The 72,089-nt window shown below is 39.0% G+C and overlaps 3 protein-coding genes and 1 long non-coding RNA gene across 8 annotated transcripts in view; 1 reads left to right on the top strand and 3 right to left on the bottom strand.

Moving 5' to 3' along the window:
• Nucleotides 1-3,919, bottom strand: part of ism1 (isthmin 1) — a 15,959-nt gene extending 12,040 nt beyond the window's left edge. The window contains exon 1 of the mRNA XM_077495203.1: nucleotides 3,211-3,919. Within this exon, the coding sequence (XP_077351329.1) occupies nucleotides 3,211-3,336 (126 nt within the window). The 5' untranslated portion in view covers nucleotides 3,337-3,919. The remainder of the gene's footprint in view (nucleotides 1-3,210) is intronic.
• Nucleotides 3,920-4,691: 772 nt separating this feature from the next.
• Nucleotides 4,692-6,576, bottom strand: LOC144001624 (uncharacterized). The gene is made up of 4 exons (XM_077496109.1): nucleotides 6,469-6,576; nucleotides 6,199-6,385; nucleotides 5,680-6,107; nucleotides 4,692-5,648 (listed from the first exon to the last, which is right to left on the bottom strand). Exons 1-4 carry the CDS (start codon nucleotides 6,574-6,576, stop codon nucleotides 5,178-5,180), a joined length of 1,194 nt encoding a protein of 397 aa, XP_077352235.1. The 3' UTR covers nucleotides 4,692-5,177.
• A 10,000-nt stretch (nucleotides 6,577-16,576) lies between these two features.
• Nucleotides 16,577-44,868, bottom strand: sptlc3 (serine palmitoyltransferase, long chain base subunit 3). Of its 4 annotated transcripts, none has more exons than XM_077495108.1 (14): nucleotides 44,723-44,868; nucleotides 42,501-42,772; nucleotides 39,669-39,857; nucleotides 39,390-39,581; nucleotides 36,966-37,120; nucleotides 35,394-35,542; nucleotides 31,366-31,490; nucleotides 29,747-29,840; nucleotides 26,422-26,527; nucleotides 25,779-25,998; nucleotides 21,039-21,165; nucleotides 18,416-18,551; nucleotides 17,831-17,960; nucleotides 16,577-17,770 (listed from the first exon to the last, which is right to left on the bottom strand). In XM_077495108.1, the coding sequence occupies exons 2-14, from the start codon at nucleotides 42,609-42,611 to the stop codon at nucleotides 17,699-17,701; spliced, it is 1,806 nt and encodes a 601-aa protein (XP_077351234.1). In that variant the 5' UTR covers nucleotides 42,612-42,772; nucleotides 44,723-44,868; the 3' UTR covers nucleotides 16,577-17,698. The 4 variants fall into 4 exon arrangements, with proteins under 4 accessions (XP_077351234.1, XP_077351237.1, XP_077351236.1 ...); XM_077495111.1 differs by having other exon boundaries at nucleotides 42,501-42,634; nucleotides 44,723-44,865; XM_077495110.1 differs by having other exon boundaries at nucleotides 42,501-42,721; nucleotides 44,723-44,853.
• Nucleotides 42,359-66,730, top strand: LOC144001107 (uncharacterized). Of its 2 annotated transcripts, none has more exons than XR_013278373.1 (3): nucleotides 42,359-42,655; nucleotides 52,066-52,189; nucleotides 65,763-66,730. It is a non-coding gene; the product is annotated as an uncharacterized LOC144001107 (long non-coding RNA). The 2 variants fall into 2 exon arrangements; XR_013278374.1 differs by lacking the exon at nucleotides 65,763-66,730 and adding an exon at nucleotides 61,983-62,123.
• Nucleotides 66,731-72,089: the final 5,359 nt, after the last annotated feature.

The raw sequence follows: 72,089 nt of genomic DNA, 5'->3' as shown, positions 1-72,089 counted from the left end.
CATCGTATTATTATTATCCAAAAGTGTCATAAAAGAAACAAATACAAAAAGTTAAAACATATATAAAAAAAATATGTAAACAATATAAGTAAAATAAATTAAATAAAAAATAAAATCTTAAAAAATATCTATAATTAATGCTGTGTCTTATTGTTAACTCCATTACAAGCCATTTCATTATTTTGCTTCAGTGAGGACAATTCAATTAATGCATGTTAAACGAACTGCTCAATTCAACCCATACCATAATAGGAAGATTTATATGGTTTTCAAAAATGTTTTAAATAAATAAATAAATTAAAAAAAAGTCTACACACCCCTGTTAAATCTTTCATATCTGGGGTTGTGGCTGTTCAGAATTAACCAATAACATTCAAACTCGTATTAAATTCTAATCAGCACAAACAAAATGCCACCTTTAAAGGTGCTTCTGATGAACACCAAATACAGTTCAGTTGTTCTAGTAGGATTTTCCTGCCATTTCTTTGATTTCTTGCAGAAGCTGAAAGATTTTGTGCTAACATCCACAGTTATAAAAGGTTAATTTGTAGGGCCCGACCTATTAATCAGCCGGTCGATTAAAGCAGACAATTATGACATTTAAATATCGTGAACATGACAACGACGATATTGTGGCAGTTTTAATATCACGATATCACGATATTGCGCTTATCGTTACATCCCTAATATATACACACACACACACCATAATAACCTTGGGTCCCAAAATATTCAAAATATGACATTTGTTGATAAGATCATTTTATGTAATTCATTTTCATTTTCAATTTTAATTCATTTATTTTTTTCCAAAAAATCTGCCTCAATCGGCCTCATTAAGACAATTTTCTCTGAACATGTCACCTTAGTTTATCTCTATTAGGCCTGTGTAGTAACCCAATAAAGAAACCATCCACTATATTGGCATAATACAATTGCTAAAATAACATATGCAATATTGGCCCATGATTTTGCACAACACTGTGTTTGCGTGTAGTGTTTATTACATTGCAGTGCTACAGGTGCAGGGAGCTGCATTCTGTCATTGGTGCTTCTGTGAATGGCATTTTCAATCCGACACCTTGGAATGACAAATGCACCTGCTGGGTTGTGACGAGCCTCACTCAAAGATTACATCACTGCCCACTGTCGTGGACCACTGGAGCATATCCACACAGTGGGGCACATACGTAGGCCAAACAATAACATACAACATAATGTATTCTTCTTACTAAAAGGGTGAACAGACTAGTGTAAACACGCAGCTAAAGACATTTTCAAAAGGATTTTAGCAGTTTGTGTTCTATATTTTTGAATTTTTTTTTTTTGCAGGGAGCGGGGTACTCCGTCCTGGTCCTCGCCCTGCCTGCCCAATCAAACAGTTGGCCGTGTGTCAAATATTCCACACATTCTTGACATATTTCCTCAGCTTTGCATGTCTTCACATCCAGCTGAACATAGACTTGCTGTGATGTGTGATGGCACTAACAGTAAAGCAAAGCTCCAATACCATCCTTAAGTTACGGGAAACATTCTTTTCATTCATAAGTGCTAATTAAGCTGGTGATGGTGGGCGCGGTTACCATTCTATTGCGTGTAAGTACCCATTCATCATTGGGACGTGAAGAAAATATTTGTTGTGTTGCAGGCTAAAAATATATCCACAAGCAGCTGGAGGATGCTAAACACTGGCTTGTTGATCCCAGACCTGTCTTAACCTCTGAGTCAGGACTGGGGGTTCGACTGGAGTCTGTCTGTGTGCTTTCTACTGCTGTTAAAATAGACAGTTAAACTATTAGAGCATCTCTTAAGAGGTGACATGTTGACAAATGTCCCCCTTGTGAAATTTGGTGGGGTCGTGTCGTTATGTTCTAAACTACAAAGCAAACAGAAAAGTTGCCCTTTAGTCACTAAATTATAAAACATTTTTGTTTTATTGCTGTTTATTTGGTATTGTTTAGTCATTAGAAAAACAACTATTAATATCACACAAGACGGGATGATGTTGTACTCACCAACCCGTTTGAAACCGATACTGGTTTGGTCTTTGTTTTCCAAAGTAAAAGCAGATGTTTGCAAATGTCTTTATTTCATTAAACCCAAAAGATAATCAGTCTGTTTTCATGACGGAGTGTCGCACCCTGTAATAATATCCTAAAAATGCAATGTAATAAAATTTGCACGTAAATTGATTAAAAATTTAATAAAACCCAATAATCATTTCACCAATAATGTAAAAAAAAAATACCCTGACCTGATTGATATTGTAATATTTGTACCAAAAATGTAATACCCTATTACATTTTTTTTTTTTTTTTAAACCTTCAACATTAGCCTCTATTTAAATCAGGCAGTGTTAAAAATACACTTTGAGGTTGAAATCAACTCTGAATCATTTAACATCAAACTTTTCAAACACTCCATTTTCTGCTTATTTAATATAGCAGTTTTAGATTCTCAAAACATTAAATGTTGAACTTTGGACTGAAAATGAACATATATATTACCTTATCTGTCAAGGTCTATATTATGAGTTTTAGAGGGGGAAAAAAGCCCCAACTAAAAATGTAATAGATCACCAATAATGTAATAAAGTATTTATTACATTGTTATTACATAGAAATGTATTTATTACATTATTGATAAAAACAAATACATGACATTATTGGGAAAATTATGACATTATTGGGTTTTATTACATTCTTAATCGAGTTAAGTGCAAATAGCTGTTGATTAATTTGATAAATCAATTATATGTTGATTAATCAATTAATGGTTAGAAAAGCAATGCAGTTGAGGGTCCTAATGGAGTCTGAAGTCGGTATGTCATTCAAAAACTGTGCGGAGAAAATGTGTCTAGTTCCTGACTAACTTCGAGGTGCCCCTGAGCAAGGCACCGGCCCACCAGGTTGAAAGACAAAAAGGGGCGCATTTTAGGGGTCCACCTGACCTCTGACCCGTCTATCTCATCACCCAAAATGACAGTGATGTGTGCATGATGACAGAGAAGTGCCCGTGGCGAGCATTTAACCCCCCCAGGACAACAACAGGGGGTGTGTCAGCCTTGCGGTTGGAGGGATCTGACCCCTGACCCCGCGTGCTCACTGACTTGACTGACTGCCATCCCCGGGGGACACCCTCGGGACAGCCTCGCTTCCGCGCATGTGTCAACACACTCACATTTGATCAGACCCATCTGCGAGTGCTCACCTCGCTCTGATCCAAGCTCAGGCTGACGTTGGCCGGCGGCAGCGGGCTGCTCCGGAGCACGGTGATGTGCAAGGTGAGGAGGAGAAGTCCCAGGAGCAGCAGGAGCTCTGCAGCCAGCCGCACCATCCTCCTGACGCGGCCGCCCTTCGGAGCCTCCGAGGTCGCCGCGGCTCCGCCTCCGCCCGGTGCAGAGGCTCCGATCTCCGGATCCGCCGGGGACGAGGAGCCGCAACACCACTTCGGAGCCACGTCGGGGATCAGAAATGCAAAAAGTGAGGGGAAACGGATCGACGCAGTCCCCCAAAAAGTCCACTTCGGGGAGAAGTTGCTAAAGCAGATCTGGCGGCTTCTCCTTGAATAAAGAACTAATTGGAGAGAACCACACGTGTGGATCTGCTGGTTCGGATCCGCAACAATTCCTTAATTCAAACTTGTTCGTCCTCAAGGCCACTTAAGAAACGTTTCCGCTTTTGTCCGCATCGTGCGCCCATGTGACGAGAGCTCGTTTGGATCGGAACCAAACAAGTTTCCTAAAGATGTCTTCGACCTTTTGAGTCCTCGCTCGCGTGTTCCGCTCTCTTCAAGAAATCCTCCATAATGGTGGCGGGGTGCGGAAGAGGAGGTTGAAGGGGGTCTCGCACCTCAAGGTGTCCTGCAGGAGGAAGGGGGGCAAAGCAAACTAGCATGGCACGTTTGACTTACGGGCTCTCTTGAGTGACTTTTATAGCATGCACCCCCACCCACCCTCCTCCTCCACCGCCTCCCAGTGGGCGCCCTCCCTCTGGTTAACCCCTTCAGCCTTTTTCTTCTTGTGCCTCTTCTTTAGCTTCTCTCTGCATAATTGCCGGATAGCCATGTAACTTTCTGACAACGTGTAGGCCTACTGTTAATTCCATATTTAATTAGTCGTATAGTCTGTGACATGTATAGGCCTACAAAAAAGTGCTAAATGCTGTACTTTTGTTTGCTTTATTTCAGTATCCATGGTTGGAAAAAGAATACTACCAGTATGAGTACTCAACTCTTGAGTAGTTACCGATACAAGTATAGATACCACTCGTGCTTTTGAGGCAATTTAAGAACAAAAAAACAATGACAGTCACAGATAATTTTAAAAGAAAGACCCATTTGTCCCAAAATAGCATTTTCCCTTAAAATTCCATGACATTAATGGCAATAAGCGAAGTGTGCATTGTGTTTGTGCATGCATGAAAATCAAGTTACAAAAAGTTTGGCTATACACAGTAAAGTCTGTAGAGTAAATTTGACTCGATTTAGAGAGGGACCAAATAAGACTCAGATTTACAGTTATCCAGCATAGAGCAGCTTGAGTGGCAAAGCAACAGGTGAACTTTGTGCCGTGTTTATATGTCTTAATGATTTTTTTAGGCAACAAAAACACTGTTGCAAAGCTCCAACTAAACGGAAGAGTGCGCTTGTAAACTTCCGTTCATTCTTCATACGGTTGTGGTGGGACCCAAAAGGCGGAGAAACCAGGCAGGGAGAAGGGCAGGAATGAGAAAAACTTTATTTACTGGACTGAACGTGGAGTGACTGGGTGAGGCGTGGACATGACTTGGCGTGGCGTGAAGACATGGCGTGACGCGAAGACTTGGCATGACGTGACCTGGGTTGACATGAAGAGGACTCTGAACTAGACAGGAAGAAACTGGACTAACGTGGAGAACCTTAACTAGACTCAACTCTACAAGCATAAACACCTTGGCAGGACAAGACAGTCCAACATAAACACCCAAAATTAAACAAAACCCCAACTCCACCGACCTGAAACATAACAAGAAAGTTCCATACAAGGGACGGCTCCCAGACGTCCCCAAAACAAAAAACAAGCCAAAACGGGGAGGGCGGGGCCGGGAATGGGAATGGGAGCAAAACACAGCCCTCAGCCAGGGTACGAATAGGAGGCTACTAAGGGGCGAAAGACGGCCTCACAAAAAGCCCTGCAATCAGTATCGGGGGGGTGGCCCAGGAGGCGGCATAATCGCAGGCTCTGGGGGCGGACACTGGGGAGGCTCCGCCAAGGGCCGGTCCCCACGGTGGGCTCGTCTTTTGCGCCTCCTGCCGATGAGTCCCGGATCGGCTGCCGTGACCGCGCTGCTCGGGGCGGACCCCAGGCCTGGAGACTGTGGCGGAGGGGACGAAGAAGCTTGAGACTGTGGCGGAGGGGATGAAGAAACTTGAGACTTGGGCTGGGGCTGAGACGAAGACACTTGAGACTTGGGCTGGGGCTTAGATGAAGACGCTTGGGACGGCGGCAACTCTGCCGTGACAAGGATATTTGATTGAAACAACGGCAATTGGCCGTGACGAGGTGACTTGAGACTGCGGCAACTGTGCTGCAACGAAGGGACTTGAGACTGCGGCACTTGGCCGCGACGAGGGAACCTGAGCCGGCCGTGACGACCAGGGCCAGAGAGGCCAGGGGTTGCGTCGGACAGGGCCAGAGAGGCCAGGGGCTACGTCGTCCAGAGGCGACTGTGGTACAGGTGTAGCGTCCAGTGGCGGCAGCGGCACAGTACGAGGAGTAGGAGGTGGCGGGCGCAGAGCGTGAGCCACCGGACGAGGAGCCGGAGGCGGCGGGCGCAAGGCGTGCGCCGGCGGACGAGGAGAAGGAGGCGGCGGGCGCAGGGCGTGCGCCGCTAGACGAGGAGCAGGAGATGGCGGGCGAGGAGCAGGAGGCGGCGGGCGCAGGGCGTGCGCCGCCAGACGAGGAGCAGGAGGACGTGGGGCCGCCGGACGAGGGGCAGGAGGCTGAGGCAGGGGCACAGGGGAATTATCCTGGGGTTGAAGCGGCAGCAGCAGGACAGGCGAAGCATCCAAGGGCTGTCGATGCGCCGGGACGGGGACTTGAAGCCGGCGAGGCACCGGAACGGGGACTTAAAGCCGGCGAGGCACCGGGACGGGGACTTGAGGCTGGCGAGGCGCCGGGATGGGGACTTGAGGCTGGCGAGGCGCCGGGATGGGTACTTGAAGACGACGAGGCGCCGGGACGGGGACTTGAGGCTGGCGAGGCGCCGGGATGGGGACTTGAGGCTGGCGAGGAGCCGGGATGGGGACTTGAGGCAGCCGGGGAGCCGGAACGGGGACTTGAGGCTGCCGGGGAGCTGGAACGGGGACTTGAAATCTCCGTTGGGTCCGGGTTGGTGGGAGCATCCTGTTATGATACGGTTGTGGTGGGACCCAAAGGTGGAAAAACCAGGCAGGGAGAAGGGCAGGAATGAGAATAACTTTATTTACTGGACTGAACGTGGAGTGACTGGGTGAGGCGTGGATATGACTTGGCGTGGCGTGAAGGCTTGGCGTGGCATGGTCATGAAGACTTGGTGTGACGTGAAGACTTGGCATGACGTGACCTGGGATGACGTGGAGAAGACTGACATGACGTGAGGATGACTTGACATGACGTGACCTGGGTTGACGTGAAGAAGACAGAACTAGACGGGAAGAACCTGGACTAACGTGGAGAAACTTAACTAGACTCAACTCTACAAGCATAAACACCTTGACAGGACAAGACAGTACAACATAAACAGCCAAAACTAAACAAAACCCCAACCCCACCGAACTGAAACATAACAAGAAAGTTCTATACGGACGCAAAAGTGGCATTTATTATTATATTAATTTTCATTTTGGAATCCTTATTTATTTATTTATTGTTGTTTTTATTTGCTTTTATCTTTTCTTCATATTTAATTTTTGAATAATATTGTTATATTCTTTTTAAATGTCCAGTTTGTTTATTTATTTATTGTTGTTTGTATTTGCATTTATCAGTTTTTTATTTAATTTTTGAATTATATTGTTATATTTTTTTTAAATGTCCACTATTTATGTATTTATCTATCTATTTATTTACTTATTTATTTATTGTTTTTAATTTGCATTTATCTGTTGCTTTTTTTTGTATTTAATTTTTTTGATTATATTGTTATGTTGTTTTTAAATGTTCACTATTTATTTATTTATTTATTTATTTATTTATTTATTTATGACAGTTTTGGTCCTCCATATATGATACTCATACCTGGTATCAGTACTCACTCACCCCTCAATAAAATGCAATTGTGCATCGCTACAAATTACAATCACATACACAAACAGTGCTGTTAGTGATGGATAAGGGCTGAAACCAGACAAAAATAACAACAATGACATTTGCCTTGAAAAAGATTCTAATAACCTACAAATGCCACAAAATGGCAGAAAAGCAGCATATGAAGCTCCGAAACTCGCTTTAAAATACTGTACAGTTTCTTGGCACCAAGATAAAAGCAACACTTTCATTGCTTTACAGTTTACATAGTCACTACTTTCCTATAATGTCACTTTACCTGTTCGATAGTTATCACAAGTCTATTGAATTAATGTTCTTGTTTTTCAAAATTTGTCAATTGACTTACATCGCACTATATGCTATTTTATTTATTTTTTATTTTATTTTATTTTTTTTACTATGTACCAAATCAAACAGTGCTCCTAATTTCATTGTCTACCTGCTGTAAAATGACAATAAAGACATTGTATTCATTTGTATGTGTATCAGGCCGATCATTTTAAATTATCATTCTCCACGATAGTGGCTGATACCAGAATCGGCTGCCCTTTTACAATTAGGAGCTAGAAATTAGAAGAATAGAAAATTTCCATTCATTTCATGTAAATTTAAGAAAAAATGCTATATCCTCCTGACTACCAGGAAAAAAAATATTGTCCAATCATGTTTATTTTGATATTCCCCAATCTTTGTGTAACTGGAATACTGCAAAAGAAATTTTTGAAAAAAAAAAACATCTATATATATTTTTAAGCTATGATGTGTCCACTATGCAGGACATTTTTTAAAACTTAAATGCTAGGCTCAAATACAGTTAAAATAATTCAAACAATACTTTAATGTGTTCTTAAGAGTCTTATAGAAAACATGCTAACAACATTTTAAAGCCTCAATTTGTTCAATAAAAAATGTTATACACTTACTTTTCCTCTGCCCTAAAAAGTGCTTGCACTGAGGGAAACCATTTTCTTTTATGATGCAATCAAAGGGAGCAAAGCCCCACCCCTACACATTTGGTATGATTGGAAAGCTCTGAATGTCCTCGATAGAGCACAAATGCTAATTCAAACGTATGCACTGGGTGGGAGATATTCAGGTTTAAAAAGGTCCACTAGAGAGGACAAATTTGAAGGATATTGGAATATATAGGTCTTTATTTAAAATTAAATAGTTCATTTATTTACTTATTTATTTAATTAGTCAAAAGTACTTGTGGTATCAGCACACAGAATTAAGTACTCATACTGGCATCAGTCTGAAAAAAAAAGTGGTATCAAACATCCATAATTATTAGTAATTGTAATATATAATACCAATATGCAGTACAGTCAGCATGGCAAATGAGTGGTTAGCACATCTGCCTCACAGTTTTTAAGTTCTGGATTCAAATCCCTGCTCAAAGTCTTTTGTATGACTTTGCATGCTCTGTGGTTACTTACGGCTTCCTCCCACATTCCACAAACCTGCTGTTTGGTCCACGGAAGACTCTAAATTGCCCGTAGGTGTGAATTGGAGTGTGAATGCTTGTTTGTCTATATCAGTCCATCTCAAATACGGGGGCGGGCACCCCTAGGAAGGTAGCGTGCAATATGATGCCTGACGGGGCGCATGTAACCCCAGGGATTATTTATTTATTTACTGTATTTATTTGCTGTACTAGAATAAAGTGTAATTGCACATCCAATACAGTAGGTGGCAGTGGTGCTGTCATTGGCAGCATATGCCAAAATGTATTAGGTCCTCTGCAGAGCATTTTTTAAAAATATTTTATTATTACATGTATAGGCAGTGAAGTTGTTAGGTTTGAATTCCCCCTTGAATTTGATTTTTTTTTTTTTTTTTTTTTTTTTTTACATAAAGTGACATTTCTTTGTCTAATTCCTTTAAAATTCTCCCCCCCCCCGCATGCTTCTCCCTTTGTATAATGAAGTCTCCCGCAAAGCAACCCGGCGTGACCTTGGTGGTCAGTGGAGGCGCGTCATTGTGCAGAGGAAGACACCCGGAGGTGCCTCACAGGAGGTCTGAGCGCTCACACAGCAGGCCTGCGTCAGACCGAGGACGCCGTGACACTTCACTTCAGCAAGACAAATGGTGAGTCATGTGATTGGTCTTTCACAGACTTGTATTATTGTCCACTTCAAAGGACGGCCCCCGTGTCAAATTGTTGCACCGTGCCTCTGCTCAGGCACACGTGACACTTGCATGGAGGGTTGACAGATCTAATAGAATTAGCCATCTTTGAAGTAAGGTTATTTGCATTCAGGGTGGACACAGGAGATGTTTTAATACCTTATATGGAATGTAAATGTCAATATAGATTGAGAAAAAATGTAGGTTGCCTTCAAGTTGGTCTTCTATTTACATAGTTTACACAGTAAGTAAATGTGACATTAATAATAACAGACCTCAAAATTATTCCATTTGATATAGATTAATAGGACACAGTTTGTATACTTTTATACATACCTTAAGATCCATGTATTGTCCAGAGAAATTAAAATGTAAAATATGGGATTTTTCCTTATTCCACGTCTCACCCCTATAAAAAGTCTAATTGAAATTTGATTAATATATTTTTGGTAATACTGCAATCAAATACATAAACTCCATTATATTTGTGCATGTTAGCTAAATTGTGTGGAAAAAAATAAAATATTTAATATTAAAAATATAATATAATATAATATAATATAATATAATATAATATAATATAATATAATATAATATTGCTATCCTATGAAAAACACTTATGTCCATCTTTGTCATTTTTTTTTATATATATTTTTACGTTTATGGGATGAAACTGAATGTAGACATCCCAAAAACGTTGGACGTGGACATAAGTGTTTTTCATTAGGCAGTGACGATAATACAATAATTTAATAAATACAAATACATACACTCTATTATATTTGTGCATGTTAGCTAAATTGTATGGAAAAAAATAAAATATTAAATATTAAAAATAAAATAATATAATATATATAATATTGCTATCCTATGAAAAACACTTATTATTTGTTGTTAGTTTTTTTGTTTTGTTTTGTTTTTACATTTTTACGTTTATGGAATGAAACTGAATGCAGACATCCCCAAAAAAACGTTTAAAATAAATGGAGATAAGAGTTTTTCATAAGACAGTGACAATAATACAATAATTTAATAAATACAAATACATACACTCCACTATATTTGTGCATGTTAGCTAAATTGTGTGGAAAAAAATAAAATATTAAATATTAAAAATAATATAATATAATATAATATAATATAATATAATATAATATAATATAATATAATATACCTGCATTTGGCTGGCAACCAGTCCAGGGTGTACCCCGCCGACTGCCCAAAGCCAGCTGAGATAGGCTCCAGCAACCCCCTGTGACCTTTATGAGGAATAAACGGTCAAGAAAATGGATGGATGGATGGATAATATAATATTGATATCCTGTGAAAGAAACTTGAATCCATTTTTTTTTTTTTTTTTTTTTTTTTACATTTTTACGTTTATGGGATGAAACTGAATGCAGACAACCCAAAAACGTTTTTTTTTTTTTAAATGGACATAAGAGTTTTTCATAAGACACCGACGATAATATAATCATTTAATATATGGCAGCCATTTTGTCACTTGCTGTCAACTGAAAATGACATCACAGTTGCTCAGGTAACAACCAATCACGGCTCATATTTTTTCTGGGTTTGGTTATGTGATGTTAACACGCTGAGCCATGATTGGTTGTCAACAGCAAGTGACAAAATGCCCGCCCACTGAGATAGATAAAAACAGGTGGATTTTGCTGCTTTATTCATATTCCACAAACACAATAATAATCATACCACCATGTTCAACACTAGTGGAGCTGCATAGAACATATTTTAGAGAGAATTTTTTGGGTTGACTTCCTTTTTAATGGTGCCGTACAATAGCAACAATGAGATGCTATCAATCATAAATGCTAAGTACAAACTAAACTGTCAGTTAATGATGAGCAGATCGCATTTATTGCTTAACAATTAGGCCAAAGGGCGTCTCACTGTTTGGCATCAGCAAAAAAAAAAAAGAATCTTGACTTTGCCTCGAAGCCTGCAGCCCCGCAGCAAACTTGCGCTGCCGTCTTATTTGGGCCAGACGCAGCGGAGCTGTCTGAACCATGTAAATCTCTCCTTTGTCTGCTTGACTTCAAAAATCACTTGCCACAATTGAAAGATCTGCCTCCAAATGGAAAACAGAGCGCGGAGAGGAACACTTTGGCTGCTTTGGACACAGTGGTGGACATCAAAGCGTGGCAGAAGGATCCCCCTTTAGAATAGCAGCTACATGCCATTCCAATAAGTGCAGTCTATTTGGACGCGCAGTTCAAACGAGGGCTGGTGCGGGCTGCTCTCTGGGGCCTTGCCGCTAGACGTCTGGCCGCACAGATGTTTTGAATGCCACTCAAGACCATTTGCCACTTGGGTTGAAGCTGAGGCCAGTTACTAGTGACTGCAGGCCAGGCTGGCCACACGCGCAAACGTTGCTCACCTCAATTTGGAGTCAGCACACGTTATTGGGGTCACAAGTAGAAGTTGTTGTATGTCGAATATACAGGCAGGTGTTTTTCAAACATTTGGCCTTAAAACACTAGCTTACGCTTACAAATTAAACACGGTATGATTGGTGAATAGATGTTTAGCTTTAGTATAAGAGGCAATTCTGAAGCCTTGTCTTTTATCGTAGTCTAAAATTTTCTATGTGTGCCCATTAGTCTAAACACAATACTCTGATTAATATTGTGTTCATGGAATATGAATTAAGTAGAAAGCAGATCAATCAACCCGGTTTTAATGATCTTAATCGGCCGTTTTGCCACTTGCTTTGATGTCATTTTCAGTAGGGATGTAACGATATCCAAACATCATGATATGATATTATCATGATATGAAGGTCACTATACGATAATTATCACGATATTGTGGGGTTGGCGATACAAAAAAAGGTCACAATACTGTAAAAAAAATGAGCTCATACTTAAAAAAAAAAAACACACAATATTGTGCTTTTGTACAATACAGCAATGAAAAATCTTATAAAAATATTATAAATATTATTATATAATCATATTATATAAAAATATATAAATATAATATATATATATATATATATATATATATTAGGGGTGTTAAAAAAATCGATTCGGCGATATATCGCAATACTACATCGCGCGATTCTCGAATCGATTCAATAATCAGCAGAATCGATTTTTTTTTTTTAGGATTCACACCTTGGGCATGGAAGAATGTTATATGAACGGAACATTAAGCCTTAATATTTTATTTTAATGCTGTTTAAACATGAAACAGATTACAACCTCTATAAGACTGAAATTTCAGCTAAATAAATAATACATTTTCATATAAATCTTACACTCTACAAGCTTGCTGATTAGTATTTTCTAAATTTGAATGAAAAAAATCGCAAGAATCGACTTATAAATTCGTATCGGGATTAATCGGTATCGAATCGAATCGTGACCTGTGAATCGTGATACGAATCGAATCGTCAGGTACTAGGCAATTCACACCCCTAATATATATATATATATATATATATATATATATATATATATATAGAGAGAGAGAGAGAGAGACTTACTTGCTAATGCAAGCACACATTGAGTTCCAACACATATTGACTCGTTTCACAAGCAATTTATGTTCCCCTTCATCTGACAGCGTGGATTTTAAACATAGAAGGGCCAAAACATGCCTTGTGAAAATTAAACTGCACTAAAAAACTAGCCACCAGAGGGTGCTAGAACTGCACAAAGGGAAATCAACCCGACTTTTTTAACATATGTGCTGATTTTAATATCGTGACATGACGATGATATATTGTGGGAGTTTTAATACCGCAATATCACGATATTGCCGTTATCGTTACATCCCTAATTTTCAATCGACAGCAAGTGACAAAATGGCTGACACCTAAAATGATTTTTAAAAGGTTTTTGCTCCTTTACTCATATTCCACAAACACAATATTTTTCATAATGCCGTGTTATAGTGGGGGCACATTTTCTTGATTTTAGGAGCGTCATAATCTTGTCTAGTCTTAGCTTCTTATTGACTGACCAAATTCCTGTTTACTGTTCATCAACATTTCGATGAGCTTCATGTTGAAGTGATAACTTTAAAATCCGCCCTCATTGAGGCATTTGGATCGGTATTCAGATCTGCTCAAGCTCAAGCACGTACCCTCATTGTGCCGAAAATGTGACTTTTTTGTTGTTGTTGAGCATATTTTGTTTTGGTACCAGCAGTTTTTTTTTTTTTTTAAATGGAAAGTCATCTGATATTCATCTTAAATTTCACGTATTAATATGATCATTGTCCACACAAGTAAGCCAATTCACTATGCTTAGTAGAACATATGTGTCCTACTAGTAGTTTTTCCCATTATTGTATATTTCTTTATGCTAGCAGGACATCTCTAACATAGCAGTATACAAGTGTAAGTTACTAGTGAGGCAAAACTGCCACTAGTTGACATCTGCATGTGACTACTCTGAAGCACTAACTAGTAGGATTTGTATAACGTCACTGGTAGGACTAATAGCAGTTTTCAGCTAGTGCACCATTTTGCTTTACTGGTAACATGTACAGTCATTAGAGGCTTTATAACATGCAGCCCACTTACACTCAACAAGTACGTATGACATACATTTATGTATACTAAAAATGATGTTGAATCACAAATTCCTGTGAATAACCGTAAATTAAAGATGAAAGTCTAAACTTCAATGATATATTGATAAAAATCTTAATGTAATTCCATTACAGTTGTGTAGAGGCCCACTTTAGAGTCTCATCAATGCCAGAAGTTTTTTTTTTTTTTTTTTTTTTTTGGTCCTCAAATGAAATAAACATCAAAACTGTTTTCAAAGCTTTCAGGATGTGCTCATTAGGGTCATGATGAGTGAGCTGTCGGGGCATTACGTCAATAAATTGATATTTTGGCAATTTAAAATGCAAAAACAGAATTTTTGGTGTGCTGGATCTCATTAGCACGTGCCAGTGTGCCTAATGATGCAGGTTTGGACAGTAAAATTGTTTATATTTGGTCCTACTCGAATTATTTTAATGGAAGCATCCATCCAATAGAGCAGGGGTGTCCAAACTTTTTCATTTGAGGGCCACATACAGAAAATCAGAAGGACGCAAGGCCCACATAATGTTATGAAGAGAAATTGTGTTTAGTCCTAAAAATTGTACAAATAATTTATTTGTGCTTTTGCATATTTAGAAAAATACTACAGTATATAAACCTTTATTTGTAATATGGCAGTAGGGTTATTATAGTTTTGGAATTTTTCATTTTATTTAGTTTTTATTAGTTTTCAGGGTGGTTCTGTTAGTTTTTATTAGTTGAGTTCGTTAGTTTCAGTATTAGTTTTTTTTTTATGTGTATTACTTGTGTGCAATATTTAAAAATCATCATGGGAGCAACGTTATCTGAAGGTGCTTTTCTATTGGCTGCTGCTAGATGGCGTCACTTCTGTGTGACATACTTTCAAACGTCATTGTTCCGGTTTATATCAAAATAAATGTACGAAAAATCACGTTTAAAATCATCCCCAAAGGATCATGCATTAAAATAATTACCAAAGACTAAAACGAAGGACATGTTTGCTATGATTAGTTATTTTTAGTTTTGTTGTAGTTTGTTTTCATTTTTTAAAAAGCATTTTTGTTTTTATTTTATTTCGGTAACAATATTGTTTTAATTTTAGTTTTTTCATTAGACCTTTAATGGCACGTGTTTTTCGATACCCTCTCTTCTTACTTTGACCATCTCCAAACATTTTTGTTTTATTTTATTTGAACTGAGTCAAATGCCATTTTTAGCATATGTCGAGGGCCACTGAAAAATGGACGGCGGGCCGTAGTTTGGACACCACTGCAATAGAGTATCATTGATGACGATTCAATGTGATTTGGTTGCTTTCATGACTTTATATGGACAAAAGCTGGTTAGCTCCCTCAACAAATACGCATTTCCCTCCACTGTGCTCTGTACAAAAAATGCAGCTGCTATGCCTGTGCATGTCAGAGTTTGTCTTTCTGCATCATCACAATAGGGACTATTGTTTGAACACCCCTACATGTGCGATGACGGTGACGATGAGTATTTTTTATTTATTTTTTTTGAAAAGTGTCTCAGCAGACTACATCCTCACCTTAGCTGTTCAAATTTGAAAACAGCAAAAGTAGATATGATGAGGAAATATGAGCCCCCCCCCATGTGCATGCCCTGTAGATCTTTATGAAACGGTACATTTGGTGTAACGTCACAGTGTGGAGGGATGTAGACACTGTTTTGTATTGTTTCAGGCCCATATAGGAGCCAGATGTGAATACGCACTGACACAACAAAGTGATCCACTATAGAAAAGTTTGATCCTTTGGGGGAAGTAGGCTTTCTTTTCATCCCATGTCTGTTTTCAAACATATTCCATGTTTTTCACATGCATCCTGTTGTAAAACGTCATCTGGTAAAACATATGTATCTTTTATTTATTTTTTTTACTGCCATGCTATTTCATATTATGGAGGATATTTGTGCACTGTAGTTGTATTTTATCGGATACAGTTACGGATTGCTCATGTAAAATGTTAGATTTACTCTCATGTCCTACTATTGGATCTTGTAAATCAAAGGAATGTCCAAAATATCTTTGCTCATATATGCCAGTGGCATATGATGACAGAGCAGTTATAGGCTTTTCCACTAAATGTGTACTTTGAAATTTTCTATTGTAAAACATGTGCCTTGGCTCAATAAAGTTTTGGGAACATTGCTGGAAAGGATCCGCTTATCATAGAGCAAATGATTCATTTGTTCTTGTAAAAATGTCATCACAACATTGTTTACACAGAGTTAAAAAAAAACCCAAAAAAAACACACACACACACAAAGACAAGCGATCGCCCCGAGGCAAACAAATGTCGACTGGAGCCCACCTGACACGTTGTGAATAACAGATTTATCATCCCTCCATAATCCTTCCTGCGTTAATCAACTGATTACCCCATTGCAGGAGAATTTGGAGCTCATTGCGTTAATTGCCGGTTTAGGTTTCTTTTGGCTCAGGTGCCGCATACCCCGCGTGCTTACCTTCACAACTGTTGCAGTTTGTGTGCGTCAAAGCAGGGAACAAGCTGCTCTTTAAAACATCAACAATGAAGCCGTGAACAAATATCAGACGTCTTCTAACAAAACAAGTCCCGACACTCTGCAACCTCCTCAGGGTTTAGAAGGATTTAATGACACGTCAGAGAAGTGCTAAATTATCTATTGCCTACACAGAGGTTATCATTTATGATGAATGAGAGCTTTATGTGACATTTGTATATATTTTGTGAGCTGATTAGTTCTATCGGGATTTGGATAAACTTATGATTGTGATAAAAAAATAAAATAAAATAATAATTTCGTCAAATGTGGTTTAATACATAAGAATGTTTCCCCCCCCAAAAAAAATAAATTATATAATCCATACCTTGATCTACAATTTATAAATATAAGTAATGACCAATCACAGCACAGCTTCAGAAAACAGGTGAGCTGTGATTGGTCGTTACCTGAGCAACATTGATGTCATCTTCAGTCGACAGCAAGTGGAAAATGGCCGCCCCCTGAGAGGGATAAGAACAGCTGGATTTTGCTTCATATCTTACATTCCATAAATGTAATATTAATAAGAATGTCATGTTTAGACTAGTGAGGTCACCTTTAATGTAGTTAATTAAACGCATGTTCCGTCATCCTCTGGCAATAAATTCTTGAACGCAACAGTTTACTTTCCTTGCACAGCCCCACATTTTGCTCAATTACTTTTGGGCACTTTGATTCAACAGCACATTTGAGCAACATTCTGAGTTTCCAAATTTGTATTTCCAAATGCACCCGCGATGACGCAACGTGGATTTTAGGCGTACATTTTCTCATTTTTTGTAAAACAACATTCAAAAACATGTTTGACTGGACTGACTTAGAAGGAAAAAAAACAACACAAAATACAGAAGTAAAACTACAATAGATGAGATTATGGTCACGAATGAAAACCTGCAATAGAATGAAGCCGTAATAACCAACCAGTGAGAGAACACGTTTCAACTGCATGTGTAACTTCTGCCAACATTTTCTCCTTCTCATAACCAGAGGGAGCAGGCCATGCCATTTATAAATACATTGCATTTATTACATAAGGAAGAATCCAAGGAGAAACATTTTGTTGATCAAACCATCATCCCTGACTATGTTGTGCTGTATTCTGATTCTGTGCGGACATGCAGTTGTATGACGTTTTGACACAGTGAAGAGTTCAAGAGTCGCGTTAGCCGTCCGGCTCAGTCATTTGCATTTCAGGAGGAATATTTCCTTCGTGAGAACTTCAGACTCAGATTGTCTCCCACCTCATCCAGGTGGTGCAGCACCTGAGGACAAAGCAAAGGGTTCATGGTGTGTTTGTGTGCGAGTTTACACGTAGGCCGTACCTCGTCCAGCATCTCTTTGGTGTGGGCTGCAGACATGCAGAAGCGAGCGCGGGCTTCGGTTATCGGCGTAGCGGGGAAGCCGACCACGACGACGGCAATTTTCCTCTCAAGCATTTCTCGAGCAAAAGCTCTGGTCAGCGATACAGAAATAAAAATGGTTACATGACATTGTGGCTTATTGGCTTGCTTTGGTGATGTGCTATCAAGTGCCTTTCTAATTAATTGCATTGTCTCTTGTGCCAATGCAGCAACTTCTTTTCATGGATTGAAATGTACACACACGTCAATGTGCACTGGAACACACGTTCTACCTGAGCGGGCTCTGCATAATAGCTACCTGATGTTTTCTGTTCGGTAGTCACAGATACGAGTCAACCCAAACAGTCCACACGAGTGATTCATGGAAACTTTTAAACGTGGGCCGTGGCAGCCGCTCAAATCGCTTCAACATGAAAACACGCTGATGTGGCTGAAAATTGCTTGTGACAACAAACAACGCTGAGCATTTAACGCTTCAAAACGGGACCGCGTGCGGTTCATCTGACAACAGAAAGAGGCTCGTGTATACAACTGGAGCATCCTTACACCACTTTGCCCGGCATGTAGAGCAGGACGGGGACCACGGGGGAGGCGTCGTTGCCGTAGATGATGAAGCCCAGTTTCTTAAGCTTGGCCCGGAAGTATGTGGTGTTCTGAGCCAATTGTCGGATGCGTCGGATACCTTCAACAAAAACAAGAAGGGAAAGTGGAATTGTGTAAAGTGTTGACGTTAGGGTTTGATCAGTGTCTGATGTTTGGGTAGATTGTGAACAGAACAAAAAAAAAAAAAACGATTTTGGTATAATTTTGTTGACGTTTTTGTCATTACTACCACTTTTTTCACCCGTTCACTGCAGTAGAGAGGCTACATCAAAACCTTCTGTATGCTCTAGCATTAAAAACAAACAAACGTATAAATATGTCTTTGGGACACTTAAACATTTAAAATAGAACGTATTTATACGTTTTTGGGAGCAAATGAGTTAAAATGTCTGACCACATTGTAGACCAGGGGTGGCAAACTGCGGTCCTCGAGGGCCGGAGTCCTGCAGGTTTTATAGATTTCCCTACTCGAAGTGCAGCTGATTCCAATTAACAGGCTCGTTATCAGGTTTCTGCAGAGCTTGCTGATGAGCTGATCATGAATCAGCTGTGTTGAAGAAGGGAAACATCCAAAACCTGCAGGACTGCGGCCCTCGAGGACCGGATCTCGCCACCCCTGTTGTAGACAAATGTACGAGCTTGGTGGGTTAATGCACCTTTTGGTGCAGTAAATCTTCCGAAGTTCCCATGACTGCCCTACTTCATCTTTTTCTCCATTATCGTCGTCTTCTTCGTATTTTTCTTTGTCATTTTCTTCTCTTCATCTTTATCGTCTTTGTGTTTTTATTCAATGTAATTTTCTTCATCTTTTTCTTCGTTGTCATTTTCGTCATCTTTTTCTTTGTTATCGTCGATGTATTTGTCTTTTTCTTCATTGTCGTCTTCTTTTTTGTGGTCGTCCGTCTTTTTCTTCTTCTGTCATTTTTTCATTGCTGTCTTCATCTTCTTCTTCATCATCTATTTCGTCTTCTTTGTCTTTTTATTCTACGTTATCTTGTTTATCATCTTCTACTTGAGACGAAAAACTTCTGATGAAAAATTCCTCCATAGCAGATAATAATGGAACGTATCACCCGTAAAATAGTGATGGAACATTGTATTGAGCCATGGTGAGTGTGTACACTTTACTAGTTTCAGTTTGAATACGTGTTCCCCGTGCCTACCCTCGCAGGGACACAGTCGGCTGTCAGCAGTAACTAATGCAACGTGAGTTCTTATCTTCCTACGTGAGGCCTACACCTCCATCTGGGCCCGTGCAGCCTCCCTTATGAAGTTGATGATTACAACTCAGCTGCAGCAGCAGATGGTTCAGTTTTGGCCACAGACGGGCACGCTGTGCACGCGCGCACGTTGCCAGACTCAGTCCTTGCAGATTGTGATGCATTTTATACAAACACATGCATTTCATGCCAAAAGCGCCACATGCATTTCAGGTATCTCGATCAAATCAAATGTGCCAGGGGTGCCGCCCCCTCCCCCACCCGTGTTCCCTAACAAGGCAGCTTAGCTACGTGGCTGGCCCAGCTGTGTCTTGGAACATGGTTCTGTTTACATCTGATTACCTAGGAGCGATTGGAAAAGATGGAAGAAAGCATTTGGAAGTCTCCTTATCTTAAATGGGGAAAAACGCATAACATGCAGGCTTCAGCCCACAAGCGCAGGCCACATTTTGTAGATTGTTCCTCTTTTTTTGGAAGGGGCGAAAAGTAGAGGTCACGGAGGTCAAAAACCCGATGCCAGACAGCAATCGTAAGGAGTGGGTCAGACTGCACGGAGGTTCTCTTTGAGTTTCTGAGCTCTCGCCACCAGTTTGCTTTCAAGTGTGAAATTCTACATTCAAGAAAAAAATAAAGGAGGGCGGTGGAGGGAGATGGAAAACGCTAAAGATAAATGAAGACTTTGTTTATTAGTGATCAGGTGAACGAACACTGGAGTCATTGTTTGCAAACGAGTGTTTGCTTGAAGACAAGTTATTTCTTTTGGCTGCGCGTTTGGCCGACTTGATTGCATACTCCAGAGTCGAGTCGGTCATACTGATGAAAGCACTGCAGAACTTAAGGTGCGCCGTCAATGACCTGCAGGATTCTGGTGACCTTTTCACTTGTCGTTAATATGTGTTCTACCTGCGCAAGCCCGGTCCTGACAACCAAGTAGGAAGGGGGACTGGTTCTTTGGTGGTACTGCAACTTAATGACTACTTCCCTGCCCTCATGTCTGATGCCATTAAAGCAGAAACTATTCAGAGGTCTACGGTTCTTTACAACACACATGAAAATGATTTCCTCTATGTGAGGGTCACGTGTGCTGAGGTACTGCACGCCCTCCGCCCTCTTTTCTTTCTACCACTCCAGACCCCTGTAATTGCTACCAGATTTTGGGTCCGAGCAGCTGTTTGTCTTCCCCTGCGGGTCTGGACTTACTCCTAATGCTAACATTGGTACAGTCCTCCGGATTCAGATTGCTTTTGTTGCCATAGAAATTATGCGCAGGTGTAAAGATTTACAAAGAGACGAGCATATAGTATTTGTCAAATCCAAACCTAAACGAGTACTGAGACGGTACTTACCCTCTGTGCTGCCATCTTGTCCTGTGATGCACTTTATAGCCCGTATTACCTGCTCGGCGATAGGAGGAGACATGCTCGAAGTGTACATGGCACCGTGAGACCGGCTACGCAGGTAATCGACCAACTCCTGCAATGAAAGTCCGACATGTCCATCAGTGGGGAAAAAAAAAATACTGGACATACTGTACAGGGCTGGACCCTGATGCAAAAATGCTAACAAGGTTTCTAATTGCCTGTAGGTGCTACAAGGCTATGACAAAGTACTACTTTTGTCTAACAGAGGCTCTTCAATTCACTTTTAGGGAACGTCCCTTAGAGATTTGATACCTTTAAGAACATCTCTTAAAGGTTTGATTTCCAGTAGGTGCCACAAAATTGATAACAAATCAGTACTTATGTCGAACAGAAGCTTGTCAACCAATTTGACAACTTACTTAGCACTTTTATAACATCCCTTAAAGTTTTGGCAGGTGCCACGAAAGGACGACAAAGCACTACTTTTGTCTAACAGAAACTCCTCAACTTACTTCAACAAATAAATTGCACATTTATTACATCCCTTTATAACATTTAATTGCCAGTAGGTGCCACAAAATGACAAAGTTCTACTTTCATCTAACAGAAGCTCCTCAACTCACTTTAGCACATTACTTTACACATTTATAACATCCCTTTGTAGTAGGTGCCACAAAATGACAACAAAGCTCTACTTTTGTCTAACAGGAGCTCCTCAGCTCACTTTAACAAATAAATTGTGCATTTATTACATCCCTTTATAGGGTTTAATTGTCATTAGGTGCAAAAAAAGGATGACAAAGCACTACTTTTGTCTAACAGAAGCTCCTTAACTCACTTTAACAAATTAATTGCACATTTATTACGTCCCTTTAAGGTTTAATTGGCAGTAGTAGTAGATGCCAGAAAATGGCGACAAAGCACTAATTTTGTCTAACAGAAATTCTCCAACTCACTTTAACAGTTTCCTGACACCAAGATGGTGTCAGGGAAAAGGTGAGATGAAGCAAAATGTATGAATAAGTGAATACTTAAATGTGAATATATGAGGGTTTACTGATATTGAAAATATACTGTCTCCTACATCCATGTATTTGCCATAATAGAGGAACACCAAAAGAAGCCAAAGCCCCAAAATTAATAATTGCCTACAGATGCCCCAAGATGGTCGTAAATCATTACATTTTTTAAAATGAAGCTCCTCAACTCACTTTTGCACCAAGATGCCACAAGATGGCAGCAAAGCACTACTTTTATCTAAATGATGCTCCTCAATTGTTCCTTGACGCTAAAATACCACAATAGGAACACAAAATAATAAATGTGGATTTTCAGTGACTAACAGAGGATAAGTTCCAAAAAAGAAATTTAGCAAATAGTTGAATTTCCGAATGTCAAACCGTGAATATGTGGGGTTCACTCTATTTCAAATATGCACTTTCCCCTAAGTTCATCTGGCTGAGCTAATGGAATAAATGCACTTCTAAGTAAAAACCACTAGAGGAAGCCCAAGTTCACTCCACACCTGAAAATCAATTTACAGGATGGTTCTCTGTCACCATAATGAGCTTTGGAACACCTCCCACTCTCAACTCTCCGGGAGCCCGAGCAGAAGACTGAAACGAGCCAGAATGGGCCCCGTCATGCTCATTATTCTCACATGTCAGCGGGTGACGACTTCCGCCGCTGGTGAGAAGATGTGAGAAGCAGGATTGCTGCAAATCCATCTGATCGTGTGCGGAAAGCGCTCCGAGCTTGGAGCAGACTCAGAAAGCTATCGTGGAATGTGCCGGGTGATGACACGTCGCTCGGTGTTGCCGTCTGGCCACCGCTTCCACTCTCGCCATCTGTCCCCGCTGGGCGGCGGCTGCGGCTTGCTCGTGCACATGGGGAAATGCAGGATACAAATCCCGAAATGACGTTACATCTGTTTTCATTTGAAGACTGGGATTTTCACCGCAGGATTTTGGTGTGACCAAGATCACCAATAAGGCCGACATGTCAGAGAAAGAACGTCCATCTCACGTCTGGGGAGTTGAGTGACAGCTAAGGAGAGTCTCCTTCGGCCGCAGACACAAACAAAATTACCAGTGTTGCAGTGTGCACTTACGGAAGCGTAGAGCTGCCAATGTGGAGTAAACATTTTTGGCGATGTATGTTCGAACATATTTGCGAGTATGTTTGAACATACTCGCAAATGTGTTCGAACGTACATGTAGGCTACATGCTACAAAGTTAGCATACCTTCCCATAATGCCACAGGGTATTATTTGCGCATGTGCGAGTGAAAACAAAACCCAATTTTTTAGGCATTGTGATTTAGATGATTTAGGTTCGTCATTTTTCGCCTCATAATGCAATGGGGAATTTTCCCTGCGCAAGGGTAATACCCCGTTGCATTATGGGGCGAAAACTGGTGAACCTAAATCATACACGGCAGACATAATAAATCATAAAAGTTATGAATAAACACTGTTTTTGTCTACTTAATTTTCTAATGAATTGGTAATGTGGCCCAAATGCCTAAAAAATTGGGTTTTGTTTAGGTATGCTAATTTGTAGCATGTAGCCTACATGTACGTTCGAACATGTTTGCCAGTATGTTCAAACATATTTGCGAGTATGTTCAAACATATTTCAATACGTTCAAACATATTTGCAAGTATGTTGGAACATATTTGTGAGTATGTTCAAACATATTTGCGAGTATGTTCGAAGTTCGAACATATTTGCGAGTATGTTCGACCATACTCGCCAGCCAAAAATGTTTATTCCACATTGGAAGCTCTATGCTTCCATATCCATCCACTAAAGTAGGAGCAGTGCAAAAACAAAGTAACTTGAGTTTTTCACTGGTCCACCCAGAAACTCCCCAACAAATAAATAGCTACATATCGAGAAGTTCTATCTAACCTGATTCTTCCTGGACTTTACTACAGCCAGCTGTCAAACCAGGCACAGGGTTGGTACTTCAAACATGATCACGCCTGTTAAACCCGCGTTGTTAAATCTGGAGCACAGTTCCGAGGTTGCCACAAGAAGGGGCTGGCCATCTGCCAGCTGTACCTTCTTATTATGGCTGAGCCAATATAAGGAAAGGACAGGAAGGGTTCCGTTCTCAATACCTAATTCAAACAACATTTTTACTTCCTCGGCAGCATTCTAATCAAGTGCCACAAAAGCCGTGCGGTTATGTACTAAAGTGTACCTCTTAATGGAGTAAGTCAAAATTACAAAAGCCTGCGCAACATTTGTTGGACGTATGTGAGCTTTGAGAGCAATGGGCAGTGACAAAATGTGTAGAGTTAATGGTAAACATCTTGTCAAGAGAACCTAGCTAAATTCGCGATCAGTCACTTTTAGATTTTTTTTTTTTTTAGGATGGATGAGACAGAGAGAGAGACAAGAAATCCAATCTTACAATACAAATTGTTAATATCAATATGCAAATTTTGATCAAACTTAACAATTTGGTTGCAGAAAGTAGGCTGCGCTCGGGTGCATGTTTGTGAATTTGGTAGACATGCTACATAACAGAAAGTAGACTCAATTTTAGACTCGGTAAAAGCAGGTCTAAATGGTAGCACAGGTGGTGTAACCCGATTTTGGTGGATTTGATCAACATGCAGGCAGACAGATTGGCACACCATGGATGTGTGTGTTCAATGTATGTATGTATCATATTTAATTCACAAATATGATGACAACGTGGGACAACCCTCTAAATCAATGATAATTATCATGATGGATTTGGGGGTCGCACATGGCTGCACAATCAGGGCTGCACGACAGTCTCCAATTGCCCAATTCGGCCGGCTACATCATCTGCCTGTATAAACACAATTCTAGGAAAATACCAAAAGAAAGAAAACTCATGTGCAGAATTAAATTGCACATGTGCTAGACTTTGGCAAATAGGCCCCCCTGGTGTTTCATTTAATCTCTTTCTCAATGCTCCCATTTTGGGCTATTAGATGTTCTGTTACTTTGGCCTCTGGTGTAAATAAAATATGGCCAGTTCTTGTCTATTTTCTACAAATGGGTCCACTTATAGCCACCATTCCATTTTCCACACCTCCAAGATGACCAAAGGTGACAGTCACACGTTTTGATTTATAACGTTTTCTAATAGTATGGACGTTTTATTTGTAATAGTTTATTTTCCATATTGATTAAATGCATTGTAATTTCCTGGAGGAAATTACAATTACACCCTGCTGTATACTTGAGTTGTGCATGTGGAGCCTCTGAGCTGAGTCAGAGTCCGTTGCTTGAAAGAAGACAAAACAAGCATCAGTTCCAATTCCTATTTGTCCACAACTCGAACCGTGACTCTCTTCTTAGATGGTTTACTGCTCCCAATTAATTCCATTCATGAAAAGGATTTTTTATTTTAAAAGCTGACAACAAGGTTATTATGTAATACAAAGTTGTTCCTCAAGTGGCGCTAGTAAGACGAGCGCTAGTAGAGAGCTGCACTTCTTCTCACACATGGTGTTATGGTATGTGGCTAACAATGTCTTTGCCCAGAAAAAGTGAGTCACAGTAGCGTGATGGTCGGCCACCCTGTAGAGTTAACACGCTCAAGCTGCTTGTATTCAATGTCGTGTTCTTTCAATGGCCGCCATAAACATGACTTGAATAGCGTGTTGAAAAGAAGTAGCTAGCTTTGATTGTTTGTTTGTATCTAGTCTGCGCTAACGTTAAATCCGTTTCTACACTCACCTTTTTGCCTGCAATATAGCCTCCGGCAGCCCCAAAGCTCTTGGTGAAGGTGCCCATCATCACGTCCACGTCTGCCGGGTTCACCCCGAACAGCTCCGTCACGCCCCCCCCACCCGGCCCCACTGCGCCGATGCTGTGGGCCTCATCCAGGTACAGGCATGCCTTGTATTTGGTCTTCAGAGCGATCAATTCGGGGAGGCGTACCACTGAGCCCTCCATGCTAATGATGGGGTTAATGGGAGAAAAAGTTTGGACACACCTTGATACACTATCTAACATCCAATGTTGTAACAATTCATGAATAAAGAGTAAACCGACTCCTGAATGAATGAGAAAAAACACACTTTGTGTGTATGTAAATATTGTAATTCACCGGAGCTAAGCAACTCCTGCAAAAGGAAAAAGGAGCCATGAATTAAAGGAACTCAAGTGTTTAGCCTAATCAACCTTTGCAGCTCTCTTTAGCCTTGATTTGGCGCTAATGAGCAGATGGAGTCACTGAGACATACTGTTCTTTTCAACTCGCTCCTGAAATTGACACAAGTCACTTTATTTCGTAAAATATACCAACTGACACCAGATACATGTCTGAGAGCCAATTGTACAATGTTAAGTGAGTTTGTGTGGTGTAATAGCAACTGACCTATAGATGCCTTCCACCATAATCAGGATTTTCCTCCAGGGCCTGTGGGTTCGAGGCTGCCCCCAGCAGATTGAGTCTCTTAACTCCTTCTCTAAATGGACCATGTCTTTCACATACAACACACAGAAACAGATTTTACAATGTTAAATGCTAATGCTTAACTAGTTCCACCTGTGATGTCGGTAGCGTGTTACAAAGTAGCACGTTAAATAAAACACATTTTTGATTAATAACTAATGTAATTACTATTAAAAAAAAAGAAAAAAAAAAGTAATCCGACTAGTTACTGCTGCAGAAATGAGCAAGAATTGACAAGGCTTAAATGAACAGCACACACTTCTGAGCGCAAATGTGCCCCTCTCATTCACGCATTTTATTGAAAACTAATGGTTATTGATTCTCAACACTAAAGTCACTAAATAATTAACTACTGTATATATTATAGAACACTTAAGAAAGGTAAAAGAGAGAGATTTGTTTCAAGATGCAAGTAGTCACTATTTTGAGTTTGTCCCAGCTAAAAATGTAAATATTAAAAGGTTTGTTGTGCATACTATTCAATCAACCGTGTTATCTATGTAGCTTCTATACACAATAATATATTATTATTTTTATTATAAAATATTGTTTTAAAATAATTTATAAAATAAAGGCACACTTAGTAATATAATTTATTATTTTTAATATTATTAATTTATAATAATAATAATAATAATAATAATATCTAAAAATGATAATATATTGTTTTAAAATAATAAAAAATAATAAATAATTTATAAAATAACGGCAGCCTTAATAATAATAATGCTAATAATATATTATTATTATTAATTTATTATAATATATAATAATGATATTATTATTATTATTAATTATTATTATTATTAATAATAAGAATAATAAGAATAATATAGTTAAGGCTGCCTTTATTTTATAAATTATTTTAAAACAATATTTTTGGTAAGTGTTAAGTCTAGAAAGACTTTATAAAATAATTTTTTGAATTAAAAAAAAAAAGTAGCAAATATATTAGGTGGAATCCTGAAAAGACTACTTCCTAAAATTCAAATATTTATGTTAAGTTGCTGTCTTTATTTTATAATCAAAGCAAACTTTGTTCTTAAACGTCACTGTTACAAGCACACTTCCAATTAAGTGACAAAACCGGGTGTCAGTTTTATATTAAGCAGGGTTGTCGGTATCAGCTAAATGTAACTATTAAAGTAACTTGTTATCTAACATAGTTACTTTTTAAATCAAGTAATCAGTCAAAGTTAGTTTTTTTCAAGGTATCTGTGGCAACACTGGTTCTTCAAATTCATCCACACCCTCGCCAAATTTTAGCTCATAGTTCCGACATTGGAGATTCAAATCTCGGTACTCTGGCCTCCTCTCATATTCCAAAAATGTGCATATTAGGTTATTATAAATGTTAATTGTCCTTTAGTGTGAATGGTTGTGAGTGGTTGTTTGTCTAAATTTGCCCCATAATTGGCTGGCGACCAGTTCACGATGACTCTTGACCAAGTTGAGAGGCTACAGTTCACCCATGAGAGCCCACATGAGGTTCTGTTGTATAGAAAATGGGTGGATTGATGTGGTGTTTTCTGAGTGGAAATAACACAAAAAAATTGGCATTTTCATTCTTCACTATAATATCCATGACAATGTCAAGAAAACTAATTTTTCTACACTATCTTAAATTAGCACTCTCACAAACTTTTTGAATGAATGGCAAATTAAAATAATAATAATAAAAAAAATTGGACTCTAAATTTGGTCATGATTGTTGTCTTCAATGTAAGTACAGAGAGGAAATAGCAAGTGCAAGCAAAAGTAAAATTATTACCTTGAACATTACATAAAAAAAAAAAAAAAAACACATTTCATGAACTTCTAAGAGGAAATGTGGATTTATATCACATAAATCAAAGCGTGCAAAGCTCCTGATTTCATGCTGTTAATGTTAATGTGGTCAATGTTACTTACTCAACCAACCAGCAGATGGCAGTATTCAACAACTGTATTTGTAAGAAATAATCAGGGCCCCCTCATCAGACCTAACAATTCTTCACAGAGGCATCCTTACTTAGGAGGAAATGGATGCTTTTCGGATAATTTTGCTACCCGGAAGAGCAGATTACTGCAATTAATTTTTACCAAATGCCACCACAGTGGGGACCATTTAAACTTATTATGGGAAAGACTGTTTGCAAGTAAATGACTATTGATTTGAGATAAGTTACCTGTCACACTGGACGAGCATTCTTCCGGGCATGTGCATCCATTGTGTGATCGTATCTTTGACTTAGCTTACTGATCCTTAGACATACAGCATGTTATTGCATACATATGTGATGACTAGACAGACCAGTTCAGCGACTTTTTGCGTGGGGCACCCAAGGAATAGCATTGAATGTTAATTATTAACCTGGGGTGTGGCACAGTGGTCTGGTTTAGCCCCATTTGTAAATATGGGCCTTGCACTAATAAGAGTGCACGAGCAGCGAGTACAGGAGGTACAAAGGCAGCGAGAGGTCATTTGTTCAGCTGCCTCAGGGCTCTCTGCCCTGCGAGAGCGGCTTGGAAATACCTATAACTGACTTGGCTTGTACCTGTCAGTATGCATTTAGTACTGGCGGACTGTCTCGTTTGTCCTGTCTACTGAAAGAGCAGCCAATGTTCCTTATCCGAGAACGGCGAATGATGTATCTTTCATGTAGCCGTTATTGAAAGAAAGAAAGAAAGAAAAAACTACACGCGCTTTGACAACCTAATAGCAGGCTGAATTGCAACAAGATTGACATTTTCATTTAAATACACATTCCGCTTTTCCGCTGATAGATAAACATGGTCGTGACTGTGAAGTGAACCCTTTTCATTAAAGCCTTCACAATTGCTGATCCAAACATAGAATGTTAAGTAGGTCTTTCCTGAGGCAAATGCTGTGCTGTGGAGAAAGTAATGTTTTCCTTACAGCACTAATAGTTTGGAATTAATAGATGATGATGAATAGACTAGATGGGTCTATATATACCATATTGTAAACAGGGTTTGGGCACCCTTTCCCAATTAAGGTTAAACACTTTTTGACATCAATTTTTTTAAGTGTTTTCCACTCTTGACAGCACTGATGAATTGCATGCCTTTATAAACCTTGCATCATCAAAATTGTACTTTTAGTAGGGATGGGTGAGTATCGATAGCAGGTATCGATAAAAATTCAATTTAAAAACGGAATACAGTCGTACTGTATATCAAAATGCATTCATGACAATCATCCATGCAGGTGTCATCTCCAATGGCATTTCCAGCTGTGACTCACCATTGTGTTTGAAAACCTTGATGGTTGCTCCCGACAATCGAGCCCCTAAGATGAGAGAAGTGTGGTTGAGCTCATCACTCAGGATCAAACAGCCCTTGGAAGGAAAAGTTTGACACTTAATTTCTCCTGACTAAAATGAGGAAATTGCAAAATCCAAATTGCTGCACAGGAGTGTCTAGTGTTTCCAAAAAGTATGTTTATGATTAAAAACAAATTAGTACAAAAACAGTTTATGAGATATTTTAATGAGATTTGCCTTATGTACTCAGTGGGTAAGTTTTTTAAAGAACAATGTGTATTAATTAGCACCATCTAGTGGTGAACTAGTAATTCTTTTATTTTCAAAACAAAAGTATGTTCTCTCACATTAACGTACATTTTGTTGGTCTAGTAATCGCTATTTATTACATTGTTGAGTAAGGCGATTCGGGCTCCCGCCACTTGTCTCTTTGCTTTCGCTAGCTTTTGCTAGCTTCTCTTGTTAGCTGCTGTCGATAGCCGCTCCAGCTAAATCTAGCTAGCCTCTCTTGTTAGCCGCTCCAGCTAGTTCTTGCTAGCCATTCTTGGAAGCTCCTGCTCGCTCGCTCGCTCGCTCACTCACTCACTCACTCCAAATGATTGTTAGTAATTGGTGGTAGGCTTGCTAACTGTGGTCTTTCTGAGGTACCGTAATCTTTGCATTCTATTAGTTCACCACTAGTTGGCACCAAATCCTACACACTCCTTTTAAATCACATAGAATTTGTGTGTTACTGGCAGCCTGTTGATGAAATGGAAAATGGCTATACTAAAAAAAACAAAAAAAAAATAAAAAAAACACATTTGAAATTTAGTAAAGATACTTATGGTTAGCCTACATTAACGTGCTAACTGATTGAACATACTGCAAAGCCTTCTCCACTATTTTAGCACAAATAACACTGAAACACTCACAAGCATTTGACATCATACTGTACGTTCAAATGAATTCTTATCAAGAGTGTGCTGACACCATCTCAGTGACAACCTCCCTCGGGCCTCGGATCCAACTGGCCCGCTCCCTAGACCAACAGCAGCTGTCACTAATGCAAGGCCTGTCTTGGCATGGCATCATCGGTCAGAGTTGGCAGCGTGGCTTGACCCTCCTCGGCCCCTGCAGGGTTACAGTGGGGGCTGCAACCTCTTGAGCTGCATAAACGCTGCCGCACTTTCGTCAGTTCAACAGTCCCCTTCCTCCTGTCCGGTCCAATCAGATATCCGTGCACTGCGTTGCCCCTGGTAACCTGTGACTGTCTGTGTGAGCTTTGACTGGTGCGCCGACAGGCAAGCGTACGGCTAATAATACCCTTGAGAGGTGCTCTTAACAAAAACGTGCCCCTCCTTGTCATTGTATCTGAAGGCAACTACTTGATGTATACCCAGAGCCTCAACCTCCTGGCGACTGTTATGTTTAATTATGATTATTTTAATTAATGGGGTGAGTCGGGATTTGTTCAGAGCTGAGTTAAGTTGACTGTTATTCATTAATTTAGGCCATATGCAGGAGAGCGGCACAAGCTTAACTAATTACATTCATATCTCCTTTGTTGCAATATTCTGTATCACAATTGGAATTTTCTTCTACTATGTGGCGTTTATACCTTGCCAACAAGTGCAGGGATGTTCATGGAGTTGGTGGCAAAGCCCATCCCAAACACCATGGCGGACTCCACTCCGAGGAAACGGGCCACGAGATTTTCAAGCTCTACGTGAATGTCTAGGGTACCTAAGTGACAGAAATCACAGTGTTTAATCAAACAAAACATTATTCATACCACAATCTATCCATCTTACCCGAGTAGTGAAAAGGACATCTTAAACTAGTCACCAACCAAGTAGGAATTGATCCCACCGGTATACTACCGCTTCAAACATCAAGTTTAGTAAGAAGAAAATAAAGATGGATTAAAGAGTTCATTTAAGGATGAACTTCAACTGCACTCACTTTACAAGCAAATATGAACTAGAGCTGCAAGCAGCTATAAAGAGCCGTCGCATCCCTGGCCATGTTGGGGTACTGGCAAATAGTACAAGACCCATATTAGGCATTATTCGCCCAGGTTTACACCCTCATAAAAAAAATAAAATAAAAAAAATAAAAAGTGTCATTTTCTTTGCAAACTGTGCATCGCCACGGCAACAGCGTGCCATGAAATTAAAAGTTTTCAATAACTTTTCATCTTAAGAAACATGTCTGCATGAAAGTTTGAAAACAATCAAATAAATTCTTTCGATTCTAGTAGTTTGTTAAAGTATCGCCAAATAATTTTGTCAATTCCTAAATAAAGTCAAAATGGCGGACTTCCTGTTAGGTTTATAGGTTTTTTGGCATTTGGCTCCAAAATACTTTTTAGAAATCTAGGTGAAACGTATTACTGGGAATGCTTTGTTAAACATTTGTAGGGAGCACACTGAGCACGTTTTAAAAATGACACAAATCTCTGAAACAGTTTCAGAAGATTTCGTCCATATTTAGACCCTCAAAAACATGTTTTTGTAAACAGCACATTACCGTGGCAACAGCGTGCAAAGAAATAAAAAACTTCCAAAACATTCTCATCTTAAACATCTTAAAGTGAAACACGCAAAGTTTGAAGATGATCGGACAAATCCTCCAAGCGTTAAAATATGACACCTATGAAAGGACGAAACAAACAAACAAACAAACAAACAAACTCGGTGACAAATTCCAAAGTAAAACAAAATGGCTGACTTCCTGTTAGGTTTAGCATATGACAGCAGCTCTGACTTTACACTGCTTTTCATTACGTTCAAATCCATAAAGCATTGTGCCAAGTCACATTGATTTATGAGTTTCATCAACATGGCTGAAAGCGTGAGTGCACCATTTTTCATCAAATTCACAATCTTGATAATGCTCTTCACCATCAAAACTGAGCCTTAATATCTTAGAGAGGGCAAACCCCTTCAATGAGATCTCATTAGATGTGTGTATGTAGCATAAAGTGTTTGTTTGTTTGTTTTTGCCATTACAATAAATCACATTCAGAGCACTAAACACAGCCAGAAAAATATTTGCATAGTCTTTCTGTTGGTTGTTTACTTCCCTTCTTTTATTCAAAGCACGCAAATGAAGTTGCTTTAATGTTTTTATAACCGGACGAGGAAAAAAAAAGTCCCAATAAAGAGTTAATGATTTGCATCTACAACCTTGACTCTACTGTGTCATAAAAGAAGCACCTTTATATAGTAGCCTGTTTTTGACACATTGATAAAATGTGCTCTTTGGCTTTACTGACGTCTTTTCTCGTTAGCTATTCATCTGAACGCATGGATCAAGATTACTCATCAACTCTTTAAATGTTTGACATGATTGTCTTTTGAAAACATTAGGCTCGCTAACAGTTGCAAAATACACAAGGTGGGTCAGAAAAATTCCAGGACTACAGTTCCAGTTCTGATGTTAAGGTATTTTCTGCACAAAAATGTAATTGTCTACTTAAACAGCTAAACTTTATATGTGGTTAATCAGAAGCAGGTGTGTGCAGGTATGTTTCGTTTAACCTGAGTTTGAATGTGATTGGTTCATTCTGAACACAATCTCACACACAATCTCTAGAGTGTCTCCTGCAAACCACATATCAAAGTTGTTTGTTTTTACTTCCCATATCTAAAAGATTAGCTTTCAGTAGTGGCATACCACACACTGTTTTGACTCAACCTCAACAGGACCATGACATCAAGACGCGGGCCATACCTTGTGACTGTCTCCCATTGAGATCCCCACGAATATTGCACACATTCCATTGAATGACATGATGGCATGTCAAGAAACTGTCATCCAGCTGAGACACAACAATATTTAGTAAAGGAAGTTTTACTAAAGTCTTCATGGGGAGAAATACTCGTCATTCTTTTCACTTTTATTCGTGAGGGAAGGGAAAAACAACACAAATAAATAATTAAAATGAATTATGGATAATGTATTTGTGCATTTTAAAAAGGATAGCAAAATATATTGCATAATTAACTCAAACCCAAAAGACATGTAAAAAAATGTTTTAAAATACTTTGTCCCTGCCTCCCAAAAACATTTTTTTGTTGTTTATGCAAAAGCATACAGAAGGTTTTGATGCAGCTTCTGACATAAAGAGGTGGCTTAATGCAATAGTAGTTATTTTAAAAAACGGCCAGAGGGTGGCAGCAGAGTATAAGAGATCAGCCAGGTCCATCTGACAACAAGCTCGTTTTGTCAGTGTTTTTCTTTTGTTATGTTTTTTGTTTTTTTTTGCAAGAGAACACAATATTCTGTGGGCTTTGCAAATTCAAGTCAAACAGTTGGGTGTGAAGGAGGACGCTTCAGTGAAAATGTCTGGAACTGAATGAGATAATAACCGCCATGTATTTTAATTCCTCTTTGTTATCGTTAGCCTAATGGCTTTTGATTATTAAAAACAAAATGAGAGAAACACAACAAGTTTAACACACAAAAAGAGTTAATTTTATGATTCATCCATTGTGTATTACCATGAATCAATTTATATTAATCTGTCACAGTAAGTTAACCCCTTCATAGATGATTGCAGCGGAGATGACATATTTGTGTGTCGAAACCAATAAATACGCATAATTTGGATGATGTCAACACTTCTGTTTCATGATTGGATCCTAGCAAACCAATCACAATTGCAAGTTGATTTGCATGATGTTCATGTTAAAAATGTTGGTAAGTTTACAACACATTACAGCCATACTATACTGGCGTCCACTATAACAAATAAAAACATGACAACCTCCCCAAAAATTCCATGTTGTTCTTATGTGTGGGGGGGAAAAAAAAAAAAAAAAGAAGGTAAAAATCAGTAAAAAAAAAAAAAAAAAATGGCCAGTAGAAAAAAAGCGGGTCTAAAGCGGTTAAAAATGACTTGCGCTATTATGCTATTAGGGCTAACATCCTGCTTATCATACAACATGCAGCGATGTTACCTCACCTCGGAAAGTGAGTGAGAATAAAGTTTTCTCAGCCTTTCCCGAAATGCAACCTGTTTGGTGAGTTCCTGCACCATGTTTACATTTCAGCAGCAGGCATCGGATTTCATCACGAATACGACAACACGAGATCCCAGCACTCCAAGTCACGCCATCAGAAACTTGACAAGATTTTCAGAAGGTCCCATGCAATTCAGAATTCATCTGAAGCCCCCCTTTGATCCAAGTCACGCTAACACTTCCCACATGTGCTCTTTTTATGCATCCCGCCTCATGTCCGTGGCGTTTCATAACATTATAAGATGTAATTTCCCCATCGCACTGGACGAGCTTCTAATGATCTCAGCTTGTGCCCGAGCGGTACATAATTTAACAAAGGGTGAATAATTCATCTAACATGGCGGCTACTGAAAGATAATTAAACTTGCAGACGGTATAAATCACCAGAAAGATAATAAATGATGGCATATGTGATGAGGGAAATGGAGTTTCATTTCTAGTTTGCGACTCGGCATATTCGTGCTCCGTCAGTGTTGTAAAGCAGATGCACGCTGATGACTTCTGAAGCGGTGTGAGACGCCGCCATCTGGGTTAATGGCCTTGCTCAAAGAAGCTCAAGAGGATCACTCATGCTCATTTCTGTTTCTTTCCCAAAGCAGCACTGAGCGCGCATGCTTACCTGTTTCCTGCCGTGTGCTACAAACGCCGACCCCATACTGGCGCGCTTTGTCTGCCACCGTTTCAAGGTAATCGGCATTGTTCTCTGCAAAGCCGAGGTAGTTGTAGGAGCCCATGTTGATGACGTTGTGTATCGTCCTGCCAGTTAATCTGCAAGCAATTAAACATTAGGAGATCCATTAGTAGTTTAGCTGTTTCTCCTGCACAAAGAGGCCTTCCATTACACTGTATTAAAAGCAAATAAATGTCCAATTACAAAGAAGTTTAAATATGAACTCATTGTGTGGTGATTTATTCATGATGTACAATAATAAATGTTTATTAAAGAAGGAACATTATCTCTTAAGCCAGAGCATGAATCAAATCATTTTACAACTCAATTTATAAGTACAACTTTTAGATTTGAGTTCAACTTCAAAACACAAAAGTTAATAAATGTCAAAGTGATTCACTAGTGAATGCATACTAAATTAATTTGGATTAAGCGTACACTCTACCTCTCTATTCTATTTTATTTATAAATGGAATACATCTTCCAACAATATCTACCATCTCTCGTTACACATTCACATTTTGATTTGTAAGATCCCTGCTCCATTTCAGAATCAGAGTTTTAATTGTATCATTAAAACCTGTCATCCACAATTACCTCAATTCTGTGACTCATGTCATATCCTGTCCCTTCCATTGTTGCTGTTAGAGCAAAAATCTGGGGTCAAAAATAACCCAATTTTGGTCAAAAATCAGTCCGACCCGCTACTTGGGTCAATTTGTCCCAACTTTCTGGGTTGTTTTATGTATAAAATTACCCAGATAGCTGAGTTAAATTGACACAAAAAAGTGGGTCAGTGCAATTATTCACCAAAATTTGCTGAGTTTTGAACCCAGCAGTTTTAGAGTGCAGAGGTGGGTGAGTACTGATACCAGATATGAGTATCATTATAGGGACAATAGCAGGCCTTTTTTCAATATACCGGTACTCGTGATCCTGGTCGACCATTTTTCAGTCAAGAACTAGAGATGATAAATTTGAAGTATAGAAAATTGCCATTAATTTCATGTAATTTTAGGGAAAATACTGTATTGGGATATCGAGATCTTTCTTTAAAATGATCTGTGGTACCGAACATCCCTAGCCATTACACCTATAATTCAATTGGACTCAACTGTAACTGTACGCACAAAATTGCCACATAAATAAAAAAAAATATGACCTCTGATTAGAACATTGAATTGTGCTCTTTCTGCTCCTTTTTACTTTACATGAAGAATATGTTTTACATTATGTCTTTTTTTTCTTTTACAGATTGAAATGAAATGAAATTAACATACAAAAATATCTGTGCTGTCTTATTTCCACAAAGTTGGAAGCATTCTAGTCCAAAATATCTTTTGCTAAAGATGTGCATCTATTGTACAGCACATACTGTAAAGTGCCTTTATAGCTGATAAATCACATCCTCTTCTTTTTATTGCTCTAATGTCCTTGCTGGAGTCTGTGAGAAAACCGTCCGACAGCCTGTGCAGAAAATCAGGCTGAGCGATTGGGCTAGTTTGTCAAAGCTGTCAGTACCTAAATGTCCAATTGTAGTCATCAGAAACTCTCTCCATCAGGTCAAAGACGGGCCCTGGCAGGCTGCACAGCGGACGGTTCCAGTTGTCTCGTACTCTCATGTACAAGTTTCGAGTGTAGAAGTTCTCAAAGTCTTGGTAAAGTGGTACAAAATCCTGGAAGAAGAGACAAGCATACTTTGAGTTTTTGCCAACTCCTGCGTTAATCCCAGAGACCCAAATCAAGGGTTTAGAATAAGAATATGACGCTAAATTGATTTTTAATAAAAATTGAATAAATAAATAAAAATGTAATGTCATTTGAAAACATTTGTTGTCCACAAGTCAAAATCAAAACAAATAATTTTCCTGATATAAGTATTTTATACTAATTGACCCATTCATTTTTCTATAGATCCTTCCAGCTGACATCACTGCTTAGCTTCTGCTGCGCCTCCCGGAGGGCAAACATCCCATAACAAATGAATACAGAGAATTGATTTTCGGCGAGCGTTTTCGTTAAAAGGTTGGAAATATGTCAATTGTCACAAAAAACTTCCCGAGTAGTACACTAGATTACTGTGACTCATTGAAAGCAGCCGTTTGGAGCCGCTAGCTACAAAAAAAATAAAATAAAAATACAATCAGGTTATGACCCACTGTATATGAAAAAGAGAAAAACTACCGGTGCGTCGTAGTTTCGTGCTAGCCACCATGCTCGTATTTCACTCCTCACTGCCTTCCGCCTGGTTTGGAATCACTGCCGGCAGCCGAAAGAACGATCTCATCTCTCTTTGAGCCATTAAAGCATGCGCCATCCGCGCACAAGTTCACCATAGCATTGGTTCGCTTATTAATCAACTGTTTGACCCGTTTTCTAGTTCACGCTGATTGTTTTCTAATTCACTCGCATTGATGCCCTGCCCTCCACCGCAAGGGGCACACTTAAACGTGACGTCACACTGGAGGAGGTCTACAGGTCACTCATTCATTTCCATTACCGGTTAATTTGCCAGCTAATTTGTTGTTCAAAGTCAACTCATTCACTGCCATTGACGGAAAAAGACGTCAAATGATGCATTTTTGCTGGGCTGGCAGTGAATGTGTTAAATGCTCTCTGCTTAAACGCGGTTCCAGACAGAAATACCCAAGCACTTAAATTTGGTGTTCAAAATATAATATATATATCTATAAAAGATTTCCTTTCAGTTTTGGCATACCACACACTGTTTTGACTCAACCTCAACAGGACCATGACATCAAGACGCGGGTCATACCTTGCCACACCTTGTGACTGTCTCCCATTGAGATCCCCAAGAATATTGCACACATTCCATTGAATGACATGATGGCATGTCAAGAAACTGTCATCCAGCTGAGACCCAACAATATTTAGTAAAGGATGTTTTACTAAAGTCTCATGGGGAGAAATACTCGTCACTCTTTTCACTCTTAGTCTTGAGGGAAGGGGAAAACAACATAAATAAATAATTAAAATGAATTATGGATAATGTATTTGTGCATTTTAAAAAGGATAGCAAAATATATTGCATAATTAACTCAAACCCAAAAGACATGTAAAAAAAATGTTTTAAAATACGTTGTCTCTGCCTCCCAAAAACATTTATTTATTTTTTTTGAATGCAAAAGCATACAGAAGGTTTTGATGCTAGCTTAGCAATTAGCATGGCTTCTCAATCTTTCCTCATCATCCCTTCGTGAGAATGATACTTGTCAGATGTGTAGCTTATTCGTCGCCATGGAGGTAATTGATTACTGACTCAGGAGTTTGCAACATCCATTTAACCACACTAGTAAGCAAGCAAAGCTTGTTGCTAGCTACTTTAGCCGTTTGTGGTCAGGTGTATGTAGCACAGAGCCTGCCATGAGTGTGTGTTGCCTACATCCCGTGCGTTGATAATTTAAGTGCATTGAGGCAACCTTAGCATTCGTGTGTCCAACCTAGCGAAGCTTTTTGGGAAGAGTCTCTGCCGTTCGGATAAACTTCAAGATCTGTGATAAGTCCAAATTTTGACCCGCAAACTGTGATGCGAAGCCGCCTTATTTTGCGATCTGTTTCATTGCATAAACTCCCAATTCCAAGTTGTGTTTAAAGCTCATCTCAACTCTATGGCATTACAATGGACAGTAGAGTTTCATGTCAAGTCTAACATGTGAAGCACAGAAACATAGTGCTATCTTGACTCCTCTGAGATTTAATTAGGTCTTCAGCAGATTCTCCCAGTGGTGTGCTGTCTCACCCCTGGCAACATTCGTGTGAAGAGGTATTGCATGAAGAAGGAGAAAGAGCTAAACAGCAAACATTTAAGATAATTAGGACAAAACACAATGTGTTGAGACTCAAGACACGGACAGAGCCAACTGTGCTTTCGCATAATGTGTGAATGCCGGCAATATGCTGATGACTGTAATGACAGCAACGTACCTTCTGTTCCTCTCGTTCCTGCGCGAGATTGCGCTTCTCTAAGCCCACAGCTCTGAGGAAGTCTCTGAAGTAGCCGAAAAGGGTGACGATGCCAAAGCCCAGGTATGTCATGACAGCCACGTACATGGGCGCCTTTTCATAGACTTCATGATTGTGTTGTCCAAAGGTGACGCCTGGACCCTCGACACGTTTCTATACAACAAGACACCAACATGAATCGTCTTATATTGTGATCTAGAAAAGAGAGGGCAAAACCATTTGAGTAAATATAGACTATACCCTCTGTTCTTTTTTTAGCTGGGTGCAAGTCTGCTTCCCTAAGCCAACTGTTGTGAGGAAGTCTCTCAGGTAGCCAAACAGGATGACAATACATGAGTGCAGGTATAAAGGGATAGCCACCAGCATGGGCACATATTCAGAGGACTTCAGTCTGTGCTGCCTGGAGGAAGCAATCAGCTCCGACCCTTTCTATACAACAAGAAGCCCACATTAGAATTTAAACAAGAGACAACATTTGCATGGCTTGATTGCAAACACAAACTAAGCAGTGTTAAATGAAATGACAACAAAACATCAATACTATTATCATAATCCATTTTGTACATCTACATTTTCTACACTGCAAAAAAATGTCAATGTCATATAATTGAAGTGGTATGGCCAAAGCGATTTTTTTAACGAGCGTCACACCTTTTAACTCATTCGATCCCAGCCATTTTCACAGAAGCAGTCCCGTTCGCTGTTTTACTGGATTTTGACCGATTTTGCAAGGCCCACAGAATATTGTGCTCTATTGCTATAAAAGCATGGAACCTATCAAAAGAAAGATTCAAGTCTCTTCTTTCATCAGGAAAAAAAAAAGTACGTTTCTATCTGTTTCCGTTTTGCAGCAATTAGCATTAGAAGAGTCAGTTTTCGCAAATCTATTTAAAATTGTAAGTAATTGAGCTTTTTTTCTACATGGCCCTGGTTGATCTCTTTTGTTCTGCTGCCACCTGCTGGCCGTTTGTGTAATAACTACCATTTCTGCAACCGTTCTTTGCAGTTGAGAGGCTGCATCAAAGCCTTCTGTATGCTCTAGCATAAAAAACAAACAAAAAAAAAAAACATAAAAAACGTATAAATACGTCTTTGGGACACAGAGCATTTAAAAAAAAAAGTAAATGAGTTAACTGACCCACTTTCTGCAATTTTTGGCACGTACCGGCATTTCACATACGCAACGGTTTCCTCATTTTTTAAAATAAGTGTTTTGGAAAATGAATGGATGAAGTATTGATGACAGAATCGGTCAGTGACCAGAAATGTTGACAGTTCACTATTAGCATGTAAATAACAGGAGAACTGCTTTTGTTTTGTTTGTCAATGTAAATCCCAATATTCATCAAGGAAATGTGAGTTTATTTCAAACGTGATACGCTTGGACAACACTGCAGAATGTAGCTGGTTAGCTGGTAATGTTGAGTTAGTTTGAGCCTTTCTTGACTGGCCTTAGTGTCTTTTTGTTTTCAAATAAATGTTGACTCAGCAAACATTTTACTATGGACAACAATATTACATCTGGCATTTCAAATCCTTCTGTTGCTTTTTTTTTTCTTTTTTTTGGGGGGTTTGGTTGTACTAACACCCCCTTACACTTGGTTCTCAATCCTAAAGCCAAATATTTTACGATGTAGTTAAAAATGGTAACTTTTTTTTTTTTTTTTTTTATTTTATTTAATAATAACCACAATATTGTATTCATATCTAGTATGGACAATTTGCAGTCTTCAACCAACCCAACATGGATATTTTTAGAATGTATTAGGAAGCCCAAGTACAAGCACAGGGTGAACACACAAATTAGTTTACAAACTGTCAAAAGGTCACAAGCAAGATTCAATCCTTCAAGCCTAGGATTTGGGAGGCAGACATGCCAACTACTAGACCAGTGTGCTGCCAAGACATTATGCATTACATTCTATTTTTGTTATCAGACAAGTGGATAATCATGGAAGCGTGCTGATTAATTTATGAATTCAGAATCATAAATGTAACTGTGTGTGGGTCATTGGCGGGTCAGTTTGTCTGACAATGGGCATTTTATGAATCATCATGTGGTGCAACCAAAAAGAAATAACAATTTTGACTTTTATTTTGAAATACATTTTTAAAAAGAGAGTTTGAATCCTTTGCAAAACAGTCAAGAACACATGGGAGCAGCTATCGTTAAAAAAAAAAAAAAAAAAAAAAAAAACGTTTATCCTTTTAGCAAATGTAGTGGTCATATTTGGACATAATGTGGTATGACCTGATTTTTTTTTTTTTCAACAAATATTTATTTCTACTTTTGTGACTGACTAACATGTTTTGTTTAGATGGCTTATTTTTCAGCCGCATAACTTTCATTTTAGCTGAAAATGTTATGTGGGGCAGCCAACCATCATCTTGTTAGGAATAAATATTGTGTTTTTATAATAAATTAATGTGCTGTCTGATAAAATCTTTACCAATGCAATTACCCTGATCACACATGGCTTTTTACATAATAATAAAAGTTATAAGTCTACTAAAAATAGATGTATCACTGCTTTTGTAACTAGCCAATCTACAAGGCAAAAAAAAAAAAAAAAAAAACTAGCATAAGCAGGCCAATAAATGTAGGCTAACACAATCAGTGCAACCTAACGTTGCACAGCTGCTTCCTCATTTCCACAGCCTGAAGGTAAAGAAAACCTGCTTTGGTTTGCAGGTAAACTAACAAGGGCGGGGTCTCTTCCTATACTTTAGAACATTTCAACTATTTATGGACCGTTTCCATTGTATTTTTTTCCCCCCAAGAGAACTAATAACAAACCCAATCGCACGTTTGTTTTTAAGAGTTATGAAGTCACGACGATAATGCTCGACAGTGACAGTAGTCCCACTAAGAATATAAAATATAACTCCAACATGATCAAATATCCGTGGGTAGGTGAGCACAAAGTCTGTTGACGTCACAAAGCGAGTCCTGTCCGGCGATAAGCATAAAAGCAATCTTTCCTAAAAGCTGTTCCAATATTGAATATATTGTCACGTTAACATAACATGCATTTATTTAGCGCACTTTAAAAGCTGTTTTTGCATCCATACCTGTGTGGTGTTGTGACAGACGTTTATCTCCTTGCATTTCAGTCCATTTTGGTCCGGGTGTGTTAAGGTTTCCATGAGGGGCCGGTCGCGCCATACTCCCCCCTGCACCATGGTGAGACTGTGTCGGCTGTCAACTTTGTGCAGGTATCAACAAGGTGAATTGACTTCCTCCTCGCGCCGCGTCACTGTGAGCTTTCCATTATTTTGTTCTTGTGTCGGGGCTTCCACGACAGAACAAGCAACTTATCACTTTATGCACACTTCGTTGCGGACTTGAAGGAGAAAAAAAAAATCAGCACGTTCGTGTTAAATAAATTCCCATCTGACGTTGTCAATCACGCATTGATACAGCAATTGACCTTTGGTGAGTTTAGGGGCTGATGAACAGATAAACTGGCATTTTATGACCTGATGTTTGAAACAGGTTTTCAATCTCTAGCGTTGGTATTTTATTAGTTAGATTCCGTTTTGATGTGTTGACTAAATTTGAGATAATTTTTTTTCAACATTAAAATAAAATATTCTTCATCTTTGGATTTAATTTGGAGCAAAATTTTTAGAACATTTAATTTGGAGCAAGATTTTTAGAACACACTGCAGATGCATGATAGATTTTGTTGTTGTTGTTGTTGTTGTTGTATTGATCTTTTTTATGACACATTTCCAGGCAATTTGTTTTCCTATGGTGCCTTTGTGACTCACCTAATGCTTTTATCTCACCTTATATATTTTATAGCAAAACATAGCAAATCTTGACAAGGTTTTTTTTTTTTTTTTTTAAAGACTTACCTAGTGTGTTTATCTTTATTTATGGAGTATTTGACAATTATATGACGTAGTTAAAATCAATTTTAGTACGATTTGACGGCCTGGACCCGCCTTGATCCTCGACAAACTGGCGCTCAGCTCATGCGCAGTGATGCTTTCAAGTCGCCTCGGCAAATCAGGCTTCCCTTTGACCGAACAACCGGCTGTACGCTGCTGTATTTCTGGTTTCGCCAATGTAATTTGAATAGAAGCAAATTTAGTAATAATGACTAAAATCATGGATTAAAACAGAAATCAATATAAAGTACAGTCCAACGATCTAAAAATGTAAAGGATTTTAATTAATTGTCTAATAAGAAAAATGGCACAGTGTATAGTTTACTTTGTAAAAACATACTCAAATAATTTTGCACTTAAGTGTGCCTCGACATGAAAAGGTGTTCAAGAAAACTCGACTGCTATTTTGCTCAGTACTGCCACCTGCTGTTGACTGAAATTGACATCACAGTCACGTGACCAAATCCAGAAACTAGGTTAGCCATTTCAATTTTGGTCGCCTGCAGGTGGCAGTAAAGGACAAAATGGCGACTCCCCAGGTGGAATTTTCTGCTTAATTCAGTGTTGAAACTATGTGGGGCACATAGAACATATTAGAAAACGTGTTTTTTTGTGTGTTTTTTTTTTATATTTGACTTAAGGGTTCACCATCGCTCATTTACTCAAGCTCGGTGATATTGGATTGGCAGGCACATAAATAGTAATCTATTTGTAGTCAATGGAATGCCTCATTAGTTGATGAATTATTGAAATGTCACTCATACAGGCACTTTTCATTGTCAGGTCGAACGAAAAGTTTTCTTGTTAACTCAGTTCTGTGTTCCATCTGAGTTGAGAAAGTAAGCATATTGTCGGAACACCTTACTCACATTATACAAGCTGGAGTATCGTCTATTATATTCTCCTTCATACTGAAGCTGTAACATGCAGCTTAAGGGACACTTTAGCATCTGACTAATATCTTTGAAATGGGAATTATTTAATACTGTAGGTACAAATTGCCATCATTTCCCACGTTCTCTTGTCTCCTTGGAAATGTTCTCTTTAGTTCGCTCAAATTGCTTCTGAGGCCGCACTGGCCAACGTTAACGGCTGCTCCGTGGCATGACGCACAAAATCTGCTGTCATTCACGGATCAGGGCTGTAGCTCCCTTGTTAGGGAGGGTTGCTCGTGGGAGGTGGGGCGCAGCCTGACACATGAATGAAGACAGTATAGGACCGCTGGAAGATCAGGGGAATTTTCGATTAAAGAGAAAAACCAGAAAAGAAGATACAGTACTGTGAAACATTCCCGCTGGGCGGAATCCAGCTGTTCGAGAGAGAATAAGTGAACCGAGGAGGCCACCCCAGCCTTAGTACGCTGCATTTAAGGTATCGGATTCTTCACATCCTCCTACCTTAACTTGCTGTCTTGAATAGAGATGTGTTGCCTGTTCTTCTATAGGATTTCAAGGAATTTAGTCTTCATTTTGCTGCATAAGCCACTGGCATGGAGGTGATGTGAGGCAGTGGTGCCAACTTTGTAATGCAGAGTGAAAGGATAGCTAGGAAATGGTTAGAAGAAAGGATCTTGACGGCTATAAAGCAGTAAAGTCAGATCAAATTTTCTTTATGAACAAAGTGGATCATGCAATATCACAGGCGCAACAAATTACATCAGAATCAAATGAAATCTACTCCCCCCCCACATTATTATTGTCACGATGTAATTCTACGCCAAAGTGAAGCACAAGCACAATATGGAACTTATCATCAATAAGTATATCTCTGACCATGTCATCTTTGTAAAACAGGGGTGTCCAAACTTTTTCATTTGAGGGCCACATACAGAAAATCAGAAGGACGCAAGGGCCACATAATGTTATAAAGAGAAATTGTGTTTAGTCCTAAAAATTGTATAAATAATTTATTTGTGCTTTTGCATATTTAGAAAAATGCTACAGTATATAATCCAATTTATTTGTAATATGGCAGTAGGGTTATTATAGTTTTGGAATTTTTCATTTGAGTTTTTATTAGTTTTCAGGGTGGTTCTGTTAATTTTTATTAGTTTAGTTCTTTAAAAAAAAATGCTTAGTTTTAGTTTAGTTTGGTAGTTTCAGTATTAGTATTAGTTTTTTAGTTATTTTTTATTTTTATTTTTTTTAAAATGTGTATTACTTGGGCGCAATATTTAAAAAACACCATGGGAGCAACGTCATTCGAAGTTGCTTTTCTATTGGCTGCTGCTAGATGACGTCACTTCTGTGTGACATATTTTCATTATTTCGGTTCATATCAAAATAAATCTACTAAAAATCACATATAAAATCATCCCCAAAGGCTCATACATTAAATTGATTACCAAAGACTAAAATGAAGGACATGTTTTCTATAATTATAGTTAGTTTTAGTTAGTTTTGTAAACATAAAATGTAGTTTCAGTTAGTTTTCATTTTTTAAAAGCATTTTTGTTTTTATTTTATTTCGGTAACAATATTGTTTTTTGAATTTTAGTTTTAGTTTTTCCATTAGTTTTAGTTAACTAAAATGTTTTTCAATACCCTCCCTTCTTACTTTGATCATCTCCAAACATTTTTGTTTTGTTTATTTTATTTGAACTGACTCAAATGCCATTTTTAGCATATGTCGCGGGCCACTGAAAAATGGACGGCGGGCCGCAAATGGCCCCCGGGCCGTAGTTTGGACACCACTGTTGTAAAGGCAACATTTCAATATATCGTTCGGTCAGTGCTCAAGACTTGCTATGGACCAAAAAGACCAATAAGTTGCAAAACATCTGACTTGATATTTAAAGTACAGTAGTTTCCCTATTTGAAATCTATCCTGGTTGTTATTGATTGATGTTTTAATTTCCTTACGGGATTGATTGTTTCATTTCCAAAGCCCCAGTTCCCCTTTTCTGTATTTACCATAAGATTATTAAATGCACATGCCCTTTTTTTTTAAGATGAGATGGGGCAATTAATTAAAAGTGGCCATGAAAGGCATTCTCCACCTTGAATACAAATGAATGGTGAAACTATTAGCGGGCAAATGCACACAGTGCTCAGTGGGGCGTCTCAGTCAAATACCACTTTAATGTTAATGTCATGTAAAATTGGCTGTTGGCTAATCCTTGTTTAATGTTCTTGTAACCATTAATAGTAATACATTTTCCCAGATAAATAATATATAATACACTTGATCGTTTTTGTAATAATTAGTGTTCAGGTTCTGTTGGTGAGTATGCTGCGTGGGGAATTTGGCCACCTAGTGGCACTATCTGAAACAGCACCTCCCACTTGGCAAATTTTCCATGCATTTGAGAATAAAAAATTGCGTGCCCAAGCCTAAGCTTGTGGTATTTGCACACAACATTCACAGCCTGACTTGTGCTGGATCTCAATGTTTATAGGTGTCAAGCTGTGCTGTTGGAGACCAGTCGTAATGCAGAGCTATATTTAAACTTCCCCTGGGGTGCCATTAAATCATGTAATTTCTTCGTCAGGCCCGGCTGACCTCATTTTAATACTCACATCATACAGCATTAAGGGGGGGGAAAAAAACATCAAAAAGAGGAATATTCAATTTTGTATCCGTGCACATCTCACATTTACATTAAATCCCCTTTGCAGACATGCTGATCGCATAATCCTAAACACGGAATAAGACAAGGTTGCTTGTATTTGGATGGTAAAGTGGCAGCAATGGGATTTAATTTGTTGTGTTATGACTGCGCCTGCTTCTGTTGTGAGCTGCGAGGAGGGAGACTTTAAAATGATTTTGGCCAAATGCATAGTCTGTTAAGACCACCATGAGAATTGATTAAATTATAAAACGCTGATGCATTAACTGACTTTTTTTCTTTTTGCCTTGGAGTGTTTTACTCAGCTAAACAGGGTATAAATATCTTACTTTTTGTGTGTATACAGGGAGAAGGAACAGACTGGAACCATCACATTATTTTCAAGCTTTATGGGTGCTTCATTTGTTGAAGTATGTTCAGTTTTGTGTTTGTAAATTCTGTTGGTGCGCCACCAAGAGGGGAACGTTATTCTTGTGGTTCTTTCTTATTCAAGCATTGTCTGTAATCTATAAAACAACTATATGTAATGAACATGCAACATCTATATGTGGGCCAGATTGTAGGTGACATTTTGTTGACTTAAAATGCTAATCGCTAATGCTAGTTGTGATCGCTAATTGTTACCACAGACTAATTTTGTTGGTGTTTGTTGGTCTGCGATAATTAGTTTGTATGTAGTGTATATATAGATTGTATTTTATATTTATTGTTGCAATTTCACATTAATAGGCAACTTTACTGCAGACCTGGAGTCTGTGGAGTTTGTTTATAAATGTTTGGCTATTTGGATAAGCTAGCAAGGCCATTATTTAGGTAAGTGACAAAAAGAACGAACTTTCTTTTTAAATCAGCAAAAGCAATGTCATTGAAAAGGGGTTGACTAAAGGAACACAAAATATTATTAGTATTTTTTAATATCATCAATATGTAAAGAATAACAGAAGTTGTGATACTTTAAACGTGGGCAAAAATGACCCATTGTTTCACATTCAAAACAATAGAATTTACTGTCATCCCTGACATCTCCCCTAGGTCTCGTGAAAACGGACACGCAAACAGAGCATAACGAAGACGTGGAAAATATGCTATGACAAGAACAATACATACTGTATGTTCAAAATTTTTGGCATTGTATCGTTTTTGTAAGCAACGTGCAAGACCGCATTTTTCTATCGGATCTCAAACTTGACCTGCTGTGACCTGATCACACAAAAATGGCGTCACGAGTATGGGCGGAGCTGGCTCCATTGTCACGTACCAATTTGTGAATACATATTTGTCTGGGCTATGATGCCCCGTGTGACTGCAGACAGCCTTGCCGCTCGCTGCAGTCGTCTCAATTTTGAGCATTCACTTCTGCAAGATTAACCCCCGTTCACGTTAGAAGGAAGAAGTGGGAAAAGAAAGATTTTGCGACACATTGAGTTGTTGCTGGCAAAAAACATGGAGCTGGTGGAGAATAAAAAAATTAAAGCAAGAAGATTTAGAGATGGAGTTGGTGCTTTATTGTTTGTGTTGACATTAATTAAGTTCTGCAGTTCATTTGAAAATGACTCACAGAGGCTGGAGGGGGCATGTTGTTGGGTGAGCCTCGTTCTATTTCTGCTTTTCCCATTATGCTCTTCTTGTCCGACCTGAATCCTTCTGTCATTTGTATAGAAAATATGAATTATATAAATCAAGGAGTTTATTAATGTTGTCAATTAGGGTAATTCTGCATTCTTCAAGTTCCATTAGTGAGAATCTTATACATAAGTCATATTTTGAAAACACTTCTTGGCAGAATTATGTCACCAAGGAGACCAAAAACTTACCTTGCCTGTGAAGTTAAATTTGCTCGGAAGTGCCTTTTTTTCCCCGCTGTCAACCACTTGTTCTCCTCCTGACAAATCTATTGGCCTTACGACACCAACTCTCTGCAAGGCTCCAGACTCCCAGTGAGACTCCCCCTGGCTGTAATTACCGTTTCCTATCTACTCGTATCCAGAGTCCCGAGCAGCTCCAGTGAGACTGCACATTAAATCTCCACTCCAGCATGTCGTAAGTCAGCCATACAGACAGTGGCTGGACATTCACATGTGGGACGCTGCCTCCTGGAGGTGAAGTCCTGCGGGGTGGTTGATGTATGGACCAGTGCAGGCTGATTTTAATGGATGGCCTCTCCTCCCCTCACCGGGCCAATCTCGAGTCACTGTCACGCCGGGCGAGTATGTCAAGGAGGATGGATGGCGGGATGCCGTGTTCGGGATCGGGTGGGGAAAAAATTATTGTCTCGTGGATACAAGGTTGATGGGAATCTCAGTGGCACATGCTGCCATTTTTCCGCAAAGAAGTGTGTTTATAGGTCTTTGCTGTCAGGAAAAGGGATGCTGTATGGGAAGAAAGTTGTTTTGGTTACAACTACGTTGCACCTTGCTATGTGTCAAGCATCAGGCATATTTATATATTATATATTCCACCCATCCATTTTTCATACTGGGTGGACTACACCGGTCAATCATAGAGCACATATGGACACAGGCTGGTTCGCAATTTCATTGTCAAATATAAATGTTTCGAACGTACTTGTATACCTACAAATATGTTTAAACACACTTGCAAATACTTCTGAATGTACTTGTTTAGTCTACGGAGCATTTTTTCCCCCCATAATGCCACAGGGTATTGACTCGTACATGTGCAAGTTAAAAAAAAAAAAAAAGAAGCTTTTTTTTTTATTATTATTATTTGGCTACATTATGTTTGAAAATTAAGTACGTAAATAATATATTTGTCATTTTTATGATTTATTTTTTTGTCCGCAATGCATGATTTCCAGTCTGCAGTTTCCCCCATGTGCATGCAGGGCTGGCCCTAAGTGATTTGGTGCCCTAGGCGACCCCCCCCCGCCCCAACATAAATAAATAAATAAAATAGATATATATTTAATAGCACACCACACAATAATTGCCAAATTTCACAGACAACTACAAATAATAATAAAAAAAAAAAATCAAAAGTATGATTTTACTCTATATTTGTTTACATTAAAACGACACACAATTCTTCTAATGTGGTTATGTGAAACAGTGATTAATGCAAATCTATTTTCAGGTATCTGTACAGGGCTTACTGCTTTATTATAAAGCCAGCAAGCTTTGCCTCGCTTTGGTGCACACTGCATAGCATGGATATAATGGACGCTATTTTCACATTTATTTTTATAGACAATGATGATTGACTGACATACATGCCTCTCCCCTGGGCCCGTTTTTCCTCTTCCTCCTTTCACCGCTTTCTTAATGCAGCACCTGTGGGCTTGGACCTTTTCATTGTAAATGTTTTTGGGTTTTTTTGCTGGGGGAATAATTTCTGCAATTTGGCAACCCTTCCACTAGATGGCGCCCTAGGTGATCGCCTAGTTCGCCTATGCCCAGGGCTAGGCCGGTGTGCATGCGTTAATATCCCTTGGTATGATGGGAAAAATATGCTAAGTTCTTTAGCGTTTAGCCTACAAGTACATTTGAACGTACTTGCAAATAAGTTTGAACTTATGATGATATAAAGTATTTGTAAATGTGTTTTAAACACCAGTCAAGTCAAGAATGTTTACTCCAGATTGGCAGTTCCACACGTTATCGTAATTTCTCACTTGGTTCAGTTAGAAATACTGAGTATTAAAACACATTTTAAATGAAAATAGGATAATCATACTTTGTAGAATAATGTGCCACGCTGCAATTTTGTTTGTCACACCAAACGACGAGACACTTGGCACAATTTGCATAAAATATCAATCACTGACAACGTGTGTATAGCCAACGTCATTATACTCAGCCATTCACCACCAAAAGCAACATGTCAGTCCACAAAAAAGCGTAACTGATAGTGCTTTGAGCTCGTTTGCCATGCCATCAAATTTGCATTAGTACAGCAAGTGAAATTGAAATAAAAAGAGCGACATAGACAGATAGCCGGAGGGGCTGTTTTTCTTCTTCTTTTTTTCTTTTTTTTTTTTAGTCGTTTTTGTCGAACACGGTTATTGTGCGAGTATCAATCCACATTATGCCACACTAAGGCTCTGCTCATTTACTATGCATAGCTCGCTCTCAAATGGTAATATCACAGTTACTGTACTCGCAAGTCACATTCAATATTTGTTATTCTTCCTACTTCTGCAGGAACAGAATTCTAATAAGTTTTATTTTGGCACGCAAAGGCTTTGAGTCCTTGTCAATGTGCTGCAGGTTTTATCTCCGTTTGTGGGATGGTGACAGCCTAGCAACCGTGCATTTTATTTTCCACAGACTGACAGCAAATGTAGTTGGTAGCTAAAACTGTGAGTTTAGCCACTTCTGAGTAATTATTATGAAATCTGGAAAGCACTTTATCTGCAGAAAAAAGAGCTCTGTGAGGCTGCAGTAATGACCGATCACCAAAGCTCAGTGTTTTCCCTTCAAAGCACAGATAGTCTGATGTATTTTTCATTGAACATGAGGCCTGAAATAAAATTCTTCTAAGATTTCTGCTTCTATGCCTACAGCACACTTCACTCTCTATCTTTGGAAGTGTTCTGGAGAAGAGTCGATACAGGAAACGCACGCAAGGAAAAATGGAAGTTAATGTTTCATGTTCACCCGAGGAACTGAGTGAGGATCAATATAACAAATTTAACGCCGTATTTCTCAAACGTCTGCGCTGTTCTTTTGATATTAAACTGCAGTAGGGTTACCAAGTATGTTTACGGATTCAATTCCCAGATACCCCATTAAAAGATCAGCACGTTCAGCCCTAATTGATCGATCACATCAGGACTTTTCGTGGGTGTGTACACAGCTACAGTGAGAAAAAAAAAAAAAATCACGCTATTGGGTGTTATTTTTCAAGCTGGCGCGCTAAAAGCATTTCAATGTTTAATGTACCATTTTGTGCTGACTTAAGGGATTGTAGTCCTGCAGTGGAGCTGCTCATGGACATCAACCAAGGCTGCACATGGTGCTGATCACCAATATTTTTGCGCTGTGAGAAAAAAGCCTAAAACATCATTTTGAATATTAAACAAATGCACACAGTCATAAAATTGATTAGTCTATTTGCAATAATTCTCACATATCAATAGTACATGCTTGAAATGCAGTCATCTTTGCTGTGATGGTAAATTAATGATGCAAGTTTCCATTTTTTTCCCCCTAGGTTCATTATGTGCCCCCCTTAAAGGAGAAACTCTCCCAAGAATGGCAACCCATTGTTTCGTGTTCTGGCTCCCTCTGTTGGTCATGTTTCTGGAGGAGCAATTGCCCTTTTATGGATCAATAAGGTAATCTGAATCTGAATGTGGGTGTGGTGGGAGGTGCATTTTCATCACAGGGTTAAGAAAAGGCGAGTTACTGACGGGCATGTGTGAATGCTCCTCCAGTTGCAAATGTTGAGGGGGATGGACGCTAATTGGGGCGAGATGCAAAAGTCCCTGTCACTCGTGATCATCTTTACTTAATGTGCTCCCAGACAAATGCAAGATGAAGCATGTAGCCACGAGAATGATGAGACACTTAAGTAGCCATATTCAAGTTGACATTTTAACACAAAATATTTTTCTGTGTGTTGATTTCACGCTGTGACTGGCATACTACATGATACGTCACTGAAGATTTGTCAGTAGGCTATCTTGCAATTTGAGTTTACATTTAATCCTAAAATTCTATGTTGTGAAAGTACTGTATTGTGGACTGGAAGGCGTCTTTTTCTCTTTCAGCATTCATAAGTTTGATATGACTTAATTTGTTCAATTTTTAAATTCTTAAACTCTGTGGATGATTTTTTTTTATACATCTAATTTGCATCTACGGTATATACAGAGCAGGGTGGAATAATATTCTCCTGGTGAGAGTAAAAAAAAGTGATAATCAGATTAGATCAGATCAGTGTCTACCCTGTTTTGAAGCTTTATCAGTTTATTTTTTTTCATCTGTCTTACAAAAGTCTGGAAAAGTTGTTGATACTTTTGTATTGTCGCTGATAAAAGGATCAGACAGATAACCTGATAACTAAATATTTTCACTCAGCCTCTATTTTTATTTTTAGATATATCCATTTATTTATTTATTTGTCTTTCTAATACAGTACCAAGGTGCATTGTGACCTATAGTTGACGCTTGATGCTAGTTGATGTAAACCCTCTGTAACTCATTCACTGGCATTGACGGAAAATGACGTCAAATGATGCATTTTTTTGCTGGGCTGGCAGTGAATGACATTAACTGCCATTGACGGAAAACGACGTCAAATGATGCATTTTTTTTTTTTACTGGGCTGGCAGTGAGTGTGCTAAATAGATTGGCAGGCAATCAGAAATGACACGTTGACTTCCTGTCATTCACATTCTCACTTCTATGAATAATTACAATTTCCAATCAAGATAATTAGCATGTTTTCATCCTGGGGCAGCAGGAACGGCACTGTAACCAGCTGAGTTGTGGATGTGCGATGACCTGAGTGACCGCTGGGCTTCTCGTACACCCTATTTATGCGCTCGCACTGGACACATCCAAATGTAGTAGTGTAGATGACTGAAATATTATTAAATGAACACTTGTGTCATTAACACTGAGCATTATTTTTTAAAATGAATAACTAGTCTGTCAATGTCTATAGTCTATTTAATTCGTAGTATAGGCTAATGATTTTCTACCTATTTTTAAGCTAATGTGTATGTCGTTGGCAGTTGAAACAATTCACAAGTGGAGATTGACATTCAATATCAACAAGCATGTGACCATAAAGACACTCACAAACAAACAAGCAAAAAATACTTAGAATCCCCAGGCACAAAAACAACCTGTTTAGATTTGGCTAACTCGCTATTGCTTCAAAGCAAGCAATTAAAAGCTGCAGCCACTGAACAAACACTCGGAGCATACTCAATAGCCTGACAAATGTTTGTTGAGATTGTTCAATCAGTGATTCCCAACTAGGGCGCAGTGGCACGAAAGTGTTCCGTGAGAGCTCATCAGCGGTGCTGCAGGAGTTAATTTGACTCTCTTTCGGAGACATTCTAAACCATCTTCAAGTATTTTGCTAATAAACACTAGAGTGAGAGGTTATCGTGTTGAAAGATCTCCGTGTTTGGAGGATGAGCTGAGATTATGGCAGCATGTGTAGCCTATGTTATTACTTTGCCAAGTGGTTTAATTAAAATCGCAAGCTAACCGGCGACTGGGGTCTTGTTATTCCTTGACATTTGATGATTGCAAGTATCAGAATAAGTTAGTATTGCTCAAACAATTTGTGGTCTGAAAGTACACAGCCAGACCTTATAAGCTCTCATCCCACTGAACAAGATTTCCTGATTGTGTGTGTGGTCTCGTACAGTATATAGATGGAAAGATAGCAGCTATACCTGCGGGGTGTTAGCGTGCAAGATGGACAGGTTTATTGCTGAGACTTCAGGCTGGACTCCAGAGGCCTCCCCATTGTTAATTGAGGTTAATGTGATTTGTTTTGCTGGCGCTTCATGCAGCCACTCCCAGTCAGTCCATTGAATCATATCCCTAGCGATTACTCTCAAATGGCCATTATGTCTATGTGACTTAAAGAGCCTTAACAGGAAAGGATGAAATGATTAGGTTAATGCACAGTGTAAAGTAAAAATAACCATTTAAACCGTCTGTCTATACAACTACGCCACAGTGCACTTAAGACTAAATAACTCAAATCCACACATAAACCCAAAGGACTAATGTGGTGCAACATGATCTTTTTCAGGTAACTGTTACTTTATGTATTTTTTCCTGTACTTACATTATTTGACTTAAGCACAGTTATATAAATGTCGATCAGTTAGCATAATGGCAACTTTGTGGTTGGTTTGGCATGAAATGCTGCTTTTGTTTTTGTTGATGAATGTTTAATGTTAAAGCTGGCAGTCTTTGGTGTGTCCAGCTGATTTTGCCGCTTGAAAAAAAACAAACATAGTGGAAGCTAAAAACAGAGGCGCTACAAACAGAACACAAAACACGAGAACACCAGTGATGAGTAAATCTTTATCTGACTTGCTGTGTCACTTCCCAAAACAAAACAAAACAAAATATTTTGGAGCCATATATGGTAAACCTTAACGGGTAGACCGCCATTTTGTCTTCATTTTGGAATTTGCCGCCATTTTTGCCCTTTTTATAGACATCATAATTTAACTCATCCAAACACAAAAATGTGTTTCACTGCCTATTTCATATTTATATGTTTTTGTTTGTTTGTTTGTTTGTTTGTTTTGTTTTGTTTTTTGTGCGATAGCATACAGAAGGGGGCGGCACAGTGGATGACTGGTTAGCACGTCCGCCTCTCAGTTCTGAGGACTCGGGTTCAAGTCCAGGCTCTGGCCTTCCTGGGTGGAGTTTGCATGTTCTCCCCGTGCCCACGTGGGTCTTCCCCGGGTACTCCGGTCTCCTCCCACATTCCAAAGACATGCATGGCAGGTTAATTGGACGCTCCGAATTGTCCCTAGGTGTGCTTGTGAGTGTGGATGGTTGTTCGTCTCTGTGTGCCCTACGATTGGCTGGCAACCAGTTCAGGGTGTACCCCGCCTACTGCCCAAAGCCAGCTGAGATGGGCTCCAGCACCCCCCGCGACCCTTGTGAGGAATAAGTGGTCAAATAAATGGATGGATGGATGGCATACAGAAGGCTTTGATGCAGCTTCTGACCTGAAGAAGTGGCTTAAGACTATGGTAGTTCTTACAAAAAATGGCCAGCAGGTGGCAGCAGAGTATAAGAGATCAGCCAGCGCCATGTTGCACAAGCTCTTTTTGCCAGTGCTTTCACAAGGAATGTGAATAATGATGGAACTTAGCTATATTCTAATGCTAATTGCTGCAAAACGGAAACAGATACAAATATACTTTTGTTTCCGGATGAAAGGAGAAGCTCTAATTTTTAATTCGGTAGGTTTCATGTTTTTATAGCAATAGAACACAATTTTCTGTGGGCATGCAAAATCAGTCAAAATCCAGTAAAATAGCCGGGAGCAAAGGGGGTTGCTTCTGTGAAAATGGTTGGGAGTGAATGAGTTTTAACAAGTTTCTAGCGAATTTACCGGATTGTCTTCGAATTTTATGCGTTTCATTTAAAGGTGTTTAAGATGCAAAGTTGTTGAAAGCTTTTTCTTTCATCACACACTGTTGCCATAGCAAAGAAAAATTATGTTGTTTGTGGTTCTAAACTTGGGTGAATATACTCATTAAACTTTGCACACACATTCAGCCTGGCAAAACATTTATATTTTATGGAGTTTATTGTCCCGTTACCCCAACATGCAAGTACCTGCATCTCTATTCTGATTTGTAATTTGAGATTTTGCATATAATATTAGGAACATGTGCTAGTTTGGCAGCATGGCAATTATACAAAGTGCAGTTACCTGACATGAACTCATTGTAACCGCGCAAGGAAACGTCAGCTTCTCAGTGGCGGCTTTAAAGTGAAGTCACAAACAACATCACATCAAAGTCTTTCAGTCTTCTGTTTGTAAGGTAAAAACAATCAGGCTCTCATATCTGTCTGCCAGCATTCCGCAGCTCCGGCTTGATGAGGAGGCAGCACAAAGGCAATAAGTGTGTCACCGATGAAGTGCGAGGGTGACACAGATATAGAGCTCCGAGCTGCCTTCAGTAGACATGAAGAGTCGGGAAACTGCGGCACCAGCAATGCGCTGAATTTTACTGAGTGGCACCATGCAAAGTTCATACATCAGAAAGTTAACATTTGAAACGAGGAACATGCACGAATTCAGATGATTCAGCAACATTAAATGGGACGATGGGATGAGGAATGAATATAAAATCAGTCAAAAGTTTTCAGCAAATACCACAGAAAGTGTTATTTTTATTTGAAGAATACGCTCCTTTTTAAATAACTATTACTATACATTTAAATAAAAATGCAATATTGATCACAAAAAATTATCGCAATTATCATGTATTAACGCAGATTAACCACACTAATTGATGCTGACCGCAGATGATCCTTTAGCTGACAGCGGATGGTTACGTTAAAAGTTGTACAGGTTGTGTTTGAGAAATAAACATAACATTGCATGCAATGCATTAAAGTAAAGCATTTCATAAATGCTTACATATGACATTCAGAATATTTGTTTATGTCAAACTATTGGTTTGGAGGATGAGCGTGTGCAGTGGATAATATTTTTTTTGAAGACGTCCTTGTAACATTAAATATCGAAAAACAAAAAAAACACAACAGGTGCTCTTTAAATTTGCCGGCAAAAAATGTTGGTTGAAAAGCCTTTTTAACTCATTTGCTCCCATTAAAGTGTAAATGTTTTGTTTTTTTATGTTTTAAGTGTCCCAAAGACGTATTTATACGTTATTTATTATTTTATTTTTTTAATGCTAGAGCATACATAAGGCTTTGATGCAGCCTCTCAACTGCAAAGAACGGTTGCAGAAATGGTAGTTATTACACAAACGGCCAGCAGGTGGCAGCAGAGCAAAGAAGATCAACCAGGGCCATGTAGAAAAAAAGCTCAATTACTTACAATTTTAAATAGATTTGTGAAAACTGATGAAACTTAGCTCTCTTCTAATGCGAATTGCTGCAAAACGGAAACAGATAGAAACATACTTCTTCTTTTTTTTTTTTTTTTACTGGTGAAAGAAAAGACTTTAATCTTTCTTTTGATATGTTCCATTCTTTTACAGCAATAGAACACATTATTCTGTGGACCTTGCAAAATCAGTCAAAATCCAGTAAAGCAGCCGGGAGCGAACGGGATTGCTTCTGTGAAAATGGCTGGGAGTCAATGAGTTAATTAAGTGATTAATTGTGATTAATCACAATTCTAAGATGTAATTAATCGGATTAAAAATGTAATCGTTTGACAGTTCTAATATATATATATATATATATATATATATATATATATATATATATATATATATATATATATATATATATATATATATATGATAAAAATAAATAAAGGTAATAAGATGATGAGATTCAGAAAGTCCAACGCAAATTTTTTGATTTCAAGTTCATTTAATATAATGCATCCGAATAATCAGGAGTTGCTATAAAAGCATGTTTGATGTATACAACTCTCAGCTATTTCACTACCACCACTTAAAGAAAGCAACTTGAGGTGTGCCTTTAAATTTCCATTGGTTTTCGGCTGCGAGAGGCACTGAGGAGGAAAATGGAGCCCTTTCCGCCTGTGCCGGGGCAGTGATGCAGAGAGCTGATCTCATTGATAATACATCAGCAGAGGAAATCCATCAGGACCGCATGCATTTAATGCATGAAGTAGACATTTATGCATAAAAGTGAGTGTGGCTCCTTGCTCTCAACCTGTGACGGGGCTAAGTGGGGACTGTCCTCTCCGGGGTGTCATCAAGTACAATAGCTCGCTTCCCTCCAGTCCACATCCACACAAAAGGATGAATCATTCATGTTGTTTGGTGACCTCTTCACCTCTTTTTATCTGCAGCTACTTATAGAGCATGGAGGTGAAAACGTATGAACTCAGATATGGAATGATTACCAAGTGTGCTTATAAGAGGGAAAGTCGTGGTATTTCTCTTTCTTTGTTGTGTGTTTGACCTTTGGAAATATCACAGATTAAATCTTCAATTATTTATGAAGGCGCGTGTTGGGGATGGGATGTTTTCATGTGGCATTCTTATTTAAAAAGATTGCCTTTTTATTTTATTTTTTTAAGTGTTCCAGTGTGTCATTTGCCCTTTCTGGCACTATACTGTCGGACTTTTAGCGGCCACCATAATCAGCCCTTGTATTGTAAACTTGACACATTCATTTTTGAATCACCAGATTGTGTGAAAAAACAAACAAGCAGCCTGACAACAAAGGAGAATAACTCTAATATGAAACATAGTCCCCATGAGAATTATTTAACAGTGTTTGATATGCAAGTAGTCTTTTTCATCTGAGCCCCCAGAAATGTCATTGAGAGACACTTGGGAGGGGCTGAACGTCTCAATTAAAGCATGTTAACATGCATCATTCCATTCATCCAATAAGATGAAAAGGCATCATTTAAACTGATCGGTGTCAGTGAGAATACATTAGCGCAGCAGCCTGATAATGCAACCCTCCAGGGACTAGAGTGTCTGGGAAATGTAGATACAGTAAATATTTAAGATGCAGTATAATGAAACTAAAAATAATGATGAAAGATTGAGGACTTGTTTATTTTTACTGTAAAACTGCAATATGCACTTCCTCATGTTTCCTTTTTTCCCATTTAAGAAATTTGGGGCGCTAACTAGTAAACCACCAGGCTTCCATCCCGTCTCCCTGTATTGGTCCTCATTTTTTGCATTTCCTGTACTGCAACTTGTACCAGGTCCTCTTTGCTCTTGGGGTGTTTTCACTTCTGGTTTATCTTTAGCAAGTGGAATTAGATTCAATTAAAATAACTAACTTGGCCATTCTACTGACATAACTTGCTCTCATAGTATGCTTCAGGTTATTGTCCATCTGCACTGTGAAGTGCCATCCAATGAGTTCTCAGAATTTTGCTGAATTGAGCAGATAACATCAGCCAAAACACTTGAGAATTCAAACATTATCAATTAATACAAGGGAACCTGTGAAGTTATAGTTTTATTACGTTTTATTTTCAGTGATTGATGTTGACTTTTAGCACCCTCGCGTGGCGAAATGCGTATTACGTCTGATTCACTTGAGTTGACTGACGTCAGTTTCAATGACACTCTTGAAGAGCAACACGTACACACGGTGGAGTGTTGGCCCACGTAATTAATTAATTAATTAAAAGGCTGTAAGTAATTAATTGTGTTCATTTGTAGAACTTTCTGTAAGCTATAAAAAAAAAAAAACAGTAAGTCGGATTGATTGTTTTTGTAAATTCGAAATGTTGGTATTAACGAGTCAGTGAAGATGTTAGCATTCGTTAGCTTTTTGATGCTAGCGGGCTTGAGATTGCTAACTATGTTAGCGTACCTTGGTTGTGTCGTCTGCTTTAATTCAGAACGCCTATCTTAGCAATATAAAATAGGGATGGGCGAGTACCTGGTATCGGGCCGATACCAGCCTTTTTTCAAGTACTCGAGTACTCGTGACGCAGACGAGTGCAAGCGGTGGCGATGGCAGAGGTAGAAGACGTTAAGTGAGTCCTCCTTGCCTGTAACTGGCGCTAGCTTGCAGCAGTTTTTCACCAAAACGTCACCGGTTTGGAAATACTTCAAAATTGTGAATCTTAAACTAAAAGAGCATTTTTGCGTTTTATTTTGAGCGTTAAGACTATTGAAGAGTGACTGTGCTGTTTTGTTTTTGTTTTTTTGCCAAAATTAAAGGAAATATATTTGTTTGAAAATATCTTTTAGTGATTTCTTTTTTTTTATTTGTCAAAATTTACTACTGGTATCTGCAGTTGGTATCGGTATCGGTGAGTACTGAGGGTCTGAGTATCGGTATCGTTCTGAAAAAAAGTGGTATCGAACGTCCCTATTATAAAAGTGTACTTATTGGTTTGATTATTATTTCTTTACATTTGTGATTGGTGTATGCTTATTTAGTTAGAAAACAATGTTAGTCAGATATTTTTAGCACTGTACTAATGAGCTGCATTGTATTTTTCTTTGTTTCAGTTTTACAGGAATTAAATAAATAAATTAATTAAAGAGATAAAAACTACAAGAAGCATCTCATCTGTTAACTGTCTAGGTGGATAGAGTAGTCACATCTAGTGAGGAGGACAGAACCGAACCAATTCTAATTCCCATTACTTTTGGTCCCTTAAAAAGTCCCACTGTCCTTTCAAGAAATGCCAAATCGTGAATAGTCATCGGTCTTTGCTGAATGACCGTTTTTGTTAAAACTATTAACAAGTGTGAATAAATCTTGTCAATGCGTGAGAGACCATGAGGCACATCAAACTGTGGAGGCTAATGTAGGACAGCCTCACTATAATTCAGCATCATCCTCCAACACAAACATGGATGCCAGTGCAAGATGCTAAAGATTAAAAGAATTACTTGGAATTTAAAGCCCCCAAAAAAGACTGCATTTAAGTCTTGAGATGACCCAGTTTCGTGACATCCATCCAGTAGATTAGTTGCTCTGGAGGCATCTCAATGTAATGTTTTTCAATTGAGTATTCAGCGTGGGTATGCCTGCATGCATGCACACACAAACGCAGAAAACACTTTTGTCTATTTATGTATCGAGATAGAACTTCTTTCCTCATTTGGAACACATTGTTAGATCTCATCAAAAAACAGTGACCTAGATAATTAACCCTTCCAACCCGAAGGAAATTGTATTTAAAAGTGCCACAGCACCCTTCAATTGGCCCTGCGTGTCAGTGTGGAGCCGCTTCCCATGTAACAGTCAAGTTTCGAATAGAAAGAGATATCACGGCCTGCCTTCAGCATGTCGGGCTGGCAGCACAGTCTGCAAGCACTCACAGAAACGAGGCAGACAGGTGAAGGGAAGAATAAGCTTGTCTTGGGGCTGGCAGGTTTAGTCACATGAGCTGGATGAATTCTGAAGCCGCTGCTATTTGTTACATTTAGTTTCACTTACTGAGGATGGTTACCGCCCTTAACCATGGTTTGCATTTCACTCTTTTTACTGCGAAAATGCCAGGGAGGAATACACTTAATACAAGTATGATTAGAGTGTAATTTTAACAGCTGAATGAGTGTGCACAAATCACACTGCATGAGAAAATATTCACTGGAGCATAAGATTACACTTTTCTTTTAATGGATTAGTCTAATTTAATGTGAGTTTTTACTTGTTAATGCACATCAGAGCAGGAATGATATGTACGTTGCGTGAATAATTTTCAGGGCAAAATGGTTAACATGTAGTTGAAATTAATAATGAAAAAGTATTTATAGTTGTAGACTCAATTCAATTCAATATTGTATTTTATTCTTTAAAATGAAAGGGGGCAGAAAGAAGTAAAACTTACAGACCCCTTCATGGTCTACGTCACAATGACGTCACAGTGTTTACTGGAGGCAAAAACAAGGCAACGGAAGTGCAGCTAGAAGTAAACAACGCTGTTGTCTGTAGAAAATGTCGTCTTATTGTGTTTTTGGTTGCCAGAACCATAAAAGCACCAACAAAAAACTTGAAATTCCATCGCATCCCAGCCTCTGCCAGTCAGAGTAATCGCAGACGGCTGTGGTTAAACGCGATTAGGCGAAAGGACTGGACTGAGGCTATCATCAACAATGCTCGTGTTTGCAGCGCACACTTCATATCTGAATCAGATTCAGCCTGGACAATGATATGGGCTAGACTTAGTTGTGATTGAAATTACTTAAGTTAGTCATTATTTGTGGGATTTTTTTACATGCACGTACTTACAAAAAGTCCGTATTTACATGCTACATGCCCGAATGCTAACCGCTAGCTAAGCAAACGTTAGCTGTATTAGGGGTGGGAACCTCTGGCTACCTCACGATACGATTGATATGCGATACAAGGCTTACGATAACGATTATCTCACGATATGACGATACCGCGATTATCAATATATTGCTCAGGTAATAAATCCATGATAATCTACGATAAAACTAATCATAAAATAATAATAATAATAATAATAATAATAATAATAATATAATAAAATAATATCAATATAAATCTAATATAAATACATAATATAATATATATATATAAATAAAACAATACTAATAAATATAAATAAATTTATTATTATTATTATTATTATTATTAATAATAATAATAATAATAATAATAATAATAATAAACTACGCTCATAAGTCTTCTTCGCCTGAAGACTTCCGTCCATTTCCCCGCCGCCTTATGAGGCACTCCCCCTATTGGCCCGCCAAGTAATTGTTCAATAAGTCATGAACAATGGCGCCCGTTATAGTGGCTATATATTAACTACAAATATCGCGATACTTGCGTAGACGTATCGATAATCTATCGGGAGACAAAGTATCATGATTTATCGCAATATCGATATATCGTCACACTCGTCGTTTTGTCGAGGCGAAAGCCCCCACAATGGTTCCAATAACTTCTTGTAAAATTTTTGTCGGAAGGTGCATGCCTCGTATATCCTCGTCTTCTGTCCCTGTCATTGACTTGGCAGCACTTGCGACCGCACGACACAAAAGTCCTCGCCCAAGTTGTTATATTCTAAATTTTTAACATGTCCATTCAAGACGTAGTTAGTGTAGAAATGTAATGATTTATAGGCCTTCAGTTTATCTTTAATATAAACACTCAGTTTTTCTATAAGGTAGATTTAAATGTCCGGCCATTGCACGGTGGGTAGTCCCGTTAAATCATCTATCTAGTGCGTGAGTGCGTGGAGGTCAGTAAATATCGACCCATCAGTCAGAGTTAACTTTTTAAAGTAACATTCACGGTCATGGGGAGTCAGTTTACTCACATATTAACTCAAATGGCCGTTTTCTGCGTCCATTCCGACGTGAACTTTCTGTGAAAATATGCTGTGTTACGCCACTGAGGTGTTTTTGCCTGCAGCTAAGCCCCGCCCTTTAAATTGCGTCACATTGTTTACAAACTATGAAGGGGTCTATATCTGCCCCTGATCGACACACACGCACACAAAAAATGAACACAAAATAAATGACAGCAAGCAGTCAAGACGCTTTCAATATAACAAACAAAATAAACAGCATAACCTTTTTGTGCTATATGTATTTTTCCAGTAACTGTGCTTTTATAAATTTTTTTTTTTTTTTTAAATACAAATGGACTGAGGTGATTGTTTTATAATCCATATCGTTCCACGAACTGACACCTTGAGTTGAAATACATAATTCTTTTTGTTTTGTTCTGTATTTTGGGTTGGGAAAAATATCAGTTCCTCCTGATTTGTACTCACTTTCCCTTTTTTTTAAATTTGATTTGTATGTTAAATGGTAAGATTTCATGATGGGATTCATGCATTATTTTAAGGCGGTTAAACTCCATCAATTCATTAAATAAATATTGGTGTAGTGTGATCTCTGTATCCACATCCGAAAACGTCACGAATAGCACATTTCTGTGAAAGAATGATGGGTTCGGTGTAGGTTTTACCAGCACACCCCCACACTTCAATGCAATAGGCCAGGTATGGAACCATCAATGAATTATATAACAATAACAAAGCATTCTTGTTCAATGATTCTTTAACAAAGAACGAACGTTGTTTGTTGTTATGCTCTAGTGGTTCTGCTGACTAGGTTGGAACAGCTGAAAATAGATCCCAAATGGAAAGAAATTATTTTTCATATCTGCCAATTCACATCCAAACAATGTAAACAGTCTGAGCGGAAGACAAATTACAACGTTGTGGACCTTGGGGACCTTACAGCACTGTATTTAGAATAATAATGAAATGAAGTGTATGCGCTCCCTGTTATGAAAAGATGCTTGTTGCTCATGCAGAAAATCCCACTGCATGCACGATTACTTAGATTATCTGTTGCTCACATGCTCTCAATATGTTATGAAGTGGACATAACGTCATCGAGGGGAAGCTATTCAAAGGTATTTAATGGGGATTTGTATGGTTAAAGGCGCAGATGTAAAAGGAAATTATCATCAGCGTATAATGATTCATTAAAGTGCAATTCATTGGATTTCAAGCAGCACTCTGTTACATTAGGCATCTGAGCATCCCAATTTCATGTTGTGCTATATTACGATGAAATCTGCTCAAGGGGTAAATGGCCCATATCAAGTGCATTCTTGAGTCAAAAGTAGACATTTTTGGAGGATCTCCCAACTGTACAGTACTTGATTTATGAACTGAAGTGTATATTTCATAAATTTTCATGTACCTTGTCTGCTTGAGACCACTTTTTAAGGATCTTGGTCTTATCCCGGATCAAAGGCATTTTTACTCTGCCTTGTCTGATGCCAAACCCCCTGCACACAGAGAGCGGATGAAGACGTCTGACAGCGCCCCTGTAAATTTTGAAAAAATATCAACAAATTTGTCAGTAATTAAAATTTGTCTCCAAAACCACAAGTTCATTTGTCATGTAAGCGGAAACACTCGTATACATTCTGTGGTGCACCGCAGGAAACATTGGCACGATTTCCAACTTTTATGGCATATTGAGAGGAATTATGAAGACAGGTAACCTAAAGATTACTTGACTTGTGTCAGTCTTGACCTCCAAAATTATTGCTCTTGTCTCGGTTTGGATACCCTCTAGTCTCGATATTGTCTTGGTCTTGGTTGGTTTGATCTTGACTACAACACAGCTGGTAACTTGTCTTAAATTCCTTATGATTATCTAGCCAATAATAAGAGCATATTTTTTTTCCAGTATGATTCTGCAGATTCTGCCCTTTTGACAAAAAGACAGCAGTACTCTGCAAATGGTGTTTTTCTGTAGGCTGCAGAAGTGCTGAAGCGTCAGTTTCCTCAACCTCCCTGTGGGAGGTGGGATCTGAGGGAGGAGAAGGGTGTCGACCGGAGAAAGCAAAGGCAGCGATAAGTGAGAGCAAAAAAACTTCGGGAAATCAGAGCTTTCAGATCTGGTAGAGGAAACAAGGCTTCAGTAATCCAATACCTGCTTCCCAATAGAAGGCCGAATACGTTGATTTGCTGACGGGGTTGTCATGTGTGGTTGCCCACTGTGATTACCATATGATCTCTAAACAAAGCCATTAAACCTGCTGATTTAGCTTGATGAAACAAAACCAACCCTTTTAATGTATGTACACAAAGTGTGCCCCAACCCCGGGGATATTTTATGATGGAGCTAAAGATAAACACCGGAGCGGCGAGTCTTTTGAGCTTTGTTTTGAAGATTTGTGTGTCCTAGCGTATGACGAATTAAATGACGACGTCCGTTAACAGATCTTTTTCTCGTTCCTCGTCAGAATGTCAGCACTACTGAGGATCCGACTGGCACGTAGTCCTACCCCGAGGCTTGAGGATTACATGTGCTGCGTACACGTTAAAGCCTCTAAACCCTCGCCTCCGCAGTGCTGATCTGACTGCACAATCATCCCCCGTACGCTCGGCTCTAGTCCACTGGCCGTGAGGCCTCTGCTCTCCCAGGATGCCCGTCGCTTTACTTCCACTTCAGCGGAGCGCCGCAGTGCCCCGCGAAGGTCAGAACATGAGTAAATTTGTCAGCTTGCCTCCGTGTATGCTGGATCACCTAGGAACTGACCTCCCGTCTCACAATCACATCACTATAAATAACTGGTATGGAGTAAAGTTGTGAGAACAAATACACTACATGTACTAAAGTTTTAATAAGTTAGGAGTTGGGCTTAGTTCCAGCTGAATCCGAAATCTTACCAAGACATTTTGGTTGGTGGGAACAGTGTGAAGAAGACTGTGTTTCTGTGTTTGAATGAGCTTGTTGTGGAAGAACTAAAGTGTCTTAACTAATGTTGTTCCGATACCGATACTGGTATCGGCAGAGGTGCCGATACTGCATTAAACCAGTGGTATCGGTATCGGCGCTACTCACAAGTAACATGCCGATACCATTAATTCCAACACTAATATAGGATTTTGGATGCAGCATCTTGTGTCTTGCTCGTGCATGACATTCACTGATATGTGACATGTTCACTACATGCCGATCTAAGATATCCTATTGGCTCTTGAATGCTCTGAACCAATAACAGGACAGCTTTTTCATGTTGAGGAAAAAAAAACTCAAGTATCGGTATGATATCGGTATCGGCCGATACTGCAAAGCTAGGTATCAGTATCGGTATCGGGGGGCAAAAAACGGTATCGGAACAACACTAGTCTTAACCTCAACCTCATAAAACATTTATGTCACAAACCAGAATTTATATTCATATTAAAATTGTCCTGAAATTCTTCACACATGGGTGAAAGCTGACTGGCAGACTCTTGATACTTGCGTCCCGCTCTGTGACACACTTGGTACTGAATCATAGAGAGGAACTAAACCAAAAAAATATTTTATTAATCATCAGTCTGAAGTAAGTTTTATTTTTTAAATCTGGTTCATCTGCTTGCTTGATCATGTGATACCATAGTAAAAATGTAAGCTATCAAAATCGCAAACATGAGTAAAATACAAACTTCTTTGGACCAGAAAGAGGAAGAGGCCAAATGATGAGACAAAAGAGGATAGTTAAGAGGGAGTTAAAACAATATCGGTCCTAAAATAGAAATGTATTGCTCCAGGTCATTCTCATGTACCAAGCCCGCTCTGTGTAATATGTCGTCTCAGGCTGCAAATGAGGCAAAAAAGACTTTAAAACTGAAACAACAACAAAATAAATAAGAAAGCACGGAACACCTTGCTTTCATTTCCAACATCCTATCTTTGTGAAGCAACATTTTCCACGATGACGGCGACCAAGATATTCAGCAATTTGATGAATATCAATATCAGCCCTTTTTAAAATCCTGACAGCTGATATTGGATCAAGTTAAAACTTTGTTAACTTCAGGGGACTATTATTTTAAATTTTCAGTTGACATTATAAGAGATATTGCTGACACTGGGAACTCGTTCAGTTTTTGTTTGAAAGTGGAAAGTGAAAATTTAACATTTCAGATATTTAGAAATTGTGGGTAACTTATTTACTATCAAAACAATAGTGAGCTACCTGTTTATGCTTTCATTTAACTTTTTAAAGCCGATAACCCTGTCGCAAACGGGGTCGGGCGAACGTGTCAGCTGCGTGACGTCACTCCCGCGGCAATTTGAAAGCACGCAAGGATTTTTTTTTCTTCACTCACTCATTCACACACGGGAGTGAGTGAGTGAGTGAGTGAGTGAGTGAGTGAGTGAGTGAGTGAGTGAAAAAAAATAAAATAATCCGTGCGTGCTTTCAAATTGCCGCGGGACGCGGGAGTGACGTCACGCAGCTGACACGTTCGCCCGGCCCCGTTTGCGGCACGCCACCCCCCCGCTCTGCGATTGGCTGGAGGGTTGTAAACACTGAAACGTCCCACTGTTTACAAAATAAACACAAAATGACAAAATACAGGCTGGGGTGGGGGTTTAGGACGAAATCAACACCAAAGATTAACATAAACACACATGTGTAGACTGAGAGAAAGTTAAAGTGTGTACATCCTGTATTTAAAAAGTGCATTTTCCTGAGTGAATCCGGCAGAAAGCCCCTTTTTTATAAAATTTATGAAGGTTTGAACATTGAGAAGAGAGAAATGTGAGAAAATGTAAATGTCTCGATGAGAAAATTTTATAAACTGTGTGGTCATGGGTTTTGGGCCTTAAAACATTTATAATAAATGTAAAACATAAAGCTAACTACCGGTACTTTGTTTGCAGATTTCATTTATTGCGGGTATTTTTTGGAAACCCCGAAGCATTGACATACTTCTGTAAAAGTGCAACGTGCCACACAACATAACTTATTTTGAAAAGCAAATAACCCGGAAAATATGTGTTCAATGATGACGCACCTGCTGCTCGCCTCTTTGCTTTTCTGTCCGCACGTGACGTTCTATGACTGCTTTGCCTTGACTGCTCACGTCCACATCACACCGGCAAAGCGTGCAGACTGCTTTTGGTATATCTCTTGTTTAAATTCCAGAGTCAGCACTCAAATAAAGAATCAAAACTAACTCACAACTAACTTTGCTAAGTGCATTCTTCCATGTGCAGTCGAACTTCTGCATAAATAAACACGCACACATGCACTCACCTAAGCTGTCCACACACAAGATCTGTAATTTCAAGGTGGAAATGAAGAAGCTGGAGGCAAGGGCGATGCGCACATTCAATCAGCCCCTGGCGGATCTTCACCCTCACCTATCGTCATTGCATCACATCCCCAAATTTGCACTGAGGTGCGCCTCCAACGCACTGCTGACACATCAAAGGGCCGCAGCACTTTCATAGCACCAGTTTGGATCCTCACGGGCCGCAATCTGCAGCTGCCATGACAAACGCGCACGAGGGGAGGACAGGCATGACTAAAGCCTCGAGCGGACGTATTAAAAAATGGATTCTCCATTTCCCACTTGGATGAGTGGAAGTAAATTGGGCGGCCTTCGGGCAGAACTGACTCTTCACGCAATGGTTAACCTTGAAGGTGAAGGGGAGATGATCTGGATCACGGACTGCGCAAGGCAGGCTAGATGTGATCAACTAACGTGCAGCTCCTTTCTCAGTTTTTTTTTTTTTTTCTCAGAGCTTGGCAAAACAAAAAAAAAAGTGGGAATGCCAATACATCTCGAGACCATACCCAGTTTATTTTGGATGGAGGCAATAAATACACCGATTTTCTCTTGAGAGTTTTACCAGGTTGTAGACGATACAGCTTTATTTGCAAGGGCAGCATTAAACAGCAAATTAAAATGAAAGCAGTGTGCTCATCTTTTGCCTCGGGGCTTGCTTACATTCCTCTACAATATCTTCTTCCCCTCTCTTCACCTTCACTATTGGACAAACTGGTGAGAGCGCTGAATTGAATTCCTTTTTTTTTTCTTTTTCTTTTTTTTTTCCCAGAGGGCTCCCTAATTAAGAATTTAATTATGGCTGAGAGCGAAACATAGGCAACAAATCCACCTCATGTTTTAAACATCTTTGGGCTCCTCAGCTCTCTCCCACTCATTCTGTACAAGCTGGTGCTCCGGAAGTTTTGAGGTGAATTGAAGGTAAGACATGCGCGAAGATGCTAATCACAAAGGCCTACACAAGAGAATTCTCCAGTGTGCATACATTGCATTCATGATCAAAGAGAGCCAAAAGCTGAAAAAAAGATATTCAACACAATCCATGTTTTTGCAATTATAGGCAAGAGTGCCTTAAACACTCTAAAATAAAATTAAAAATGGATAATGTTAGCACATTTGAATGAAATAAATGTTACTTTTCAGCTCAGTGGTGCTGTTTATTACCACGCCTTGTCTGGTTTCGCAATTCCACTACTGTCCTCTCTTCATCATACAGGTCTTCTCATCTCGTCTCAGCAGGCCAACCCTCCACACAGGCTATTTGTCACAAGCCGGTGTTTCATAGTATGACCTCCAAGTGAGTTTGCTGGGAATTGGGTGCTCGGAGCCAGCTGTGATTGGAAAGCTGCAGGAGGAAGAGGGTGTGATCAAGGTGAGTAATGGCTGAGCTCGGGTTCTGTGGTCAAATCTCTCTTACCGATCAATACAAGTAGTGCAGTACTCCTGTTGGGTTTTGTGGTCTAAATTTTTACATTGAGGTGATGGGTTGGTTTGGATTTGAATGCACTTTATAACAATAATATGCAATATTGGCAAAATATTGGAATGCTGTACCGAGACATCCATCACAGTAAGCGTTAATAATCACAATACAAATACTAAGTACGAAATAACCACCAATCACTAGTTAATAAACAGTAATCAGGGGGGGGAAATATGTTAAAATTAGATTAGTGACAGCACTAAACCACACCAACCAACTAATCAATCAAACCAACCAACCACACTAACCAACAAACTACAGTAACCAAGTCGGAATCAATCACATGCTGGCTTGATGAAATTTGCGTTCAGTTTCCATAACACTATTAGTTATGAAAGTTTTCCCTATACACTTTAAATGGAAATGGTTATACAGTAGCCCTGCGATTGGTTGGCAACCAGTCCAGGGTGTCCCCCGCCTACTGCCCAGAGCCAGCTGAGATAGGCGCCAGCAGCCCCCGCGACCCTTGTGAGGAATAAGCGGTCAAGAAAATGGATGGATGGATGGATGGATGGGTTATACAGTAGAAGTCCACTTTTGTACCTTATTATCCATTTCAGGGACAGTTGTCACTACAGCAGTGGACAGCCATTCAAAAGTTGCTTTGTCCTATATGAATGAATCTTTATTAAAATAAATAAATAAATAAATAAATAAATCTGATGTAGGTTATCATAATTCATGTAGCTATGAAAAGGCTATGGTAAGATTTACTCCCTGGTGAAAACATTGTCAATCCCCCGTAGGTATTGCAATGGGCTGTGATCATAACAGCGAATGATTCCAAATTATATAACGTTAATAGAAAGTTTCATGTTTTCATTACATACACTGCTGAGTCGATGTCCTTAGGAACAATGTAACGCTTTCCACCTGCAGGGGTTCTTAAATTGTAAACTGTTGGCTGTGAAGTTGATATGTTCGAAAGGTAGCAATGCACAAACTGCACAAATAAAACAGACAAGCAGCAAACCAATATAAACACAGCAAGTCTCAGAGCAACAATGAAACAAACTAGTTTTATATGGTGCAAACAAACACACGCACACACTCAGTCATGTACTATAGATGATTTGGCTGAGGCAGGTGGTCTTTGGCAAGGTTTTCTGCTGTCACCTCACACCTTGCAGGTCATCTGTTATGGTGACGCTCCGCTGCCACGAGTCAAATAATTTCCCAGGGGTCTTGCTACATATAATTCGGATTTAATTGGAAAGACATCCAAAGAGATAGGACAGAAGAAAAGTGAGTGCTTTGTGGAAACACAGACTGTGACGCGACATTCCATGTGTTGACTGACTGAACCTGTTTATTTTCACATAAAAACAGTAGTGTAATAGATCATAGATGAGCTACTGTATGACTGAACAGTCACAATTACCACAATTTACCTTTGCATTTACAGATCAATCTGAAAAAGTGTTTACAAGGTACCAAATGAAGTAGTCATTGGTTAGCATTGGTGGGCATTGTGTCAGTACTGACAGAAAGCCTGTCAGTACGTCAGTGACAGATGTCTGTTTTGGTGATGAATGGCGGGAAACTTTAAAAAAAAATAAAAAAAAATTGACAGTTAAAGCATTAAAGAAGTAGTTTTTCGTCCGTCTTTAACTCATTCACTCGCAGCCATTTTCACAGAAGCAATCCCGTTCGCTCCCGGCTGTTTTATTGGATTTTGACTCATTCAATTGTGTTCAATTGCTATACAATCACGGAACCTATCAAAAGAAAGATTAAAGTCTCTTCTTTCATCAGGAAAAAAATGTTTCTATCTGTTTCCGTTTTGCAGCAATTAGCATTAGAAGAGAGCTACGTTTCATCAGTTTTCACAAATCTATTTAAAATTCAAAGTAATTGAACTTTTTTCTAGATTTCTAGATTTCTGTTGATCTCCTTTGCTCTGCTGCCACCTGCGGGCCGTTTGTGCAATAACTATCATTTCTGAAACCGTTCTTTGCAGTTGAGAGGCTGCATCAAAGCCTTCTGTATGCTCTAGCATTAAAAACAACAACAACAAAAA

The sequence above is a fragment of the Festucalex cinctus genome, chromosome 14 (assembly GCF_051991245.1).
Source record: "Festucalex cinctus isolate MCC-2025b chromosome 14, RoL_Fcin_1.0, whole genome shotgun sequence".
In the NCBI taxonomy this organism is placed as follows: domain Eukaryota; kingdom Metazoa; phylum Chordata; class Actinopteri; order Syngnathiformes; family Syngnathidae; genus Festucalex; species Festucalex cinctus.
Note: the sequence above shows the minus strand (reverse complement) of the source record. Positions and strands in the feature narration are given on the sequence as shown.

Coding starts and splice junctions, on each gene's coding strand:
- sptlc3 (XM_077495108.1), bottom strand. CDS start 42,611: ATGGTGCAGGGGGGAGTATGGCGCGACCGGCCCCTCATGGAAACCTTA. Junction 31,491..35,393: donor TAGCACACGGCAGGAAACAG/GTAAGCATGCGC, acceptor TCTGTCACTTAG/GTACCCTAGACATTCACGTA. Junction 29,841..31,365: donor TCCCTGCACTTGTTGGCAAG/GTATAAACGCCA, acceptor TTTCCTTCCAAG/GGCTGTTTGATCCTGAGTGA.
- LOC144001624 (XM_077496109.1), bottom strand. CDS start 6,576: ATGCCAAGTCTTCACGTCACACCAAGTCTTCATGACCATGCCACGCCA. Junction 6,108..6,198: donor CGGCGCCTCGTCGTCTTCAA/GTACCCATCCCG, acceptor GCCGGCTTTAAG/TCCCCGTTCCGGTGCCTCGC. Junction 5,649..5,679: donor TGGACGACGTAGCCCCTGGC/CTCTCTGGCCCT, acceptor GCAACCCCTGGC/CTCTCTGGCCCTGGTCGTCA.